General features: G+C 36.7%; 15 protein-coding genes, 1 long non-coding RNA gene and 1 pseudogene across 22 annotated transcripts in view; 11 read left to right on the forward strand and 6 right to left on the reverse strand.

The window, feature by feature from the left end:
• Positions 523-2,767, forward strand: LOC18607857 (B3 domain-containing protein Os03g0619600). The gene is made up of 4 exons (XM_007042246.2): positions 523-794; positions 1,165-1,969; positions 2,049-2,236; positions 2,328-2,767. The coding sequence occupies exons 1-4, from the start codon at positions 687-689 to the stop codon at positions 2,577-2,579; spliced, it is 1,353 nt and encodes a 450-aa protein (XP_007042308.2). The 5' UTR covers positions 523-686; the 3' UTR covers positions 2,580-2,767.
• Positions 4,649-8,385, reverse strand: LOC18607858 (B3 domain-containing transcription factor VRN1). 4 transcript variants are annotated; one of them, XM_018116320.1, is made up of 6 exons: positions 8,005-8,384; positions 5,984-6,196; positions 5,752-5,848; positions 5,625-5,681; positions 5,342-5,541; positions 4,649-5,253 (listed from the first exon to the last, which is right to left on the reverse strand). In XM_018116320.1, the coding sequence occupies exons 1-6, from the start codon at positions 8,062-8,064 to the stop codon at positions 4,981-4,983; spliced, it is 900 nt and encodes a 299-aa protein (XP_017971809.1). In that variant the 5' UTR covers positions 8,065-8,384; the 3' UTR covers positions 4,649-4,980. The 4 variants fall into 4 exon arrangements, with proteins under 4 accessions (XP_017971809.1, XP_007042309.1, XP_007042311.1 ...); XM_007042247.2 differs by having other exon boundaries at positions 5,625-5,699; positions 8,005-8,383; XM_007042249.2 differs by having other exon boundaries at positions 5,752-6,196; positions 8,005-8,385.
• Positions 9,781-13,176, reverse strand: LOC18607860 (B3 domain-containing protein Os01g0723500). Its single transcript, XM_018114522.1, has 3 exons — positions 12,659-13,176; positions 10,396-10,929; positions 9,781-10,311 (listed from the first exon to the last, which is right to left on the reverse strand). The coding sequence occupies exons 1-3, from the start codon at positions 12,794-12,796 to the stop codon at positions 10,042-10,044; spliced, it is 942 nt and encodes a 313-aa protein (XP_017970011.1). The 5' UTR covers positions 12,797-13,176; the 3' UTR covers positions 9,781-10,041.
• Positions 14,902-15,707, reverse strand: LOC108660617 (B3 domain-containing protein Os11g0197600-like). Its single transcript, XM_018114847.1, has 2 exons — positions 15,255-15,707; positions 14,902-15,171 (listed from the first exon to the last, which is right to left on the reverse strand). Exons 1-2 carry the CDS (start codon positions 15,705-15,707, stop codon positions 14,902-14,904), a joined length of 723 nt encoding a protein of 240 aa, XP_017970336.1.
• Positions 16,368-19,226, forward strand: LOC18607862. 2 transcript variants are annotated; one of them, XM_018115976.1, is made up of 4 exons: positions 16,368-16,699; positions 17,020-17,391; positions 18,465-18,572; positions 18,662-19,226. In XM_018115976.1, exons 1-4 carry the CDS (start codon positions 16,478-16,480, stop codon positions 18,965-18,967), a joined length of 1,008 nt encoding a protein of 335 aa, XP_017971465.1. In that variant the 5' UTR covers positions 16,368-16,477; the 3' UTR covers positions 18,968-19,226. The 2 variants fall into 2 exon arrangements, with proteins under 2 accessions (XP_017971465.1, XP_007042316.2); XM_007042254.2 differs by having other exon boundaries at positions 16,373-16,699; positions 17,024-17,391.
• On the reverse strand, positions 19,452-20,009 carry LOC18607863. The gene is made up of 2 exons (XR_001926743.1): positions 19,809-20,009; positions 19,452-19,732 (listed from the first exon to the last, which is right to left on the reverse strand). It is a non-coding gene; the product is annotated as an uncharacterized LOC18607863 (long non-coding RNA).
• On the reverse strand, positions 20,086-28,353 carry LOC18607864. 2 transcript variants are annotated; one of them, XM_007042256.2, is made up of 15 exons: positions 27,897-28,351; positions 27,148-27,550; positions 26,878-27,055; positions 26,648-26,787; positions 25,396-26,251; positions 25,111-25,211; positions 24,750-24,894; positions 24,601-24,669; positions 24,461-24,506; positions 22,826-23,298; positions 22,290-22,369; positions 21,707-21,842; positions 21,180-21,372; positions 20,763-20,845; positions 20,086-20,646 (listed from the first exon to the last, which is right to left on the reverse strand). In XM_007042256.2, the coding sequence occupies exons 1-15, from the start codon at positions 27,994-27,996 to the stop codon at positions 20,524-20,526; spliced, it is 3,126 nt and encodes a 1,041-aa protein (XP_007042318.2). In that variant the 5' UTR covers positions 27,997-28,351; the 3' UTR covers positions 20,086-20,523. The 2 variants fall into 2 exon arrangements, with proteins under 2 accessions (XP_007042318.2, XP_007042320.2); XM_007042258.2 differs by lacking the exons at positions 20,086-20,646; positions 20,763-20,845 and having other exon boundaries at positions 21,241-21,372; positions 21,720-21,842; positions 27,897-28,353.
• Positions 29,851-31,328, forward strand: LOC18607865 (CCG-binding protein 1). Its single transcript, XM_007042259.2, has 3 exons — positions 29,851-30,190; positions 30,283-30,356; positions 30,727-31,328. The coding sequence occupies exons 1-3, from the start codon at positions 29,959-29,961 to the stop codon at positions 31,045-31,047; spliced, it is 627 nt and encodes a 208-aa protein (XP_007042321.1). The 5' UTR covers positions 29,851-29,958; the 3' UTR covers positions 31,048-31,328.
• Positions 31,929-34,737, forward strand: LOC18607866 (pollen-specific leucine-rich repeat extensin-like protein 3). The gene has a single exon (XM_007042261.2). It carries the CDS (start codon positions 32,341-32,343, stop codon positions 34,531-34,533), a length of 2,193 nt encoding a protein of 730 aa, XP_007042323.2. The 5' UTR covers positions 31,929-32,340; the 3' UTR covers positions 34,534-34,737.
• Positions 35,209-36,502, reverse strand: LOC18607867 (probable inactive receptor kinase At2g26730). Its single transcript, XM_007042262.2, has 2 exons — positions 36,010-36,502; positions 35,209-35,785 (listed from the first exon to the last, which is right to left on the reverse strand). Exons 1-2 carry the CDS (start codon positions 36,500-36,502, stop codon positions 35,247-35,249), a joined length of 1,032 nt encoding a protein of 343 aa, XP_007042324.2. The 3' UTR covers positions 35,209-35,246.
• Positions 37,173-41,872, forward strand: LOC18607868. The gene is made up of 9 exons (XM_007042263.2): positions 37,173-37,593; positions 38,154-38,345; positions 38,626-38,723; positions 39,675-39,759; positions 39,831-40,034; positions 40,115-40,371; positions 40,886-40,976; positions 41,086-41,302; positions 41,427-41,872. Exons 1-9 carry the CDS (start codon positions 37,372-37,374, stop codon positions 41,636-41,638), a joined length of 1,578 nt encoding a protein of 525 aa, XP_007042325.2. The 5' UTR covers positions 37,173-37,371; the 3' UTR covers positions 41,639-41,872.
• Positions 42,250-44,231, forward strand: LOC18607869 (protein DMR6-LIKE OXYGENASE 2). Its single transcript, XM_007042264.2, has 3 exons — positions 42,250-42,839; positions 43,308-43,635; positions 43,850-44,231. Exons 1-3 carry the CDS (start codon positions 42,388-42,390, stop codon positions 44,108-44,110), a joined length of 1,041 nt encoding a protein of 346 aa, XP_007042326.2. The 5' UTR covers positions 42,250-42,387; the 3' UTR covers positions 44,111-44,231.
• On the forward strand, positions 46,720-51,567 carry LOC18607870 (protein DMR6-LIKE OXYGENASE 2). The gene is made up of 3 exons (XM_018116076.1): positions 46,720-47,276; positions 50,570-50,897; positions 51,050-51,567. Exons 1-3 carry the CDS (start codon positions 46,825-46,827, stop codon positions 51,308-51,310), a joined length of 1,041 nt encoding a protein of 346 aa, XP_017971565.1. The 5' UTR covers positions 46,720-46,824; the 3' UTR covers positions 51,311-51,567.
• Positions 52,389-54,380, forward strand: LOC18607872 (protein DMR6-LIKE OXYGENASE 2). The gene is made up of 3 exons (XM_007042267.2): positions 52,389-52,955; positions 53,123-53,450; positions 53,906-54,380. The coding sequence occupies exons 1-3, from the start codon at positions 52,483-52,485 to the stop codon at positions 54,200-54,202; spliced, it is 1,098 nt and encodes a 365-aa protein (XP_007042329.2). The 5' UTR covers positions 52,389-52,482; the 3' UTR covers positions 54,203-54,380.
• Positions 54,722-56,345, forward strand: LOC18607873 (annotated as a pseudogene).
• LOC18607874 (methylesterase 3) lies at positions 56,352-58,162 on the forward strand. The gene is made up of 3 exons (XM_007042271.2): positions 56,352-56,927; positions 57,528-57,659; positions 57,780-58,162. Exons 1-3 carry the CDS (start codon positions 56,442-56,444, stop codon positions 58,056-58,058), a joined length of 897 nt encoding a protein of 298 aa, XP_007042333.2. The 5' UTR covers positions 56,352-56,441; the 3' UTR covers positions 58,059-58,162.
• LOC18607877 (phragmoplast orienting kinesin 2) overlaps positions 64,417-65,827 on the forward strand; it is a 14,530-nt gene continuing 13,119 nt past the window's right edge. Inside the window, exons 1-4 of one of the 2 annotated variants that reach the window (XM_007042275.2) lie at positions 64,417-64,492; positions 64,566-65,202; positions 65,379-65,534; positions 65,619-65,702. In XM_007042275.2, the coding sequence (XP_007042337.2) occupies positions 64,567-65,202; positions 65,379-65,534; positions 65,619-65,702 (876 nt within the window). In that variant the 5' untranslated portion in view covers positions 64,417-64,492; position 64,566. Of the gene's footprint in view, positions 64,493-64,565; positions 65,203-65,378; positions 65,535-65,618; positions 65,703-65,827 lie in introns of those variants that run through there. The other variant, XM_018116299.1, reaches the window with a different exon arrangement.

Genomic DNA, 65,827 nt, shown 5'->3' on the forward strand with positions numbered 1-65,827 from the left:
GCTGTTTGATGTTTGAACGTGAAGAGAAAAGTGAACTATGTTCAGTGTAAATCTGTGTAGAAAGCTGTACTCTTTATGTTTGAAATTTTAAGTTGTAAATATTCCATATTTTCCCAGTATACACTCAAGGCACCATTTTCTGTTATTGGCCATGCTCAGCCAAGTCAAGAAGCATTACTTGAGATGAAATGGGGCATGAATGGTTAAAAAGAAATTTATGACTAATATATGTATATAAAATAAAATTAATAATATTATTAATTAATAAATTAGAAGCAAAAAATAAAAATAAAGGAAAATCAAGATTACAAATTTATTTCCTAATAATTATGGGTTTTATTAAATAATATCCTTCTATCCCCTCCTAATACCCAGTCTAATTGCAATTTATTTGTTCCATTAAAAGTGACCTAAAGAAGGGGCCTTATCTTTCCCTTTTTCTTTTTCCTTATTGGAGGACCAAGAAAAGGAAAATTACCCTACTTAGGAAGTATATCTTTTACCATTACTAAAATGCTAATTAATCGTAATTTTGAATTATATAGAATCTATCAAAATATTTTTTGTTACAAAAACTTCAACAGCTCTCCTTTTTACCTAGAACTCCAGAGTGCAATTGTGCTATATACTTCAAACAGGTATGCATGTAATTCAAGACATCTTCTTTGAAGGGCTAAAACAAATTAATGGCTCATCGAACAAGAAAGAGACCACGTTCAAATCACGTGGTGGAGGAGGAATCGTTGCATTTTTTCAAGATTATTCTTCCTCACACAATTGCAGAGAAGAAGCTGGTAATTCTTCCCTTAACTTTTGTATTATCTTTTTTAACCTTTTGCCAATGAGGGTTTTTAGTCAAGTGATAAATGGAAGAAAAGGGTTGAATATACAAAACTGAAAACTATGGGTTTCATCAATTAAGTTTGAAAGTGAATTGAATTTGGGGATGAAATTATGGGTTTTGGTATCGACTTGGGTCAGACGTTGTTGGCTTGTTTTTGGTCTTTGTTTTTTTGTTGTTAGAAACCAAACACTTAATCAAGGCGTAATTTGTATATCCTACATAGTTTTGTTGAAATAATCTGGTTTGCATTGCATACGTCAACAAGATTGTGAAAGACTTGTCATTATTAATAGCTATAATACTTAATTTGGTATTTGCAGAAAATTCCGAAGAAGTTTGTTGGGAAATTTGGGCATGAACTTTCCAGTCTTGCAACTTTCGTTCTTCCCAATGGAAGAAAATGGAAGATAGGGTTAACAAAGGCTGATGACAGGATTTGGCTTGATGATGGTTGGCATGAATTTGTTGAGTATATTTCAATCCGCTATGGGTATTTTCTGATCTTTCGATATGAAAGAAATTCCACTTTCCATGTTATTATATTTGATAATAGTGCTTGCGAGGTTCACTATCCAAGTTATGTTCCAAGTAATGATGAGGAGCTCAATGATGGTGAGAGTGAGAAACATTCAATTCACCAAGATAGTGAAACAGAAGAGGACGATTCACCTGAGTTTTTAGGTGTCAAAGCCCCGAATTTGGATGAAAGGACAAACCGAGAAGCTATAATTAGCGGAAAGCAGGATGCATCATCTCAGCAGCGTTTGGTCAGAAAGCCTCAAGGAGATGCTGCTTCACGCAAGAATGCTGAAGTTAAACAGGCCAAAGTGACTGGAGTCAGAAGATGCAAGACCGAAGAGGTGGAGTTTGATCATTTGAATGAATCAAGGCAAATTAATTCGAACATAAAAGAGCTTCGCAGATCTCACAGATTACTGCCTAGCAAGAGTCACCTGATGAATCAGAATGCTACGGGTATACCTGATCAGGATCTATCTGTTCAACTTCGAGACCTGAAGCAACAGTTTGATGGGAAGAAACTTAAGATAACTATACAAAGAGCTAATCTACAGAGCTTAGAAGTAATGCACAAAGGCAATGAAGCAAATAAAAAAACTGAATCTGGTAAGCCTTTCATGTTCATATTTATATTATATAGCTAAAAGATATTTTGTTTCTTCATCAGTAATTACACAAAATGCAGGTAAACAAGGTCAGCACGGGTCAATACAAGATGAAGAAACTGAAATATATGTTAGTAGGATGTTTTTTGGTATTTCTTCAACATCCCGTGACAGAGAGAGGGCAATCAGGGCTGTGGAAGTGATCAAGCCTATGAATCCTTGTTTCATGATTATCTTGCGGCGCTGTCACTTTAATTCCTCTACTATGGTAAGCCTTTAGATAAATAAACCTTGTTGTGAAATTTTTCATGTCATGTTAGAAATTACGCCTTACTTGCAACATTCATCTCTTTGTGCAGCCTGTTCCAGCTGGGTTTGCTGCTGAGTACTTGAGTGGGGTTACAGATCATATCAGAGTTGAGGATTCTGATGGAAGAGAGTGGTTTATTGAACTCCGAAGGCAGAACAATTGTACCCTGATTTTAAGAAAGGGATGCCATAGATTTTGGAGAGATAATAATTTGAAGGAAGGAGACGTCTGCTTCTTTGAGTTGAGAGATAAGAAGGCTGCTGTTCACAAAATATCAATTTTTCGTGCAGATTCAAATTAAGTAAATTCACTTGCCTCTTGATCGGACTTTCTATTGTGTGTCTTGGATATGGAAGAGGTGACAACTTTTACAAGATTAAATTTGGAGTCCTCAAGTTTTGCTCTTCTTTTTGTGAAAAATATATATCCATGTTCATTACAATGTATATATTTACGAATATATATACAATTTAATTTCTTAACAGGCAAGAGTAATCCTAGTGAACTTGATTTAATGATCCAAGAATGAATATAATTCAAAAGTATAAGTGCTGTTAGGTATTGTCAACGAAGCAATATTTAACCACCATAGCATACTTACTTCCAAAAGGATCTTCCTCGTTAAAAAGTTTCTTGAAGATACTATTCATTCTTTGGTTATAGCTTACTCCCACGTTTGCTTATGTCAATAGATCCCTTGTGGAGTAGTTGATCAATGGTCTCTGTCGCCTCAAGATTGGGTATTACTCAACACTGATTGGTCAAACTCGAAAACTACTTTACATATCAAGCATAATTATGAAATATTTATTGGAGTTTGCCAATGGGATGGGATGAGGGATGTTGTACAGTGATGTTGGCTATGAACAACTTCTACTCAACATTGATTGATCAAACTCGAAAACTATTTTACATATCAAGCAGAATTATGAAATGTTTATTGAGGTTTGCCAATGGGTCGAGATGAGGGATGTCATATAGCGATATTGGCTATGAACAATAAAATCGTTACATTTTTAGATAAATCAAAAATTTATTCAAATTTGACTTCGACTATTAAAAATCTCTTCAAAAAAAAATGACAAATCAATATCATTTATGTGTATCATGATTATTTTTTTACCAATATGACTTTTCAATATCTTGTTAGTACAATGTTTCGTGTTTCAATTTTATTAGACAATATTATGAGAATTTCATTCTCGCGTATTATTTTGACATAAATATAATATTTTTATTTCTTAAAAAATACATAGTTTAAAAATTGAAAAGAAAAAAATAAAATGACTCATAAAAGGGAAGGAGAAAGCGAAAGAAAAAGAAGCTGAGTAGGGCCGAGTAGAAAAGAAAAGCCAGAGTGTAGCGGAAAGGAAAAAAGGAGAGAGAGAGAAAGAGCCGTTGAGAAGGAAGAGAGTGTCCAAGCTGAAACACTGCCAAATCTCACTCAACCCTCTGCGGTCTGACCTATTCGACATGATAGTCATTCCAATTCTCGTATTCAATAGTTGACATATAATTCCGTGGTTTTTAGTCCCACAAGTCAACTTGGACTTTCAAGGCCTGTTGTTTCTCTTCTGTTGTGATTGGTATAGAAATTAGAAAAGCAGGGGCCAACTCTTATCTATCACTATGTTCTTCAGATCAGTGGTCAGACTAGAAGGGTCAAATGGGTTGAAAAGTGTTGAAAGAAAAAGAAGGGATGGTGAACTTAAACGGCATATCATTATTGCTGTTTTGATTGGCTACTCCCAAGCTTTCGAAAGTTGACTACTTTGATATGGAAAACAACTTGGCTATCACTATCCTGCTTGGCTGCTTCAGTATGTCTTGAGTTGACCAACACTTATCCCACAAAATAACTTAGATATAAAAACAATTCTACTAGGAGTCTAACATTAGCCAATTCAAATTCCTGAACGATAGTTAGCTATGCTAACCATTAGATAAGATAACTGAACAAACATAAAAGGCCAGGAACTCCAGCCTGAAGCTAAAACCAGGAGATGGGGATTCCATATCCATTGAAAATATGCGTTTTAGTCTTATTTTTGCCAAAAAAAATCATGAAATATCCTGGGAATAAACAATGATCATGAAATTGTGTAATATCCTGTGCTGAAATATAGGCAGTAGAAAAAGAAACACAATAAGAGTTATCTCCCATTGCGTAATTCAGCAGATAGATAATAACAAACATCTTTAAACATGCAAATGCATACAAATGACAACTATCGCTACAATAAGAATGACTATGTCGAAAAGATATGAAGATAAAAATGGGAAAGAAGAGCAGCATGTTTTCTGTAGTAAACTCTGAAAGAAAAAGTCAAAGCAATAGATAAAACTACAGCATGAAAGCAGTAAGAGGAATTCAAGCCAAGCAGCGAATGAAAAATTCAAACCAATCAAACAAACCATAAAATCAAGTCTAAGACCCATTTTTCCAATCCAACTCAACGTCAACTTCATTGGACATTCTATTTACAGACCTAGTCAAGCCACAAAATTTTTGTATCCACTCTCCTAAGCTGCTAAAAAGTCCCATTAAAGCTTATGGACATCAAAATGGCACGGCATCTAAATTTCTTATGAAGGACCCAGATCAGTTACACATCACCTGAAAAAGAGGAGTTACTTAAGAGTTTTGACATTCCTGAAATTACCGGCCACTATACTCAAGCTGGTTTAACTCAGCAGGCATTTTATTGAGGACGGTTCATTAGTCCTGTGCTTTCAAGGACACGAAATACAGTAACTTTGAGCACAAATTCCCTCGATCTGAGCAGCTCAAAGACACAGACATCTCCCTCCCCCAAATTATTCTCCAATGTAAATTCATACCAACCCTGACTGAACTTAGCTCTGCCTCCTCTATAAAGACATCGCACAGGCCACTGTTTTCCATCAGGAAGCTGAAGTTTAATGAATCCTGAAACCCCACTTAGATGCTTCTCAGCAAAGCATGATGGTAAGTACTGCAAGAGCAAAAATCAAAATGTACACTGAGGCGTGCTATGGGTTGAAACTGAAAAGACATGTACAGCAGACATATACAATGCTCACCATAATACATCCCCTGTACAGATATGATGGTCGCAAGACAACCCTGCAAAAAGGGTTAGTTGGCTCAAACGCTTTGGCTGCATTAATTGCCCTCTCTCTTTCTTCAGCTGTCACTGTTCTCTTTCTGGCTGAAGCACTTTCATAAAATCTAAAGCGCATTTCCACTTCATCTTCATGTCCAACAGATGAATCCTGTTCATCTACATTTCATTGGACAACCGATGAGAAATTTCAATACCTTACAAACTGCAAACAAACAAAAAGCATAGTTAAGAGGACTTACTAGGGTCAAACTTCCGCTTTTTCCTCCCAGGCTTTTTTGGTTTTGGTAGCTCTGCACCTGAAGAATGCAATTTCACTACATTAGCAGAATTTTTTTAAGTTCAAATGCATCAAATGAAGAGCCATACCTCGAATAGGTTGATTATTAACACCCTTTGATGTGTGAAGGTTGACTTCACCAGTCCAGTTTATGCAGTTGTTAAGCTTTGTCCCACCAAACAAATTCTGCAGTGCTGGAGAGATGCATTCATCATCTTCAAGTTCTTCAAATGGATATTGTTTGCCATGATTGTATTGACTACCGATGAGGGGATTAGACTGATAATTTATTTCAGAGTTGATCAAATTAAATATACTAACACTGAACGCGGAATTCCCTTCATATCTGAAAATCAAAAAGTAGCCAACACGGATATAGTAACGTTCTACAAATTCCTGCCAACCCTCCTGAAACCAAACCTTGTTGTCAGCTTTCTTTATTCCTACACGCCAAACATGACCATCAGGAACAGTGAGAGCAGCAGCAACAGATAGTTCATCCCTGAATTTCTTAACAAAGTTATCAGGGATCCTCTGCAGACACCCCAAATCAAGTTAGGCTTATTTGTCTGATGAATAATAAACTTGGGATTCAAATGATTTTAATGAATAATTTATAGATGAACTTCCATAACATTATGACATTAAACCTAATGTTATATGAATAAAGCTACTATGACCATCCTCTTACCTAAAGAAATATTAGCATCCAAAAGACAAGTTTGAATCATTTCATAGAAAATAATATACATCATCACACATAAATGCAGTCAGTATAATCATAATTAAAGCAAAATCCATATATACTTTTCCTAGTACCAAAAATCAGAAGAACGATAAAAAAATAAAAAAGCAAATACCATAGATGAACTTTCTAGTCTTGTTCATAAAGCACCATTATGTACTAGCCACATCATTTGATGCCTATTTGATCAAACTCACTAGCAGTTTAACTCAAAGAGGAATGTCATCCAAACAAATGGCAAAACACGGATGAGAGTCTCCACATTCCCACTCTAAGTAATACACAAAAAGAATGAAGAGTGAAATGCATTACACCACTGGCATCATCTTGCGAAATTAATACAGATTACCTTTGGTATCCGGGATATGTAATATTTTATAAAGATCCTATTACACTTTAATTTTCTGGTTTTGGTAAATTTTAACTCTATTAGAAAGATGCATCTTTTTACAACCCCCCCTGGGCTGCAACCAAAAGAATGAAGAAGAGGGAATCAACCCTATAAATCCAACAAAAACCAGGAAATAAAGAACTTGATTTCACTGTCATGTAGACCTGCAGTGTCTTCCCCCACTCTCATACAGGAAGATCAAAACAATAGCATACCCCAACTTTGGAATGCAGCATATCAATTTCAACTGTGAAAATTAATAAGCCTTCAACTCACATGCAGGTAGATCATGGGAAGGTAAACTACTATCTAAAATGTTTTACATAGAAACTAATTAAAATCTTCAATGATTTTTCTAACAAAATCATCAAAATGAATTATCACACCACTTTAAATGAGTGTAAAAATTTTAAGCAAAAAATGCATAATCATTCAACAAGAAGCATTTCACGCCTTTTGGTTACAATTGCTTCACCATTAGAGTATTTCGTGCAAAATTGAACCTGAAAAAAAAAAAAATTTCTTTCTTACTAGCATAATACTAAGAGACTCATATAACTCAATAGAGTTACTACCATGAAGCAAAATATATCATGTTTCAAAAAATTGCAACTCCCCACAGCTTTAACACACCACCTACCTAATAAAAGGACTAGATGACGAATAATTGAGATCTTGTGTTTCATCCATTTCCTTCAACTTTACCCAGTTCATCTAGTACCAGCAACCCAACAAACTTCTACGATTACTTAATCAAAATCCTATCACATGAGCTACCAAAACCTTAAACTAACTCTTCAAGTCTCCTAGTCTTCCTCTAATTCCATCGACCAAACTTACTCTAGCAGGTCTCAACATTCAAATTTCACCCCATAGTCTAAAAAACAGACACTTCAATAAACAAAAGAAAGGAAAAAAAAATACACAAACCCGAAAATTGGAAGAAAAAAAACACAAAACAAACAAAACCCATAATATATTCCCATCATCCTGTACTTTTCCAACACTAAAAACTTTGCCCAACAAAAGAACTTCTAGAAATATTAAATTATCAAACCAAAAAACCAATCATCTGTTTCTCTGCTCTCCCTAATTTAGTCCAAAACAATATAAAAAACATATAAGACCATAACAAAAAATTAAAAAGAAGAAGAAGAAGAAGAAGAAGACTGAAGAAATAGAAAGATTGGGTTTTTTCGCTTTTACCAGTTTCTTGTCTTGGAGGGTAGAGGAGAGAATAAGCTTATGGAAAAAAGGGCGTGGCATTTTGGAGAAATGGTCAGATCATATAATGATGTTGAGTTTGAGGAAGAGTTGAGTTTTTTTGAGTTTTCAAAGTGTATGTATCTGTCTATCTATCTACTCTTATGTATCTATATAATCTCTCTGACTGACTGATTAAATGATAAGACTTTGTTAAGTGCTCAGAGAGAGAAAGAGAGAGAGAGAGAGAGAGATACTCAAAAAAAGCAAAGAGAGAGTGAGAGACAACAAAACATAGAGAGAAAGAGAGAGGGAAAGAGGTTTCAGATCTGGGTCTCCCCTTCCTCTTCTGCTTCCCCACTGGTTTTTCTTCCTAGTCAAATACTGCTTTTTAAACCTTAAGGGACCAAAAAAAAAAAAAAAAACATCAACTTGACCTAAAAGTGGAACCGAGTTTTTATCACATTCCCCCTACTCACTCACTCACTGAGTTTTAATCTCGCCTGCTTAACCCAAGCACCCACCGTGTGTCCCACCAACTCCCCTGCTTGTTTTTTAGTGTTTTTTTTTTTTTTTCTTTTTTTTGTGTTTTTTNCCCACCAACTCACCATCAGAAGTCAAGCATAGTTTTACAACATTTTAAGGCATAATTCAATTTTAATTATAATTTTCCATTTCCAGTAGTTCAACAACAATCAAGTTACATAATAATTTACATAAAAAATTATAAAAAGTATGTTTATGTTGAAAATTGTAAGGAGAGTGCAACCTTCTCTATAGCTATTCTCAATCTACTACTAGCATTATAATTAAACATGAGAATTTGACAGCATAACTTGACATAATAAATCAGTAATTCTAATATTAGTACAATGCAAAATCAATGATATCCCGAGTTTTGACAAAGACTAAACAAGTTTTTACTCTGTTAGCACATTTTTTCCTCTTAAAGGTGAAAAAGATGGGCATTTAAGTTGCAATAAGTATTAGTACATGGTGAGAAAATTGTTTATTATGGGCAAAAGTGTCAACCCCATCAATTATTCAATATTTCATTATTTTTTATTAAAAATATTTGGTAAAAGACAGATTCATGGTGAGTTTGGTTGGAACTCATTTTTAGGTGACTGGGTCGAGTCAGCAAGAGAAAGAAGGGGAGAGCACTGAGTCAAAGGTTGGCAAAAGAAGACAGTGTCGTCCTGAGTCGTGTGACCCGAGCAATTCTCTCAGCAAAGGGGGATCCTTTTATTTATTCCATTCGTCTAGGACAAAGACTTTTGGACACGTGTCAAGCCAGGGTGGATGGGGACCACGACCAGAATCACATGCACAGCAAAATGAAGAAAAGCAAGAAGCGACCTTTTTATTACACCTTCATGACTTCATTGCTCCCTTACTGCCTGAAGTTGTTGGGCCTCTAAATCTCAACCAATCAAATAATTCATTCATCTTTGTTTTTTTCTGCTCTTCCAAATCAACCCACACTTTGGATTACTTAGGCTTAAAATCTTCTCAATTCTTCATCATATGCTATGGTGATGCATTTGTTGGTCCCCCAACTTCTGTTTATGATGGCATCAATTTTTATGTTTTGCAGAGTGATGTTAATGCAAATAAAAATACCCAACAGAGTAGTGGTTTAATATGAGCTTTCAGTTTGTATATGCATAGGGTTTCCTCAATAAATATATCAATATATCCTGGAAAGAAAATTTATTGCATGGAATCAATGATGACATGTAATCTGGGTAAAGCCTTTGATAATTTGGGAAAAGAAAGGGAATATTTGCTTTTTATTCATAATAATGATCTTGATATAGGGCAATTAAAACAAACTAGTATATTAAAGTTGTTAAATTGTTGAAACAAGGGAGGCAAAACGGTAAAAGATATTTGACAGTTGCAAAGCTGCAATCATGCATGGAAGAGATGGTTCTTGGACGTACGTTCCACAATTTGAAGTTAACAATTCCAAGTCATATAGGTTAAAAGTCATGCGAAGTAAAGAGGGTAGAGTAAGACCAATCAGTCAGAGGTTGATCAAACTTGTACAAACAGTTGACTGCAGTTTTCTCTCTCAGTGGGAAAAATATGGACTCTCATTTCTCGAGGTGCCACAAGTTCAAAGACACAACTGTCATCCATCTCCAGCTTGTTATCAACTGCAAATCTTCGCCAACCTTTGGAGAAAACCTTGTTGGTGTCAGTGTATAGCAAAGTCACCTCCCAAGATTTCTCTTTTGAAGTCCAGAAGGTGAATTCTGTTCTGGCTTGAGGAAGATGTGCATTGAGAAAAGATGTGGGGATGGTCTGTAGGAATGACAAATTCTACTTAATATGCTTGTCATGGTTAAAATTCCGAAAGACAAACCTTTGAGGTTGAAATATGCTTACCAGTAGGAATGGGATATCCACATTACACCTTGTAATGCAATGCTTGAAATGGGGGAAGTTGGAGGTGAAATCTTTAGCCGCTTTACAAAGCTTTGCTGTAATTTTTCTACCTGCTGGCCGCTTCCTCGAGGAAGAGGCTAAATCTTTTTCCTCTGCTGATTTTTTCTTAGCCTTCCCTCCAATTTGAACTTGTGATTTGGTCTTCACCATATCAGTAACGTCCATTTCTTCTTCCTTAATTTTTTCAGTCGAGTCTTGGTGCATCCGGGTGATTGAAACACAGTTCCTCTCGCATCCACTTTTCTCAAAAATTTGTACATCAAAACACATATTGCCGTTGTATCTGAGCACCAAGAAATCCTTGTCCCCCAAGCAGTGATTTTGGTAAAACTGCTGCCAACCATGCTGCATGATTGTGCTTCTGTCCTGCTTGCACATAGTAATCTTCCAATAATCACCGGAAGGACCCCTCAGAACTGCTCTAGTGGGGATTCTTTTTGGTAGATGGGTTCTAACAAAATGTGGTGGAATTTCCTGGAATAAATTTGAGAGAGAAGTTTAAACAGCCATGGACTGGAAAAGCATATATTCAATATTGTGCAAATCATACAACCATGTTTGATGGACCCTTTCTAGGATATTTAATATTCATATAGATCCTGTTGTATCCTTAACTTTATTGTAGAATTCAAACTTTATTAGGACTATGCCTTTTTAACTGTTATACCAAACACAATCTTTCTGTCATATGAACCAGCAGTGCATTTCTTCACCCACCCCTGAAACCCCCCCTACTCTTACCTTTCATCAGTCATTACCCAATTCTAGGATTACTCAATCAAAACCTTATCAGACTAGCCATCAAAATCTTAAATGAACTTTTCTCAGTTTTCCTTTAATTTTATCAACAAAAAACAGACTGCAGCAGGTCTCAAATTCAAATTTAAATAAAAACTTGAACAACATTATGTAAAACAGAAAAGAGAGGAGAAAGAAAGAAAACTTACAAAGAAAGACATATAAAAAACCAAATCCATTATATATATCCATCATCCTCTAATTTCCAAGGCTAAACTTTCCCACAAACATAAAAGAACAGAGCAGTTCGTATGTATAAAGGCTTGCATAGTGCTTGTCTGCAACTCTAAATAAACAAATCACAGACAGTTTAAACAAACAACAGAATGAAGAATCAGAAACATAGGAAAAAAGGCTGTTTTCCTTGGTAAAGTCTGCAGAGAAAATGAAAGACAGAACAAGAAGGAAAAATGCAGCAAACTTATACTACATCTTTCATGTGCAAAAGCATACATATACACAGGTCATTTGCTTACAAATGAACACAAATATCTCAGCATTAAGTCATCACTTCTGCTGGTAGTGTCGGGTAGCATTAGCTACTCCCACTAACTGCTGAATTTTTTTTTTTTTGAAAGTTGTTGTTCATTCCATAACAGAGGATACTAAAGGTTCACCTCTGGGAGAAGTACAAACATGATTAAAGTCTGTTACTCACCTATTTGGGGATAACAGCCCTTAATCACTACATAGCCAATCCCTTAAGGATACATCCAGAGAGAACACACACAAGCCTGCAGTACCCTTCCCAGAAAAAAACAGAGTCCATCCTGTACCTTTCCAAAAGAAAAACCCAAGCAAATCCCGCCACCCTCAAAAACTACTAGGTGGACAGGATCATAAACTGTACACAATATTCCACAACACCACCTCCCTAACGACCTAACAGGACAATGGGTTAGCCACACAAAACAAGCTTACCCCTTAACCGACCTCATGCCCCAGGTGGCTGCATCAAAAAAGAACCCCTGGACTGTAGCATACACAAACTGTGGTATCCCTTCAAGAGGAGAGCCATCAGCACCTTCTATACATATCCTAGACCATATCCACCACTGAACCCCCAGTTACAAAAAGCAGTAGCTTCAATGTCATCATATCCTTTCCATGGCCAGAAGCGAGGCTTCATCCACAACCCCTCAGTAGAACGCAAGAACTTAGACACAGAACTTCCCCGACATCCACCACAATCCAAAAAACTTTGAACCCTCATAGTGTCTCCCAAGAATTAACCACTAAAACAAGTATTAGGCAGACTAAACTTGCTCAGTTGTCTGCTATGCTGCGGAAACCAGAACCAAAAACAAAGGCATCGAACCAGACATGTATTTCAACTAGAAGAGTTAAATATTCAAAAACAATCTCAATTCTAACAGCAACCAAAAAAAAAGGACAGAGAAATCACCAGGCTACGGCTAGCGTCACCCTTATGTAGGATGAACATGGAGAAGGATGGTCGGTTGTCGTGATCCGGAAGATTGCTTTCCACACCCTTTGAGCTCTTATTCACCATTTTCTTCTTTGACTCCAAATGGCTTTGCATTTTCTTTCTCTGGAACAAAAGGGGTTACAAAACAAAGCTAACTTTGTCAAAACAGATTCCTCGTTCAAACTTTATCTCTGGTTTCTAGTTTGTTATGTTTTTAAAGCTTTCTCTCCATTTTCAGTCCCAACTATTTCCTCGTGTAACAAAGTTTTTCCAAAGTATTAGAGGAACAAACGTTTTATCAGAAATATATCAAGTTAGCTTGCAAGAATTAAATGAATAATCTGGTGGTGATAGAAGCAGTTAATCCAACTTTCTTCAATTATCGAGTTCTGAGCTATAACTCTGAATTTTTTAGTGTTCTGACAGAATTTTCAGAACAGCATGCATATATAGTTCTTCAGCAACAACTCTTTTTTGAGGTCCATGCCAAAAGTACACTTAAAATGGAATAAAGACAAGCATTGTTGACATCTTCAGATGGGATTCAAAGCAACTGGTCATATATTCAAACCTTAAGGGACCAAAAAAAAAAAAAAAAAAAAAAAAAAAAAACATCAACTTGACCTAAAAGTGGAACCGAGTTTTTATCACATTCCCCCTACTCACTCACTCACTGAGTTTTAATCTCGCCTGCTTAACCCAAGCACCCACCGTGTGTCCCACCAACTCCCCTGCTTGTTTTTTAGTGGTTTTTTTTTTCCTTTTTTGTGCTGACCCACCAACTCACCATCGGAAGTCAAGCATAGTTTTACATCATTTTAAGGAATATTCAATTTTAATTGTAATTTTCCATTGCCAGTACTTCAACAACAATCAAGTTATATAATAATTTACATAAAAAAATTATAAAAAGTATGTTTATGTTGAAAATTGTAAGGAGAGTGCAACCTTCTCTATAGCTATCCTCAATCTACTACTAGCATTATAATTAAACATGAGAATTCGACAGCATAACTTGACATAATAAATCAGTAATTCTAATAATAGTACAATGCAAGATCAATTATATCCCGAGTTTTGACAAAGACTGAATAAGTTTTTACTCTGTTAGCACATTTTTTCCCCTTAAAGATGAAAAAGATGGGCATTTAAGTTACAATAAGTATTAGTACTTGGTGAGAAAATTGTTTATTATGGGCAAAAGTGTCAACCCCATCAATTATTCAATATTTCATTATTTTTTATTAAAAATATTTGGTAAAAGACAGATTCATGGTGAGTTTGGTTGGAACTCATTTTTAGGTGACTGGGTCGAGTCAGCAAGAGAAAGAAGGGGAGAGCACTGAGTCAAAGGTTGGCAAAAGAAGACAGTGTCGTCCTGAGTCGTGTGACCCGAGCAATTCTCTCAGCAAAGGGGGATCCTTTTATTTATTCCATTCGTCTAGGACAAAGACTTTTGGACACGTGTCAAGCCAGGGTGGATGGGGACCACGACCAGAATCACATGCACAGCAAAATGAAGAAAAGCAAGAAGCGACCTTTTTATTACACCTTCATGACTTCATTGCTCCCTTACTGCCTGAAGTTGTTGGGCCTCTAAATCTCAACCAATCAAATAATTCATTCATCTTTGTTTTTTTCTGCTCTTCCAAATCAACCCACACTTTGGATTACTTAGGCTTAAAATCTTCTCAATTCTTCATCATATGCTATGGTGATGCATTTGTTGGTCCCCCAACTTCTGTTTATGATGGCATCAATTTTTATGTTTTGCAGAGTGATGTTAATGCAAATAAAAATACCCAACAGAGTAGTGGTTTAATATGAGCTTTCAGTTTGTATATGCATAGGGTTTCCTCAATAAATATATCAATATATCCTGGAAAGAAAATTTATTGCATGGAATCAATGATGACATGTAATCTGGGTAAAGCCTTTGATAATTTGGGAAAAGAAAGGGAATATTTGCTTTTTATTCATAATAATGATCTTGATATAGGGCAATTAAAACAAACTAGTATATTAAAGTTGTTAAATTGTTGAAACAAGGGAGGCAAAACGGTAAAAGATATTTGACAGTTGCAAAGCTGCAATCATGCATGGAAGAGATGGTTCTTGGACGTACGTTCCACAATTTGAAGTTAACAATTCCAAGTCATATAGGTTAAAAGTCATGCGAAGTAAAGAGGGTAGAGTAAGACCAATCAGTCAGAGGTTGATCAAACTTGTACAAACAGTTGACTGCAGTTTTCTCTCTCAGTGGGAAAAATATGGACTCTCATTTCTCGAGGTGCCACAAGTTCAAAGACACAACTGTCATCCATCTCCAGCTTGTTATCAACTGCAAATCTTCGCCAACCTTTGGAGAAAACCTTGTTGGTGTCAGTGTATAGCAAAGTCACCTCCCAAGATTTCTCTTTTGAAGTCCAGAAGGTGAATTCTGTTCTGGCTTGAGGAAGATGTGCATTGAGAAAAGATGTGGGGATGGTCTGTAGGAATGACAAATTCTACTTAATATGCTTGTTGTGGTTAAAATTCCAAAAAACAAACCATTGAGGTTGAAAATGCTTACCAGTAGGAATGGGACCTCCACATTACACCGTGTAATGCAATGCTTGAAATGAGGGAAGTTGGAGGTGAAATTTTTAGCCGCTTTACAAAGCTTTGCTGTAATTTTTCTACCTGCTGGCCGCTTCCTCGAGGAAGAGGCTAAATCTTTTTCCTCTGCTGATTTTTTCTTAGCCTTCCCTCCAATTTGAACTTGTGATTTGGTCTTCACCGTATCAGTAACGTCCATTTCTTCTTCCTTAATTTTTTTCAGTCGAGTCTTGGTGCATCCGGGTGATTGAAACACAGTTCCTCTCGCATCCACTTTTCTCAAAAATTTGTACATCAAAACACATATTGCGGTTGTATCTGAACACCAAGAAATCCTTGTCCCCCAAGCAGTGATTCGGTCCTGCTTGCACATTGTAATCTTCGAAAAATCACCGGATGGACCCCTAAGAACTGCTCTAGTGGGCATTCTTTTTGGTAGATGGGTTCTAATAAAATGTGGTGGGATTTCCTGGAATAAATTTGAGAGAGAAGTGTAAACAGCCATGGACTGGAAAAGCATCTATTCAATATTGTGCAAATCATACAACCATGTTTGGTGGATCCTTTCTAGGATATTTAATATTCATATAGATCTTGTTGTATCCTTAACTTTATTGTAGAATTCAAACTTTATTAGGACTATGCCTTTTTAACTGTTATACCAAACACAATCTTTCTGTCATATGAATCAGCAGTGCATTTCTTCACCCACCCCTGAAAAACCCCCCTACTCTTACCTTTCATCAGTCATTACCCAATTCTAGGATTACTTAATTGTTCTGCATTCATCAAGAAACAAAGATAAAATGGAAAAAGGGACAGATTTGATTACTTTGAGTTAAATGGTAAGTAAGATTAAGGTAATGGCAAGCCTGAATTAATTTTTTTTAAAAAAGGTAGAAACATTGTCAAGTAATTCATGGGCCAAGTGATATTTCTTTGTCCATTTCTATATTTTGGGCTAAACCTGATTTCGTGCACTCAAGGCTTGTGTCTAACCTGGTTAAAGCCATTAAAAAGGCAAAGGATTGTCCATTTTTCACTACAATATTTAGCCCAAAAAAGATATATATTATACACGTTTGATTCGGCTTTTCTTTTCAGTTTTTGACTCCCAACTTCCATGTAACCGTTTCGGGGACAAAGATCCATCTGGCCTGCCGATATAACCGTTTGGCGCGTCCTAGGTTTCTTCCCATGAACGTCAAAAGCCCCACCAATTGTCTCATCCCAAATCTTGCACATATTAAACCAAAGCACACACAATTTATTAAATTCTTTTCTTCACCCCAGCCTCTCTTTTCTCCTTTTAATTCACAAAAAGAGATGAACATAAAAGGAAAAAAAAATCATAGCAATCGAGTTCTAAGACCATCTTTGGTGCCTTTGAACAATATTGAATTTTATGCAGACATTCTGGTATGTTTTTGGTCTTTGGTTCTTTATGAATTGTTTATGTTGGTTGCTTCATTAGCTGGAACTTAAATTCTATGGTTGTTACTTGCTAGATCCTTAATTTTGTTTACCCTTGTATATTGTCATGGTAAGTTTGTTAGTGTTATGATTCTTCTACATGCAAGTTTTATTTACCCATTGGGATGTTAATGATTGTGAGTCCAAGGGTTTTGTTTTTCTTCTTTGGAATTTAGTATTAGCATTGAGTTTTTGTTATTCTTCTTTGTTATCATCACCAAACAAAGAAATTAATTCTTCTCCTTTCGATTAATTGCATATCCAAGCCAGAGCTCAAAGTTTTTCACGATCTTTCAGAGGTGTTCAGAAGAATTGGAGGAGGAAGTGTGCCCATCATGAGGAGAACGATCATGGTGACACAAATGATGGTTGTGATGACGATGATGAGGATGATGATTGCTGCAATTGCAGATGATACTAATGGTGTTTTTAGCCCTTGTGAGGATTCAAAAGTACAGAAATCAGATGGATTCACCTTTGGTCTTGCGTTCTCGAAGAAGGAATCTTTTTTCTTTGATAATGTTCAGCTTTCGCCCTGTGATAGTCGGCTTGCCTTAGCCAGTAAAATGGCCCCACTAGCTGTATTTAGGCCAAAGGTGGATGAGATTTCTCTCCTTACCATCAATGGTAGCATTCCTGTAAGTATTTGCATCTCTTGAAACTCTCCATTTTTAACCTCTGGGTAGTTAGCTAGAACAATTTTTTTTTTTTTTGTATATTTTGCCATAGACAAAGATTTTTATTAATTCAAGCAATACTTCGCATCTCATATGCCTTCCATGAAGTCGAATGATAGAGATTGCTCAGCACAATGTTTTTATAACTTCATATTATGTCAAAAGTGTGATATCCATGGCATCATTTGGTGCTTCTTTCTTGGTTCTGCATTTATATCGTGTTGGACAATGACGTTTGAACCAATACTGATTACTGACATTTTCATCTATATATTTTTCATAAGCTAATTTAATTCTAGAGAAATCCTCGAAAAATCATATCATGCCATCATGCACAAGCTGGTTTACCCCTCAGATGTCAATTCGTTAAACATGTTGAAAATTTTTTGTAATAAGGTCTCGTTTTAGCCACGCTTGACATATAGACTTTTTGGGCCTGCACTTTCCATTTCTGTTTCTCTCCAGTGCTTTCTATTTTCTCCATCCCCTAGGCATAGCAAATACTTGCAAGATAACAAAATCTTAAGTAAAAAATTACCCGATTTGGGTTTAATTATTTCATGATTCTGGAAATTTCAGAGGTCACTGTAGTTTGATCAGGGTAATTTTCTGAAATGCTCTGTGTTTATCAAGATTATTACTTTACTTTGATCTGGAGAGCAGGCAAACACAAACAATAAATCCACTTTCTCAAGTTTTCCTTGAATTGGAAAGTAATGACTTAATGAAATCATATATATATTCTCTTTTATATTCAGTGGCTGTATCTCTAGCTTTGACCTTCAAGCAGAGCAAGGAGAATATTTGCTTCACAACTTCACTGTTCTTTAGTTCCTTGCTCTTTGAGGAAAGTTGAGAACCTTTTTGTGTTTATAGAATTGCTAGTGCAAGAACAGTGAAGTAGTTAATACTTCTGCTGCTTATTCATGCCCGATCATAAACTTGTTTTCTGATGAGAAATTTACAACGTACATCAATGAAAATGTTAATAAAGTGATGCAATCTGAATATGTGATTTTTATAAAATTTTCCAGCTTGTAGCCGGTGGATTCATGGTAGCATTTGCAGGAAGGAAGTATGCAGCCAGGTCATTTCCAGTAATGGTTGCTGATGATCGAAATACCATAACTAGTTTCACTTTGGTATGCTCATTACAAGCTGGCATATTTCTTCTATCTTGCTGTGCTAGTATGACAGAAATGGAGTTTGTTTGTATTTTGTTGTTACACAGGTACTTGAATTCCATAAGGGTACTCTTCAAAATTTACACTGGAAAAGTTTTGGTTGTGATTCATGTTCTGGGGAGTCTGCTGTTTGCCTCAACAATCAAGACTGTGCAATACCAACCCCAAAATGTGGGCATACTGGGTGCAGCTTGGGCATACAGTTAGCATTTTCTGGCACAGACAAGAACCTTGAACCACTGAATTCATGGTATGAAGTGAACAAAATTCGGCAATATTCTCTCTATGGCCTATACTCAGATCTGCGTGATTCGATTACCAATTCTATTCCTGGTTTTATTCCCCACCAATAACAAGCTTTTCTAAGCCTTCTACTGGCTTATTCAACAGCTGAGGATGTACACGATGGTCCTGAACTAAATTATATGTATGACTAGGAAGCTAAATAGGCCGGAACTAATTACCTGTCCATGTCAATGAATAGCCAGTTTAGCACGAGAAAGCAATGGATATTTGGCTGATGTTATGAATTGGTTGGACTTTTACCACATCTTTCAGGGAATTGTGCACAGAATGGTTTTAAAGAATATTAGAGGGTTGCTTCACCGTTCATTTTCTCCCCTTTATGCATCCGAAGTTGACCATGATGAGTTTGGATGAGGTAATGAGCTACAGACATAAGACCCAGCCCTTTTTAACTTACACAACATCAATACAATTACCAAGTTAATTAGTAACGACATACATTCCCAGTTCCCACATATGCCAAATATATTTTTCTAGGCTTTATTAGAACTTCACAACAGTAAAATACGGAGCACAAACTCGGTTTCAGTGTATTATAATGTATAACTTTTCTGTAGATAAGCTGCAGTTGCAAATTCCACGACAAACAGGACAAATCCAACTGGGATTTTGGTTTACTTCAGTTCACATTCTCCCCACCCCTTTACAAATAGACCCAAAATCTTGATTAGGTTTTGGGGAAGTAAAATAGTACTACCACGAAAATGGTAGAAAATAAAAATAATTAACTCGTGTATAAGTAATCTCCACAAAGTTGGCCTTGGACCAACCTGCATTTGCTGCAATGTGTAAGGTGGCCAAGAGTTTTGTGTCTGCGAAATGGAAACAGGTTATCCCTATCCATGCGTTTTTGACAATAGAAGAAAAGGGGGATGAAATGGAAAAAACCTGTATTGAGTTTACCTGCATTGATGACATGTCTCTCCTTTGACTGGGACCACATATGCGACTGGGACCAGATATGCGTTTCCCATCCACAAGCAGAGTCCAGTTCATTCTGCGATCACCCAAAAGCTTTTCTCGCTCCCTATGCAGTTCCGGTTTCAAACCTTCTTCTAACTGAATCTCAATCTCAAAAATTAAAAAAAAAAAAAACCAACAACAAAGCATACCCTTAAAAACAAAAATCCTTAAGTGTTCAAAGTTCAAACAATCAAAGAGACGCTAAATTCCAAAACCTATCGTGAATGGTGATGAATGAATATCGAATATCACTGACCGTGTTTCTTAAATGTCCCAATACAAATCAACACAAAATTCCTACTGAATGGCTGTTGTTAAAAAAAGCAAAAGAAAAACAATAATTGATTTCTATACAGAATAAATCTACATCCCTGTACATTACACAATGTGAAAAGAAGAAAACCTATTTTCCTAAATCCCAAAAAGATCCATATAATTTAATTTGTATAATGAAAATCAGAGGCACAGCCACTGAGTCGAATGGTGCACAACGACCACATCGGTCTTCAGGTTCCTTGAATACATGTTCCTTTCTAAGCTTTCTGGATCATTGACACAAAATCTGTTTCTGAGCAGAACCAGAATCCACAATTCCTAGGCGACTTTAGTATGTTTCTTGCCAAACTAGAAACCACGATTCCTACGCAACTTTAGTATGTTTCTTGCCATGAAGATCCTTCACTAGATCCCGCAGCTCAGGGAAAACCGATATGAGTAGAAGTTCTAATATTGCATAAGCAAGCTGCTTCACACATATAGTAGACTGCAATGGGTAATAACATATAAATATACTCAGAAAGTCAAAACTACCAAAATAAAAAGAAAGTAAAGAAAAATATCAGCGACCTAGTTCATGCGACAGAAGGATAAAAGCTCAACCTGAGTGAAATAATATATGTCTCTTGCACACCGTCTGTATTGCTTATGCCCGATCAAGCTAACTAAGGTCGTTGGAGCTCCATCTGACAAAAAAAGCAATATTTTAGAGATTTTCACCATTCCTGAGGTCCTAGCTCCAGGGGACATACATGTATATATACATATAAATTAATAATGAAGTACTTTAATAAACTATCTCAATTAACATGTACAATGATTTGCACGACATAAACTACATAAACTATCTCAATAAACAACGACTTCAGAATTTTAATTAAAAATATAACCATTGAACACTTGCCCAAGCCATTTAAAACAATGATCAAGTGAACTTGCATCCACAGATCCAAAAGTCTTGGCACATCTTCACTCTGATCTGACAAGAAGAAGATATCAATAACACAAAAACATACTTACCAAAAAGCATTTTTTTTATGTCACTTGCTCTACGAGTAGCCTCAAGTTGCTGCTCAAAGGACCCAGGTTTAGAGACATTACTGCCACCAAATTGGCTAAAGTTCTCCGAAGGTGTCTGATTAGGATGACAATTATCAAATTTGCTCTGAATGTTCCCTACCCTTGTAAAGAATGTACCACCTGGCCACAGAACCTGAGAGAAGAAGAGGCCATTAGAAGAAACAGAGAACTTGCACAAGGCTCTTCAAGAGTCTTTTGACTAGGTAACAAGTGACATTGGCTCATTGGTCTCAAAAATTGGGCTACAGCTGAGCCTCAGCCAGTCACAGTTCTCATTCAGACCTGAGTTCAGGTTGAAGACCCCAATACCATATATACACTGTGTTTTGAAACAGACAGCCATCTAAAAGTTTATATACCACTAGCAGCAGCCTTTAATGTCAAAGCTCATGCTTTTACAGCACCAGACGCTGAACCAGTTAACACTAAAAGTTAATGTATAATGTTTCTAATGTATTCAGCCTTACATCTTGAACCCACCGAATCCCTTGGGCAACAGTTTCCTCAGTCCGAAGGCAGTAAATCTGCCTCAAAAGCCAGTCATCAATGGCATCTTCCATCACCAGCTGTAATATTTGCTTAGATATCCAAAAGACCTGTCTTCTGCATCAATGACAACAAGCACATGTTTATGCAAAATTATAAAGGAAATAAGTCATTTTAGAACACCATGAAGTAGCCAAAAGACTCCTGTCATTACTTATTGAACAACAGAAAATTCAGCAAGCCATTATATAATTTGCTAGTTCCACAATAGGTAATCAACTCACCATATCAACCACTCCTATGCTAGGAAACAGCACTGTATACTACTTGAACACATGATCAAATATGCCCTTTTCATAATCAACCTAACCTAAACTGACTGCATAACTTAATGATAAATCAAAATGACAGGTAAACAAGCATTAGTAAAACAAAGGTACAAGGTACAATATCCTTCTAGGAGAATCTTTCCATATTATAATTACTGAATAAAAGAAGACATTACCATGACGTTTTAGCAATTACTTAATTCCCAATTATGGAAATAAAGCAAAAAAAGCTCACCTTAGCCAGCCTCTTCTCTTAAGCTGAAACACATTGTCAACTAGATTCAGCAAAGGTACGCTCACATTAGGTGGTGTCCACTACACAAAAATCAATAGGTAAGCATCCATAAAATTCCAAACATAGGAATAGAATGCTCTTCCTAAAATGGAGTTAGCTAACAAAACTCAAACTATTCAATCAAAAGATCATTAATAATAGGGATGGATCACAGCCAGACAGACACCAAAGAAAAAGGTTGCAGTAGAAAATTTGTGCAACCAACCCAGAAAATTGAAAACCTAGTAATGAAGCTAACTTTTGGTTGAGATTCTTATGAATGCAATCCCCAATTTTATTGATAAAGTTGCAAAGCTGACAGTTTAGAGGCATACACTCACAAGAAAAGAAAAATTAAGTATTGGTTGACTGTCAAAAAATTTCTTTTAGTATATGCTAAATTCTTCTCAGAAAAAAGGAACTAAAAATAATAATTAAAAAAAAAAAACCCACAACAACAACAATAACAGGAGAACAACAGAGCTAAAGCATAATACCTCAGGGGGCATTCCAACTGGATCCTCCAAATAACTGGAGGTTGCTGATAACTTTATGGCAGGAAATCCACCCTGGCCAACTGATTCAGGTTTCACACCTAAATTATGATTTTCAGAAACTAAATTACCAGACACTCCACCACGCTCTATCACCCGTGGTGGCAAACTCTTTGAGTTCAATTCATTGTCTGAGTGCCAACCATGACCTTGTGGACCAGATCTGTCATCCTGGTGATCATGGCTACCATCTTTGTCACCATCTTCATTATCAGAAGCACTGTTCACTGTTTCTAAATTACTTTGCCTTGAAATATCTTTAGCCATCTCATCTGCAGTCCATGACAAGGTCCTACCAGTGACTGAAGATGAGGCTTCACTGGGGGGAGAAGATGAACCGACAACTTTGCGCATTAAGCCATCGGATACTCCTCTAAATTGGCGTACGATATCATCCACGGCATCATCCACATTGACTGTTCATAAACAAGAAAACGGGGAAATTGTCAGGAAGTAATCTGAACAAAAAATGGTCATTTATAAGCAAGACATCAGCCAAGTTAAAATAAAATTCTAAACTATAAATGGTAGAATCAAACCAATAACCAAAAGGATCTATGCATGATTTTGAGTAAATTGGACATAGAATATGAGTCCTTCACCATTTACCATTCTCAAAAGACAACAAATTTAACATGACAGTTCTCTTTCCAAATGAGGGAGAAAAGGAAGTGATTCACATGTATACGGATGATATAATCTGTATAAGAATTCAAAATGATGCTTGAGCCTTTGAAAATATATGCAGGGACGAATAATACTTCCCATCATTAAACACAATATTTTATAAAAATGAAAATGCCAATAAAAAGAACAAAAACCGAGCAAATTCAGCACATAGTACACAACAAAGAGAAGGAGAATAATAAACACAAATAGGTTTTTTATTTTGCAATCACTTAAAATTAACAGCAAACCACCTTAACCAGTAAAATGGAGAAGACTGAAATGCATCCAAAATTTGGCTCAATGGCAGTATCCCCTGCTCAAAGAGCTAGATTCAAATCTTTCTTCCCCCAATAAAAAAAATAAAACAAAATGGAGAAAAGATATACTGCTGAAAGATCATGCAACAAATTAAGCCAAAGATAAAGGATGGAAATAAATCAACTGTGGAGCATTTCCACAAAAGTATAAATTAAAGCAAAAGAAAAAGGCCAGAGTAATCAAATGAACTTTACACAACCATAAAAAAAAATTTTAAAAGATGATGAAGTATTTATAAGAAATCTGGGGATCAAAAAGTTTTAAACAAGAAACAAGATATGTCTATCTCTGAAAGCTGATATAGGTAAAACATGTCAGTATAAAAGATGAAACCAGTAATAGAGCTAAACCTCATCTACCAGACAACTTAATGACAAATGGAAAGGTGACACACATGACTGCATTCCGGAAATTATAGATGCCTACTAGGAGTTTCTCTAAACCGTTTTTATTTTTCTGCAAGACCTTGATGAATTGAACTAGTGGAACCACAAGGTGGAACATATTCTAATGTTGGCAGCAGCTTACAGCTGGAACCCAGATGTCTAAACAGCAAGAATGACATAATAACCAAGAACAGAAAAAACATACCTGCAAGGGTTCTCATCACTGATGAAGATTTTCCAAAAGAGTAATTCTTCAAAAGCAAAATGCAACAATAAATAGACTCAGATGTCATTATCCTACCCTTAAAAATTAAAGTAACACTCCCATGTCAAGAAGATACACACCTTTGAGGAAACACTCAAAAAATCCCACACTTCATGCTGTTCAGCAACATTGGCTATAGACAACAGATCCTGCAAAAAGGTGGCTTAATTGAAGCAACAGGTTTAAAAGTATGCGTACTACAAAAAAGAAAGTGTAGGTAGTAAATTACTTGCAGATATTTGTCAAGCTGAATGCAGCGCTGATGAACAAAAGCATCCTCAGTGCTTGATGAAAATATCCTTTTGGGTGGCAGATGTAATGTATAATTAGGAATTTCTTTAAGAATTCGATGCAACCGTTCAAAATTCCTGTATCTGCAAATTAAAAATAATGAAACAAAATTAAACCTTTAAAAAAGTAACTAAAGCAACTTTGTGGGAGCTTTCAGTTGTTATGTTGAGATGAATATAAAGTGACTTAAACCTTAAAGACTTTAAAATTTCAGAGATACATTCAACTGATAATGGCCCTTAAACAAATTGCTTTTTCATTCTTTTAAAATTAAAAAAAAAGGTTAGGTGAGATAAAACCTTCTCTTGACAAACCAAGTTCTTTTTTCTGCATCTGTCACCGCAATTGAATAAACTGCAAAAGATTTTGATCCAAGTTTCTCAAAGTATGCTCCAATAACCTGCAGAGGTAGACAAGGAATAGCAAATCCAATTATAGATCACAGCAAATGTACATGGCAACAATTCAACACTACCAAGTTCAAGAAGTTGTTTTAATCGATATCCCACACCATATAAGGATTCAGCTGGCAGTTCAAATTTCAAATTTGCATAACTCACAGCAATATTGACAGGATTGCTCACCCGGCACCTAAGCATGGGAATATGTGGCCCCTCATTGCGGAATACTATATTTGAGGCAATTTTACCCCTATATCCTTCAGTATGCCTGCCAAAATCAGGGCTGTAGAACTCTGAAATAATAGGCCCTCCAACATCTCCAGTCAGTGCCTTCTTTGTATCAGGTTCAACTTTCAAATCGGAGGTACTACTGGATCTCTTAAGCCTACTTTTATTTCCATCAGCAGCTTGCTCACTAGCAACAATAAATTTGTTAACAAGATGATCTCCTTCAAATGATGATGACTTGTTAAACTCCAAAGCTAAATTTGTGCCTTTCATGTTACCATCACATAATTGAGTGTCAAGACTTAAACCAGGCATTAGCTGCATCACAGTTTTCTCTTCCCTTCCTGTAGAAGTTCCAATCTTGTTGGTAGAGATTTCACTTCCTGAATTCCCAATCAATATAGCACTCTTTGTCACAGAACCCTTTGGAATAGATTCTTGAACTGCTGCTTTTACATATTTGTTCTCTTTCTTTTTGTAGTTTCTTCCTTTTGTCCACATGTTATCAAGATTTTCAGGAGCAAGAATTTCAGTTCTTCTCTGGGTTGCTGCCTCTAAGATTCGAGCCCAATCAGCTGGTCTCAGCTGCTCTGATTCTTCCTTGTATCTGCTATGATCTGAATATGTTTCTTTCTGATTGTCAATTGTAGCCAAAGTCAAATCAGTTCCTTGACTGTTTAAGGACGAAATCTTGCTTGAAGTAGAATCAGCACCATGCACTCCCACTGAAGACTGATCAAAACCTACCACCATCTTATTCATATCATCTTTAATGGCGAGTAGAATATATTCAATCACTTCATTGATATACCTGACAACAAAACATAAGGGGAAAAAAAGATGGAATAATATTTTTTAAGGCAAGGACCAAAGCTTATATTCAGGAAACATGAAGTGCTTGTAAGTTCATCATGAGTAGCCTTTTAAACATTCTCCACCTATTCTTTTACATTTGGTCAATAGTAAGATTCTAATCATGATTCCACTCCACTTGTATAAATGCCATTCCTTGCAGGATGGATTGTATTCTAATTATTCCACTCTTTTTAAAAGCCAAATAACCACTAAATAAGAATGCATTTCCCCATCAACCTAAAACTTTCAGCTAACTCAGTTAAAGGGAACTGCAATCTTCAATATTAAGTACTAACTACATTTTTGCTATCTTAATAATTAAAAAGCAATAAACTTTCACTCAATAACTTACCCTGGGCTTGCCAAATTCATAAGAGGTTGCACTACCAAGCAAGTTACAATCTCACGAGCAATAGTTCGAACCAAAGGACATTGAGCTTCTCGTGGCCTCAATACTACTGCTAACACTCCACCAATAAGCCTCTGAATAACCTGAAAAAGAAAATGTATAAGGAATTAAACTAAAGCAAACCATAAACTGCGTAGGCCAAATGTACTTTCATCAGAACACTCCACTCACACCTTGTACTCACTCTCTGGTGAAATTAATGCAGGATGAAGCTCTTCAGAAACCATAAGATGGTGTTTCAATCTTTCATCCCTCTCCTCAGATGACAATGTTACCATAACATCAACACCTATTGCTGCTTGGTTTCTTCTAAAAAGATCCAAGTGATCTCTTATCAAATCAACTATATCCCTGAAAACATTAGACAACCATTTGAAATCCTTGAGCTTTAAAAATGTCAAATATTTTTACAATTGACAGAGCTTCTTACACTACAAGCCTACCTTGTTAGCAAATCAACAAGGTTTATCTCTTTCACTCTCCCTGATATTTCACCGATAGCATCCAAAATCACTGTACGGATCAACTCAGGGGCCTCCCTATCTGGAGTGATCTCCGAGTACCACAAATCAACAACAAAATCCTTAAGTATTTTATCAATGAACTCATTGAGAGCAGTCTCCACCTTAGGAGAATCAATTTTCCGCTTCCACTTGGGTGGAGGCGGTGAGCTGGAAAGACGGGAATCATTCAAAGACAACTGTTTCTTCTCCAAATAAGACAAAAAAGTTTGCGGACGAACTGATTGAACTTTCCATTTGAACTCAACCTCATTGGAAATAATTCGAAATGCAGCAACAATAAGAATTGCTATAGGTAAATTCATCCACATTGATGTACTCGTATCTGCATCAATTAACAAAGCAGAATAACCAAAAAAACACTCTTACAAACTTCAAAAAAATAGTTTTAATTAATTCCTAAAAACAAAAAAGAAACCGCATTAACGTAAAATACCAGTAGAAAACCCTAACTTAATCAATTAAAAGAAATTTAAAATCCAACGTTTAATTGATTCCAATTTCTCCGGAATTGTCTTCAAACTTTTAATAAAAACAATTCTAAGAAAATTAACTATCCAAATGAAGTAAAATCAAAGAATTCGCCAAAAACAAAAAAAAAAATTAAATAGCTAAAAGAAAAAACGAGCATAGAACAAAGATTATTTTTGGAATATTATCCATAAACTTACGAGTCAAGAAGTAAGTGACGGCAAAGATAACCATGGCCCACGTAACCGTCCGGAATTTGGCTTCGTCGATCAGATCCTGTATCGTCTCCATCGGCTTCATTTTCCAGCTTTTTCTTTTTCTTTTGATTTTTCTCCCTCCGATTCTTTTTCCTAATCTTGGAATTTCAGAATTATCAAGTCTTTCTTAACATGGAAGACAATTAATCGCCGGAGACGAAACAAAAGAGTTTTTTCTCTTATTCTTCTATGTGTTGTTCGACCAGCTTCCGCGTCAGCGGTGTTAATTTGGGATTAAAAAGACAAGAAAGTAATAACAGAGGGGAAAAGAGAGTATCTGGAATTTCTTGGTTTTTTTTTTTTAAATAAAATTGGTCTTAATAGACAGCAACAAAATGCGTCGCAAAAGGAAAGAAGGATAAATATTTTGGACATGATCTCGTGCAGAAACTGGGCGTTGGAGTTTCTTCGCCCGACTGGCAACTACCCTCTAAATTCTTGCCACGTAAGAAATTTGACAGGTTATCTCCTGTAACAATGGCATACAATTAATTAATTACACCTTACAGATTATTACATTAATTTTTATTGTAATTAAAAATTATTTTATAAAAAATTGCCAGTAAAATACTTTGGAATTTTATGCTTCATTAAATATTTTCGTGTATCATGCTTTTCACATGGGTAATGCTATGGCTGTCATAAAAAACTAATAATACTAAAAAATATAAGTGGATATGCATTGCCTGACAGCAATAACATAGCACATGTAAAAATTATAGTCGATTATGAAATGTTAAATGTTCTATGATTGCATTTTATATTATTATATCAATTTAAAAATTTTCTCATTTTACGTTTAGGTTATGAACTTGAAAAAAAAAATTCAAACCCTATTTACATAAAAAAAATTACATATTAATTAATAAATCAAATACTCATATACTAAATTATAAATAACTTTTAACTGATAACAACTTTTGTGATAAGAATAGATTTTTTATAACTCATCTCTAAAGGGGAAGTCCAAAGATTGTAGTGCACATGAAATGCTCGTTGGATTTGGCCAAAGCGATATGTCTTGTGCTGGTATCCCATTTACTGTTACATCAAAGTGTGAAATTATTTTCTCTTAAAGGAATAACAAAATAGAATAGTTTTATTAATACTTGCAAATAATTAAACACAACAATGTTATTGTATAGTGTTTTAAACTTTCCTAACGACTTTAAATATATGTAATCCGATGTACATTAATGTGATTATATATGTTAATTAAATAATTTCTTTGTGTTTTTCTCTAATATAATTTCTTGGTGCACTTGTTATGAATTTAAATTGTTTGTAAAGTTTAAAAAATTTATTATTAATGCACAAGATAAAAAAAATAAATCATAAATCTTGAATATTATTGTTCTCAACTAATTATAAAAGATATGAATATTTATTTTTTATTTAGAAAAAAGAAAAATTCAAAATTTATTATTTTGAGAAAGGGATTGTTTATTAATTACTGGGCCATACGTTCGAGCCTTGGGATTTACTCATTTGCTTTGGGTCTAAAGGCCATATCATGTTTGGGCTCGAGACTAGAAATTATGTTGCAAGCCCAGTCAGAAATAATCTTTTTCTTTTTTTTTTTAAGATTTTTATCAGATTGACTATTCTTTGCGGTATTCTTTGCGGTGGATGAAAAGACAACTTATCCACGAAACAAGCAATGAGAGGCCAAAAAGCCCAATAAGTGCAAAAACAGTGGGCGCACCTGCTGCTGAATCATTCCCACTTTGCTAATCAAGAACCATCCAATCCAACGGCCCTTATTTTAAGATCAAACCCAACCAATACAAATCCAACGGCCACGATTCGCCTGTCACCCCAATAATAAGAATAGTCAACCCAAAATATCCTAATCCCCTTAATAGCAATAAAATATCGTGGATCCTTATCCAGTTCGGTCCACTATTTAACCGCATCGCCACATAATCATCTTCTTGATCTTGAGCAAAACAAGATTTAGCGGAAAAGAAAGAAAACTCCGTGTTTTTGTGTCCGTTTGGTTGCGATGATAAAGTCGGTTCAACTCCGTACCTATTCGTCTCCTATCCTGGTCGAGGCTAAAGATATCCACCGTACTGGATTATCACCGTCGTCGAAAACGAGATTCGCTTCGACGATTCGTTGTTCCTCGAGCAGCGACGCTTACATACCGAAGCTCGAGCCTTTTAGCAGAACAAAATTCGAGCGTGCCGTTAAAGAGCCTCCCTTGATCGAGAAATCCGAGAACGAGCTCGCTGGTACGTAATTAATTTTATAACATTTTTAAACTTAGGTGATAGTATTTACTTCGTTATTTTTATTGATTTCGGTGAAATTTTGAAATTTTCAGATTATTGTTCGACGCTTGAAGGAGACGATTCTTATAGTTGCTGGAGAGCTTATTTCGAACTAAAAGATCTTGAGGCAAGTTTTTTAGATTTTAAATTTAAGCATTGCACCTGTTTGGATGATGAGAAAATACAGAAAAAAAAAAAGAAAGAAGAAGAAAGAAAATAAGTACGTATTAGTTTAACTAGTATAAAATAAGTACGCGACAATCAATTAAACTCTTTTGTGAAGCTTATAAAATCCATAATAATTCGCAATATTTGTATCTTAGTGATGAGATTGTGGTAGTTTTATTAGGAAGCTACCATGGACAGCCCCTTTTTTTTAGTTTAATTAATTTCTGTTTGAATTTTTAGTAAATAAATCAAAGCAAAAGAAAAAAAAATCTTTTTTAATGTCATAATTGTAATTTCCAATTTTAATTTTTCTCCTTAATGCATAACAGAGAGAGACACCGAAAGAAGATGTAGAGAAGTTAATTCTTCAAGCAGGGGGCGTTAAGTCGTTGATTGGATGCTTACATGGAATTGCTGCCATCCACAACAAGGGAAACGGCAACGGTTATTTTAGTATGTCTAAGCCATTGAATACTGAAAATGAAGGAAAAAGATTCTACCATATCCCAGATGGGTTGCCGAAATCTGCAGAGGAAATAGAGGAGGAAGAGAGAGCTAGAATGCCTGATTCGCCCTTTACTAGATTGCTTAGAACTAAAGGCACGTCGCCTGCTTGGTACTCTCCCGTCCCTGACCACGAAACCGATTGATACACGAAACCTTGTAATTGAATTAGCATATGGCTTCATTGTAGATAAAAGTGTGGGGGAGTTTTTTAAGAGTCAATTTTCTTTTGTTTCTAGCAAAAAAGTTTTCCAGGGGCTGTGACTGTGAAGCTCTGAGCTGTGTGATATTGGAAAATGGGATTGCTTTGGAGAGTTGTATCATAGTGGCAAAATGACTGTTATTGTTGAAAGTTTGCTTGCATTGCCAGAACAATATTGTTCATTGCTCATTTTTGTATCTATAGTCAAAATTTTCTTTGCTTTCATTCATACAAAGTATATTTGTACTACTAGGGATGGATTTTAGACATGTGGTTCCTTGCATTTGTGATTAACAAGTTATAAGAGAAGTACAGCCAAGCTAACAAAATAGGAGCAGAACTAGGAAATTAAGCAAATGATTACATGCTCTTCCCAACATAACGTGTTTAGTTGCTTGTGCACTTAAACTAAGGGCAAATTTTTCATTTAACCTCAAGTCGCAGTAATTTGAGTTGCAATCCAAGTGGCAGTCAGAACCAGTGCAGTAAAATTCTTCACATTCTAGAACCACAGCAGGTTTTGAGACGATTCTGTGTCACATCCAATTATGTTGTGGCCAGTGGGGACAAACTATTTTGGATTGAAAATCCCAGGTCTTCTTTTATGTAGTTAAATAGTGAGCATGAATCTTGTGAAGGTTGCTGCAGCTTACATTCTGCAGACTTTACTGTGACTCTGTTGATTATGCATTCTCCTCCAGTTATCAGAACCGAGCAGTTGAAAGAAGGGGGAAAATAACTAAACTATTGTGTTTGACAAACAAGTAAATTGCAAATTATCAGGAATTTGTCACATCAGATGCCACATTTAAGGTGCCAAAATATAGAAGCAAGAATTTGATGTTATAAGAGGAATATAGAATTACAGATTAATCTTGTTCACAACTAGAAGATTTTCATGTCCAGGTCCAGCCATAAAGCTTACAATCTGGCAGCAGATATGTGGCAAGGGGACTTGGTCAGTTGTTAGTTTTGAGCTCTGGTTTCATTTAGCCTTCATCCCGCGAACCATGCAATGCCCCTCCCTAAAATTTGTGTCTAAAATTAGAGGCAAGTCTAAAATTTTGTGGTGTCCAGACGAACCCAACAAACTTTCCGGTGCTAAAACAGGAGCCAACTTCCAATGACCTCTCAATGTCTGCCAAACCATACCTTCCTTCTCCCTCAATATAATCCACCCCTCTTCAGAACCATCTGCCTTCTATAAGCAGCCTTGGGCCTACCAAGGTGGTCAGCAATGGCTAAACCTCAAAGATTGCAGGCCTTTGGCTGCTTTCTTTTCTTCTCTTTTCTTCTCTCTTCATTATCAACGTTCACTTTTGCATTGTCTGACGCTGAAGCATCCTATATTGCTCATCGCCAGCTCCTAACCCTCCCTGAAAATGGCGAACTTCCAGAGGATTTTGAATATGAAGTCAAAATAGTTGAAACTTTCGCCAATCAAAGGCTCAAGAGGGCTTACATTGCCCTTCAAGCCTGGAAAAAGGCTATGTACTCTGATCCATTGAACACAACTGGCAACTGGGTTGGCCCCAATGTGTGTGCCTACACCGGTGTCTTCTGTGCCCCGGCACTGGATGACCCCAAGTTGAGTGTTGTAGCCGGCGTTGATCTTAATCATGCTGACATTGCTGGATACCTTCCAGCAGAGTTGGGGCTTATGACTGATCTTGCATTGTTCCACATAAACTCTAACAGGTTTTGTGGAATTATACCTAAGAGCTTGTCTAAGCTTACGCTTATGCATGAGTTTGATGTCAGCAACAACCGCTTTGTTGGTCCTTTCCCAGAAGTTGTTCTATCATGGCCAGGGCTCAAGTACCTTGATGTCAGATTCAATGATTTTGAAGGCAAATTACCTTGTGGCATTTTCGAAAAGGACCTGGATGCGTTGTTCTTGAACAACAACAGGTTCACCTCCACCATTCCCGAAACGATTGGCAAATCCACGGTGTCTGTTGTGACATTTGCCAACAACAAATTCAGCGGATGCATTCCACACAGCATTGGCAAGATGGCGAACCTGAATGAGATAACTTTCATGAACAATGACCTTGGTGGTTGCTTCCCAGCAGAAGTTGGGTTGCTTAGCAACATGACTGTCTTTGATGCTGGCCTCAACTCATTTACAGGTATCTTGCCACAAAGCTTTTCAGGCTTGAAGAAGGTTGAGCTCTTGGATATTTCCCACAACAAGCTGACAGGAATTGTACCCGAGAATGTCTGCAAGTTGTCGAGCTTGTCCAATTTCACATTCTCTTACAACTACTTCAAGGGAGAGGCCAATGCTTGCATTCCACCTTCAAGGAAGGACATTGTGATAGATGACACCAGCAACTGTTTAGGTGGTAGGCCAAAGCAGAAGTCAGCCAAGGAATGCTACCCAGTGGTGAGCCGCCCTGTGGACTGTAGCAAGGACAAGTGTGGTGGAGGCTCTTCACCTTCCAAACCACACCCTCCTAAGACACCATCACCTTATGAATCCAGTCCATCAAAGCCACAGCCAAAACCACCCGTCACAGCTCCTCCAACACCAAAGCCGAAACCATCCACACCGGAGGAGCCACATCGACGACCTCCGGTACAGGGGCACCCTAAACCACCATCTTCAGCACCAGCACCGTCACCTGATCCACATGACCAATCTCCAGTGACTCCTATCAGGCCACCAGCACCTAAGAACCCAACTCGGGAGCCACCCCCAGCACCTAAGAACCCAACTCGGGAGCCACCCCCAGCACCTAAGAAGCCGACTCCCGAGTCACCAAAATCACCAGCAGCACCGGAGAATCCAACTCCCCAACCACCAAAATCGTCACCAATGCCTTCACCTGACCCACACGGTAATTCTCCTGTTGGAGGGGTCCGCTCACCTCCACCACCAGTCTACTCACCACCCCCACCCGTGCACTCACCCCCGCCACCAGTCTATTCACCACCGCCACCACCAGTCCATTCTCCACCACCACCACCAGTTTATTCTCCACCACCACCTCCACCTGTCTACTCACCACCCCCACCAGTTCACTCGCCACCTCCACCAGTCTACTCACCCCCACCACCACCACCTGTCTATTCACCATCACCACCACCACCAGTCCATTCACCACCACCTCCTGTCTACTCCCCACCACCACCAGTCTACTCCCCTCCACCACCTGCCCATTCACCACCACCACCACCCGTCTACTCTCCACCACCACCACCACCACCCGTCCACTCTCCACCTCCACCGCTTTACTCACCACCACCACCTGTACGATCCCCACCTCCACCGCTTTACTCACCACCACCACCACCAGTTCCAACTCCATCTCTTCCTCCTCCTCCTGTTGCTTCTGCACCGCCACCTACCGAGGAATTTGTTCTCCCACCAAACTTGGGATTCCAGTACTCCTCGCCACCTCCACCAATGTTCCCAGGCTACTAAATAGTATAGCCTTAAAACATCTTTATATTGTATATTCACCCTTTTGGCTATAAAAATGAAAAAAGAAAAAAAGAGGCTAAAGTACACAGGCATTTTGTTAGCTTGACTTCTCAATGGATTTGCAATTTCCATTAAGTAGAGAAGTTCCTTATATGCATATGAATCTCCATTACATCTGATTTAGTTTCCTCCGTTCCCTTAATCTGTCTCTTTTTCATTTTTTTTCCCTTTTTGGTTGCTACAAAATCAAGGTGCCAATTAGAGTTTAAGCGTAATTATTTAGTGCATTTATTTTTGTTGAATTCGTCATTTCATATAGGCATATCTGCATGACATTGAAAAAAGAAAACATTCCAAATAATCATATACTTTCTCATATTTTTGAAATGTCACACAGCTTTAAACAAATGATAAATACACACCAATGCCTTAACTCTGTTATGTTATTAAGAATTATAAATCAACAATAGAATAATAATGAAATAATAAACAAGAACAATTGTTGCAGCCTGTGATGTTCATGTTTAGGCTCAGCCAATTTCAGTTATGTCATGAAACATGACGTGAAGCCAAAAGTTTCACCATTTTTATTGCTTTTTCTTCATTTTATTGTGATTTTATAACTTTTAAATACAAGACATGTAGCTTTACAATATAATTGGTTCTAATCTCCCTGTCTCCAAAGTGAAACCAAAAGGACCAAAAAGTTCTAGTTACAAAGACTTGATCATTTGCGCTACCTTATCCATGGAAGGCCTATCTTGTGGATTGCGTGACAGGCAAAGCCTGGCAATTTCAATCATTCCGACCATGTTCTCCTTCACTTCTCCCAATTTCTCATCGCATATACTAGTCAGTCCTTCTTTCCTTTTCTTTTCTTTTATGTACGCTCCCAGGTTGGTCACTGAAGGCCTCTTCCCAGTAATTAGCTCTAGTAGCAGTATTCCAAAGCTGTAAACATCAGACTTCTGTGTAAACATTTTTGGAAGATTCTTCAGTTCAGGCGCCACACGGCCAGAATTTCTTTTGATCATCTTTTCCGGAGGTACTAGGTAAGGTGTTTCGTAGCTCGAAAGACATGCAGAAAAATCCATTCGAATCAAGATGTTCGAAGCCTTAATCACCCCACAAACAAGAGCTTCACCATTTGGAGTTACTCGGCTATGAATTGAGGCAACTGCCTGTGCTGCACACAATGCTATCTGTTTCCTAATTCCCCAGTTTAATGGAGTGAACTGAATCCCTTCGCTGCCTGCATATTTGCAAATGATAGAAAAGTTAATTAGAGCTCTAACATCATCTATATCTATAAGCTGCCAAAAGCATCAGAGTTTCTACTCCAAGAATTCGACAGAATATGTGTTAGAGTTGCAATTAACAGTTCGACAAGTTAGTTTAATCAGGTTCAATCAGAAATATACCCCAGAAAATGGATATGAAAATTAGGTTAAGATATAGGAAGAAATCGTAGCTTACCATGTAAAAGCTCCTCCAAACTCCCCAGGATCACATACTCATACAGAATAAAAGCCTCTCCTCCATACCAAAAACTAAAATGTATTGGTAAGAGCCAAGCATCCCGGATTCCTCCAAAGAAGTTAATCCACAAGTCAAGACTAACGGCATCCGTGATCAGCCCTTCTCTGATCTTTCGGATTGTGACAATTGAACCACATTTAAGAACAACCTTAAACAAAGTCCCCAGGGTACCTTCACCAAGCCTATTTTTTGGAATCTGAGCCAGTTCTGGTGGATCATATTTCTTGGCAACTGTTATGTCCCCAAATATTACCTCCATAGGAAGTGTCACCTTAACTTCCAACAATGAAACTGGGGTTGTAGTTGTCACTTTTCCATCACTGGATTTAGGCTTCTTTTTCCTAGCCCATATCAAAACAAGAAAGGCATAGATAAGTGCAAGTACGATGCTCACACAAACCAACACTACTCGGATATGATGTCCCAACATTCAGAATGGATCAACAGAAACCTCCTGGTGCTGCTCTATCAGGGAACCTGGCAGACTTAAGATTTTCAGTTTTTGCCTTCATGAAATGTTAAAGAATAGTAGTAGCATAATTTTTTCCCCTGTTTTCACTTTTGTATTTTTTAGCTTGTAGTGGTTCATAGTTTATTCCACCATGGTCCTTGGGATGACCAGTCAGCCACACCGGACCCTTTCACTGCCTTGTGTACGTAGGAAATTCATTTTCAAACTTCTGATAGAACAAAAATTGCATAGAGACAAAAGGGTCTTGATTAAATGTAGTAGTAAACAGATTAAAACTTGGTCAATTTAAAAAATGCAAGAAAGTACCCATCAATCAGGATCATTAATTTTCTTAGCATGCATTAGTTGATGATTAGTGATCAATCAACTAGCTGCTGAATCAAATGCAATTATGTATTTCAAACACCTTATAAACTTTGACATTGGCGGTCAAGAGGACTTTATTAGGTTCAAAAGTGGAAAACTAACAATGGGTCGACAACGGGAATAGGTTTGGTCCGTTTGGAAAGAGCCAGAAGGGGAAGATTGGCCCAATCAACACAAAACGCAGGCGTTTAATTTGCTTAATTTTTAGAGATACGGCATCGTTTTAAAGTTGATTGCCTTCAAACGCACGTTGAGTCACGGTTTCGTGGTCCATTTTCGACTGAAAACAGCCGCTATCCTCAACAACTTGAAGCTCCAGCATCCTTGTGCAGATCTCATTCAATCTCTTCTCTGTTATTAAAATCACAAGAAAATCGAAGCCAAAAGCAGAACTTTTGTTTTTTTGAGACTTACGTCACTAATTTCTTCTGCATTTTTTGGTACAAAAACAAAGAAAAGAAATGGAAGATACCAAGAACCCACCACCACAACAAATGGAAGATAAAGAAAAAAGAGAATCTGCAGGAAAAAAAGAAGAACCCAAGAAGGAGGAGCAACGATCAGCATCAACTACGACAGCAAAGAGTGGAGGAGGATGGGGTGGTTGGGGTTTCTCTGCTTTCTCTGTTCTCTCGGATCTTCAACAAGCTGCCACTGTTGCCGCTGAGGAGATCAGTCGCAATGTAAGCTTCATTTTATCTCTCTACGTATTCGTTTATATATATAATACTATCAAATTATGGGATTAACAGTTTTTCCGTTTTGTTTTTGGTATTCGAATTAAAGTTTGTTTTTTGAATTATGTTTGGAAATGTGGGTATTCAGATCTTGGAGTGAAATTGGTTGTTTTTGGGGGTTTTTTTTTTCGAATTGCCATTTTGAATAAAGAGTCTTTTTGGTTGTTTAATTTCGTAGCTTTTTGATACTGTGAATTGTGGAAGCCTTATTCAGTATTGCTTTTAGTAGAGAAGTTTTATTTTGTTGAATTAAACCTTCCTCTTTGTTAGTGGAATAAATTTGTGTTTGATATGTGAAGCATTAGAAATGTGCCATTGTTCAAGGACCTTATCTTGTGTGAAAATTCAGAGGCGAGGTGTTGAGTTTATAAATAGTGAAGGTTGTCATTTACACTTCAGAAAGGATAAACTGATAATTTTTTATAAGAATTATGCGCAATAGCTTATCATGTAATGGTGATATCATGCTGTTTTCAATTTTATTAAGCAGTGCTTTCTTGATGCAGGCTTCTGTGGTTGCAGAAAAGGCTGCCAAGAGCCTGGCAGATATGCAACTTGCTGAAGACTCAGAATCTTCTAAGGAGGAAGAAGCAGAGGAATCTCCAATTGAAAAGGAAGGTGAAGATGAAAATGACAAACTACGAAAGTCTGCTCTGGATAAGTTAGAGAAAGCCAGTGACGATTCTTTCCTTGGCCAGGCAAGTCTTTTTTATCCATTTTGATATTTGAAATTATGTGTACTAGCACTTGGTGCAGAAATCTGGGATGATGGTAGTCCTGCAGCTTTTGCTTTTTCATTTGTGTTCGAAACTCTGTCCTTTTTTCTGCAGACACACCAGAGTGCACTGACAGTCATATTATAGCGTTACGATGGATCAGAATCAATATTTGGTTTTTGATATTGATCAATCAGAATCAATATTTTTGTTTTTGATATTGGTTGAGCATCATCTTATGTCCTACTTGCAATGTTTGCAGGGTTTGAAGGTTTTTGACAACTCTGTGGAGAATTTGGCTTCTGGTGCATGGCAAGCACTAGGGAGTGCATGGAAAGGGGGTACCAATCTTGTTCAGAAGTATGTTTCATTGCATTTCAATGTATCGTTTTCCTTTCCAATTGTGATTAGTTGCACCAGAGCCGAAGATTGATTGTTCAAATCGCAAGCTAGAGAGAGTTTGATTTTCAAATAATTAGTTGATTCCCAGGAACTAACGAGCACAAAATAAAAAACGAATGGGTTGATGCTTATTAATTGCTATGCATCTTCAAAATTTTCAGAACTCATTCAATATGAATATCTTTAATTTCTAAAGCAATGGGTTCAGGGTTCTATCATCATGGAATATTTGCAGTATATTGGATTTTCCCCCTCTGTGAAGCCGTGACTATGTTCAGGACATCAACCAGCTCTAACACTGAGCTACTGAGGAACAACAGGAGACTAGACACCCCCATGCGCCTTCTGTAGGGAGGCTGCACACTGAAAAAAAAAACAAAAACAAAAAAGTGAAAAATGATGGTAAAAAAATCTTCACTTTTGAGAATAATGAAAAATGGAAAGTGTTCAATTGGAACTGCCAAGATGAGAATTAGGAAGGATTGGTTAACAAGTGCATGTACATCACACCTCCTACAGTAGTTGCCAAAGCTCCAAGTGAAATTTAGTAGGGCTCATTTTTCAATATAAAAAACAGGGAAGTTGGCTGTAGTTGAGTCACATTTTTTGGACAGGATATGGATTTTTTCATCTATGGTCCGTATGAGACTTTTTGAGTAGTATTTTCCTGGTATCTAGGATATTTAAAGTTTGTTTTTGGGTGGATGCATACTTCTAGAAATGAGGATTTTAATGCTAAGATTAACAACAGAGTAACCTAGGCTGCTTGGTTTTGTGTCATCATTTTATAATTTACCTTTATTTTCTCCTTGTTGTAGTACAATTCTACAATTATTGTCATGAAACTCAAGAACTGAATACACTTGAACATTTTTCCGCTAATAAGTTTTTCTCTCTTTTATTGTCTAGGCTTGAGCATTCTGCTGCAAACATTGCAGATTCTATTCAGCATGGAGGTTTACCCACTGGTTCAGTTGCACCATCATTAATTGAGGTTTGTGCAGGCCTTGTTTTCTGGCTTATTAGTGTTGCAATGATCTCTTATTTCTCATTTTTATTTGGCAGACTGGAAAAGCTTTTACAACAAAGGGAATGCAAGTGCTTGAATATGTGGGAAAGGAGACTATGGATTTACTAATCACTGAAACTGGTATCGAAGTTGAAAAGAACCCTAAGGGCACTGAACAGCCATCTGATGAGGATCAGTTATTTGAGGAAGTCAGTTTTGATCGATGCTTCTATATATATGGAGGTCCAGAGCAGTTGGAGGTTAACTTCTTATTCTTGAAGTTGAGTTGGATTATTGAAATGATTATATCTTTCAAATTGCTGAACTGTAATGCTGTCAGGAACTGGAAGCATTGTCCAGCCATTATGCCCTTCTATTCAATCGAAGAAAAGCAAAGTTACCATCAGAACAGAAATCTGTGTATGAGGGAAAGCTTAAACAAATCCAGCAAATTTTCAGTTTGGATGCTGAAATGGAGGGGAATGGTCCAGAGTTGGCCAAAGGAAAGAAAATAGAGACTGGAACTGAGGGCAGTCAGGATGAGATGAAAAATTTGCATGATTCAAGTGTCAGCAAGGCTGCTGATATGGCTGCTGGGTAATTTGCTAAACATAGTTTTTTTCTCGTTTACCTCACTCAGAAAATTCTGCACCAAGGTATTACTGGGTATAGAATATGGTTTTCTGAATGTCTGCACTACTTATAGGTATCTTCTATTATGGCTTTCATTCAGGAGCTCATCCAGTTCTAATTATCAAAGTTGAATTTCCTTTAACTGAGTTGATTTTGTATCCATATTGTTCAGTAGCCTCCTCTTGATAACTACTCCATTTTCATCTTTTCAACTCTAAATATTGCACATGCTTTGAAATAGATAAAAAATGGATTTTCGCCTAAGATTGTTTAAATTATATGCATGGTGACAAGTGTGTAGGGTTTCTTGATGTAGTATGAATCAGATGGACATGCAGCAAAAAATATTGCTCGCGATCAACGATTTTTAACACATTTTATAGTGTTATTTATAGTCTTTTTTTTTTTTTTCCAGATAAGCATAATATTAATTATAATTGATACTTCTTGGTTGTTAATAGTTCCAAAACATTTTCAGGTTCACAAATGCATTGTCAGGATTAGCTGTTAATGATATAATTCAAAGAACTGCTGGAAGGCTAGAGTCGCTGCACTCAGAGGGGGTTCATGTATTGAGATATTTTTGAATTATTTTTAACATTTTGACAATTATTTTAGGACATGATCTTTATTGTTGGTTCCTTGGTGAATTTAAAATGACTATGCATGTCTTTGCAGAGGCTTTCGGAAATGTGCTGTTTTGCAGTGTCTCAGCTCCTGATGCTGGGTAAATCTATCATATCTAGTGCTAACAAAGTTCAAGATGAAGATGCTGATGGCGATATGCTAAATATCGACTGGCCTGAGGATTCCATTGAAAAAGCTAAATTAATCAGAGTAAAGGCACAATCAATGATAGGATATGCGGAAGCTGTATCCAGCAGCTTTATCACAGGTTATATTTCTTGCCCCCCTGCGGCAGCATGTACCTCTGTTATCTTCTTAGATCAGTTATATTTTTACATGGTACATGTGAGCACAGATAGCTGAAGGTGGTTATCTTTAAATGTGTTTTTCAGGCATATCTGATGTAGCTGAAGCTTATCTAGCGGCCATTAAGAGTGCTACTGTAGATTCGCATGAAGCACTTCCACAGGCATCAATCCAGGAGAAAGCTAATGCCTTCTTCGAACATCTCCACGGTGATCAGACCACTGCAGTGAGTAAAATCAAGGATGGACTCCAATATTTGACTTATGTAGTCCTTTCAACCACAATGCCAGCCGCTTGAAAACACGAATTCTCTACGTGTCTTGTTAGTTTCCATGTAAATAGTTGCATTTTAGACCAGTTTAACCCCCAGTCTCTCTTTGAACTTTTTATGCTACACCATTGAAACTGAGCTCATTTTAATTCAGGGGTTAAGGCAGTTTCTTTTGTGTAGAGTTCTTGGTGTTAAACAGTCTATTTCCACATAAAGGATCAAAAGAAATTCAAATATCATATTCTTTCTACGGATTTGAGAGATCTAGATTCATGAGGTTTCAGAAATTTTCTTGGCCTTGATTCTATGTTTAGCATTCTGGAAAATCGCGAGAGGCGAAGCTTGTACACTGTACCGAGCTGTGCCTTCGAAGAAGTTCTAGAAAACTTGTGTATTTCTTCACACGAAAGTTTACTAAAACAGTGGACAGGCACAATACAGAGACTGAATGGGGAAGGCTTTTATCTCTTTCTTTTTATAATGGTATTTGTTCTCTATATACAGTAGTAATACAGGAAAGTAGAAACAGAGTGATCTAATATAATGCAACCAGGAAGCCCTGCAATCCCAGTTTGGCAAACATAGCAAAACCTTCCAAAATAGACCCCACTGCACAAGATTTGTTTTTTTCAGAGAAACTGTCCATGTTCAATGTATGTAAAGAAAGTAAAAAAACCATAATCACATAAAAAGGATATGACAGTGTAACCACTGTCTTTTGTCTCGCAGTGATTTACCGTTATCTAGCAAGTAGCTACCGTACTCTCAAGAGAGCCATGGGAGAAGTTGATCCAGCTTTCATCCAAGCCACCGAACACAGACCCAAACTCAATACCATCCAAATCGAGGGAATCCCACTTATTGATCTTTCCGTATCTGACACTAGAGACCTCAAACAACTTGTTTCGGAGATTGGAAACGCATGCAAAAAGTGGGGATTTTTTCAAGTGATCAATCATGGGGTGCCTTTGGAATTATGCACAAGGATTAAGGAGGCGGCGAAAACATTCTTTGATCGGCCCATAGAGGAAAAGATGAAGGTTAAACGAGATGAAGTGAATGCTATGGGGTACCATGATAGCGAGCACACAAAGAACGTTAGAGACTGGAAGGAAGTCTTTGATTTCTTGTTAGAAGATCCAACTTTTGTCCCAGCTTCGCCTGAGCCTGAGGATAAAGAAATAAGGACGTTGACTAACCAGTGGCCTGAGAACCCTCCCGAGTTCAGGTAATATAAATCTTGCCTTTGGGATTTTTGGTGGTCACTTCCAGAAAGCATAGGTCTATCATTTCACTTTTCATATGTTTATAGGATTAGCAAATAAAGATGAGCAAACTTATGACTGTTTGATAGATACGAGAATTAGAGATGAGCCGATGACAGATGCCTATAAGAATGACTTCAGCTTACAACTTCGGGATACCACAAAAGCATGAGTTAAAAGGGGAAAGAAAATGGTGCAAATTACTAATGCCATATGCCTATAGTTCCTGATGTTGACTGTTGGTTTAAAATGACCATGTTTTAGCAAAGATTTTTAATTTTTTTTTTAGCAATTGATTTGGTGATTTGTCATGTCAAAGTTCTGGGGTATCAAAATCACCATAATTTGACTGAATTGATTCACAGCAACTTTTTCTAATCAAGAATTAATCTGGCACTTGGTTTCATACAAGGATTGTTAATGTTGGCTAGGGAGGTGTGCCAGGAGTATGCTCGAGAGGTGGAAAAGCTAGGTTACAAGCTGTTGGAACTCATCTCCTTAAGCTTAGGCTTGCCGGCTAACCGGTTGAGTGGCTACTTTAAAGACCATACAGGCATGCTAAGACTTAACTATTATCCTTCTTGCCCTTGCCCTGACCTAGCACTTGGTGTTGGTCGACACAAGGATGCTAGTGCCTTAACTGTCCTTTCTCAAGATGATGTTGGAGGACTACAAGTAAAGAGAAAAACTGATGGAGAGTGGATTCCTGTTAAGCCAATCCCAAATGCCTTCATCATCAATGTTGGTGATACTGTTCAGGTACCAGGGATTAATTTTGGCTAATTAGTCAAGTTCTTGCAACTATTCAATTTTTTTTCTTTTTTGTTTATTCTTTTCAATATTTCGAATGGTTGTAGTCCCAACAGGTTAATTAGAGTAGGCCATCCCTCAAATAGATGTGAAGGCCATAAGGGTAAAAGCTCATTATTTGTCAGTAGTTTGTACCATTAGCTAACACGCTGCCCTTTTGCAGGTCTGGAGTAATGAACTTTATGAGAGTGTGGAGCACAGGGTGGTGGTGAACTCTGAAAAGGAAAGGTTTTCAGTTCCATGCTTCTTTTTCCCTTGTCACTCTGTCATGGTGAAGCCACTGGAGGAGTTAGTCAATGAGCAAAATCCAGCAAAGTATAAAGAATACAGCTTTGGAAAGTTTTTTGTTGCTAGAAACCGCAGTGATTACAAGAAGCTTGAGGTTGAAAACATTCAAATTCATAAATTTAAGATATCTAATTAAGTTGCTGATGTATATACAAACCTGCTAATAAAGCACTAGATTCGGCTTGTTGTAATTTATCATGCTATGGAACCTTGATATCAGAATAAAAATATTTCTTCTCAACCCAAGATTACTTTCATGTTGTGTAATCCAGGCTTCCATGGATGACTCTGTGTGTTCAACTTGAATGCTAACATTACTAATACATTAGATAAAACTGCATGGGAACCACCGAATTTGGGAGAGTTCCTTGCCATATAGACTTCTTTCTGAATATGAATATATATATATATATATATTTGAAAATTCATAGTATATTGAATGCAACAAGAAGATTCATGTCTGTTACTTTCTGAAATTGAGAATAACAGCGCAGAATCATCTCCAAAAGTATCTCCTACAGGACTATACAATAGATCAGGTACTGTAAGAAACGTGTACGCAAAAACAATACCCAGCAACCCCCCTGCAACATGAGGCATTCATCTCACCTCCATTCCCCAATTACAAAAAATCACACAGTTCAACCAATTTACAAGGCATAAACTTGCCCAACATTCAGAACACAGAAATAAAAGCAGGAAGGCTGCTTTTGGCCAATTGCAAAGATCATCCAGCATGAAACTTCCACAAGGCACACATCCAATCTCTCAACCATACAAGTTCAGTGATTCAGCAAATTTAACCTTGGTAACACCCAGGGGCAGAGTCAAAATTTTTTCTTAATGGTGTTATAACTAAAACAATAATAATTAAATTTTTTTTCTCAATTCATGATCTATTGAGAAAGTACTTGATCAAATTCAACACAATCTAACTTAGAACATTATTAAGTACCATCAGTAGTAGAAACTTAGATCAAACTCATTACGACTTTACTTAGAACATTGTTGAGTACCATCATTAATAGAATTATGTTGTTGTTTAGGACTTAAGTCTTGTGAGATAATTTATTATATTTTAAAACATCTTTTCATGATTTATTTATCTTTACAAAATTGTAAAAACATTAATAGGTTCATTAATGTCATTAATTACATAAAAATCTAGATTAATAGTATACTTAATATATATTTTTAGTAATTGAGTGTTGTCAGAGTAGTAGATTTTTAACAATTGATTATAAAGTGTCATCGAGCCTAAAAAGAACAAAGAGAACATACCAGACTCACTCCTGCACTCAAAAAAAAGGCCTCTGCTCTTGAAACCCCTTAACCCTCTGCCACGCATGGATCCATGTCAATGGGTAGGGCACTCATTAATTTTGAGATATCCGAAACCGAATTTTATTAAGTTTTAAAAAATCCGAATCTTATAATTATTCAGATATTTATGAAATTTGTTACCCTAATTTGAACTTGAATACATAATCACTATCCGATAATTATCCAAATTCATTTAAAAACCTGATTAAAAAATTTTATTAAACTCTTTATGGATATTTAATTTCCCAAACCCAAATCCAAACTCGTATTCGTATACAATTAAATTATATTTCACAATTCACATCTGTATTTCATACAATTCACTAATAATTAAATTTTAAAAAACAAACAAACAATAAAATTACAAGTTTACAACAATCATTATTTAATTTAAATTTATAAAAGCAAACAAACAATAATTATATTCTAATCTCACAAACAAACTTTCTTTAGATATATATATTATAAGTTTATGTAAATAAAAGTATATATATTTATAATTTTATAATTTTATAAGTTATAATTTTTGTAACGTTAATACAAAATACAAAGTAAGTATATTTATGTTTAAAGTATAAATATAATGATAATTATATTATTTATAAATTAAAACAATATATAGAGTATATATTTTAAAGACATTACAAGCTGATAAATAATCATTCTTTCATGAATTAATTTAATTAAATTTACAGGTTTATCCTTAATTACATAAAATTAAAAAAAATAAATTACAAAATTACTTTAATCTTACAAACTCTTTTTAAGTATATATATTATGATAAGTTTATATAAACAAAGATATATATACTATAACTAATAATGTTATAAGTTATAACTTCAGCTAAACTTGCATCTCCCACACCTATAGCCCTTGAGAAAATGACTTTCACCAGTCCATTATGATGCTCATTACTCCCCCAATTCCGGTCCGGGGCAGCCATTGGCTGCTCCATTAATGTCAAATTTCATCTGACCTTGGCGTGGAGTATTCCATTCGTCAACAAACCTAATGCTCTTCGCTCTGTTTAGCACTTTGCTGATGTTTGGGTTTCGGTACGTGTCCAGCGCCACTCCAAACCCTCGAGGTCATTTCACCTTTCGCCCATGTACTAACTCCTAACTTCCGTAGCTCGAACAGTCGGTTCTCGTTCCTGAATATGAATAAATACTTTCATTACTTGAATGGTTCAATGAAAAATGTTTTTATTTTTTATTTTAAAGAGTCAAATTTAATTCCTTTTTAGGGATTAAAAGGAAAACAAGTTTTCAAAGGTAGGTAAGTAAAATTTTATTAAATATATCATGGTGGTTTAGACTATGTACTTCCTCACGCCACGACACCCCTTATCACCTATTCACCTACCCCAAACCAATTTTGTTTTATTAATCAGGAAAATTGTCCACGTTCAATGTATATAAAACGAGACAGGATAAAGTTGCGGAACACTGGACTTTGTTGCAGAAAATTGAGATAGGCTGCAACTCTGTCAATTGTCTAACTACCAGCTCTGGTAAGGTATCACCATGGGAGAGATTGATCCAGCTTTCATCCAGGAACCTGAACACAGACCAAAACTAAGAAGCATCGAAGTCAATGAAATCCCAGTAATCGACCTGTCTGTTTATAACACTGGAGACACCAAACAAATTGCTTCAGAGATTGGAAATGCTTGCAAAAAATGGGGATTTTTTCAGGTGATCAATCATGGGGTGCCCTTGGAACTGCGCTGCAGGGTTGAGAAGGTGGCTAAAGCGTTCTTTGATCTGCCCATAGAGGAAAAGAGAAAGGTTAAACGAGATGAATTGAATTTTACGGGGTACCATGATGAGGAGCATACCAAGAATGTCAGAGACTGGAAGGAGGTCTTTGATATGTTGATCCAGGACCCAACGCTGCTCCCAGCATCGCCAGAGCCTGATGATGAGGAAATAACGACGTATACTAACAGGTGGCCTGAGTATCCCCCTGAGTTTAGGTAAAGAAACTGACCTTCAAAAGCAAAGAGTTTAAATTTTGCTCAGACTATGCATACTTAATTGTCTTTGATAGAATTTCAGATGAGAGTTTTCACATGGAAAGTTAGCATTAGGGCTCACTTAGGATCAATATGGACATGGTATATGTTTGACAAGAACCGAGTAAGTCTTGAATTTGGCATACACTCAGGACACCAGAAAACCCAAAAACCATAAAGGAGGAAGAAAATAGTTCAGATCATAGAGATGCCATGCCTGTATTCTTTAAAATGGAGTCATAATGGGTTTAATTAATTTGGGTTTTGCACGTAGTTTTTTTTTCTTAAAATTTCAGTGTATAGTAGAAGCAGAGGAAACATTCACCTCTGGAAAAGCATACAAGAAGATTTTGTCCTGACACGCTCTAGATACGAGTATAACAGTTCAAAATCAACCTATAGAAGATTCCTCTGGTGATTCAATACAAAAAGTCTGGAGATCCCTGGTTGTCCTAAGCATCTGCATAGGGTCGCCTTGACAAAAACAAAACCTTTTGCCTGACCTTATCATTTACACAAAAAATACAACATTCCCCTACCCAGTAACCAGACAACACATTTCCAGAAAGTAGAATTATATACATTCCCGCATCCCATCAAACAGTTTCATCATGCCCTGTACATGCTCACCGCAGACACTACACATTTTTTTTTGAAAATTAACTGATTTATTAATGAGGCCTGGGTAAGCATTCCAGCCAGGCATGGGACGATTTTTAGCCTATGAGTTTTGATGTAAAACCCACTTGCATAAAAACCTTCCCTTACAAAAATGCTAGGGCTCTGTTACACAACAAATCAGAGCAACAGCCTGCTATACAAGTCCCAAAAAAACCCCCTGATATACAGTCTCGTATATTCTCACATCCTAGCCCCTCCCAGATTTACAGTCAAATCTAGTTGTTAATGACAAGAAAGTTTGCACAGCTATAAACATCAGTCAACATGATCAAAACAGAATCATAAAGACAATCCTATCCAGACCAAAGCAAAAACAAAAATGGGTCAGACATGCATAGCTTTGATGGAGCCTTTTTTCGTATCTCAAAAAATCAAACCTGTTTCCTTGCTCCAGAAATCAGAGCTTTTCTTCAGTTCCACCCCACCCTCAACCGGCCTCAGTCAAAAATATTAATTGAATCCTCCTGTCTCTGAATCCCCTCTTTTGCCAGGCAATCTGCCACTTGTTTTTTTTTTCTAAAAATGTGGTTACCCTCCCATTTCTGAATACTCTTTTTCAACCTTTCAATGTGGAGAATCCACTTCCTCATTCTTCATGGTGCTTCCCTTGGGTTGTTCACCCATTTTACTGCATTCTTAGAGTCGCTTTCAATTATCAACTCATGTGTTGTAACCCATTTAGAAACTGAAAAAATCAAAAAGGCCTCTCTAATTGCTCTAACCTCTGCTAAGCTTGCATCCCCCATTCCAATAGCCTTGGAAAATGTAATTTTGAAGCTTCCATTTTCGTCTCTTAGAACTCCTCCAATCTCGGTCTCCCCTGGACTCCTTTTTGCAGCTCCATCAACATTAAATTTCATCTTTCCTTGGCTTGGCTTAACCCACTCCTCCACCTGCCTGCTATTTGTTGTTTTAATCATTCTAGGCGCAAGTCTTGGGTTTCTGTAGATGTCCAGCACAGCACTATAGGCATAAAGCCGCTTTGCTTTTGCCCATGTAGCAACTCTCAGCTTACTAATTTCATAAACTTATTCAACATCCCATACTTTTCCTCGGAAGACCATGTCGTTTCTGTGAAGCCATAGTGACCAAGCAGTGGCATAAAACACTAGTTTCCAGATTTTGGTTTCTCTTTTTTTAACAATCACATTATTCCACATAGAGAAGAAACTAAAAATATTATTAGGAACAGCCCACTGGACCTCCCAATCACCACTCCATTTCATCCATAGGTTCCATGATTCAGGGCAATGAATAAAAAGATGACTAACCGTTTCTTCTTGTTTATGACATAAAGCACACCTTGCTGCATCGACGGATAAAAGCCCTCTTCGAACCAGCTCATGCTTGACAGTGACTCTTTCATGAAGTAGCTGCCAACAGAAGACTTCAATTCTAAATGGTGCCAACTTTGTCTAAACCTCTTTCCATCCTTCCCTGCTGCTGCCATCAGAATGCATCAACTCTTTGCAAAAAGCTTTCACTGTGTAATTACCCGAGGCAGACCTCTTCCACAGGAGCTTGTCCTCCATCTCTTTGTTTAAATGGTATTCCTCCACTATGGCTCTAAATTGACTCCATCGTTGTTCTTCCCAACCGAAAGGCATTCTTCTAAGTTCAACATCCCGTCTCCATAGGTCATGCTCCCAATGCCCAAATTCATTGATGCAACCATTTTTATTCCGAGCTAGAGCATAAATCCTTGGAAACCGATCTTTGAGGTTATCCCCCTCCATCCATCTGTCTATCCAAAATCTAATATTCTCACCATTTCCAACAGCCTCTCAACCTGTAAAAATTACTCACTAGTGGTATAAAGGGGTTTAATAATATTCTTCCTAGTGGTGGAACACATCCTATTTGTGTTTATGTCTGGTAAGAGGCTGGTAGGATCACTCCCATTTTTCTCAACTATCACTTTTCTCCACAAGCTACTTTTATCGTTCCCCGTATCTCCATATCCATTTGTTAAGCATCGCCCTATTTTTAATCTCTAAGTCTATAATCCCCAACCCTCCGTCTTCTGCAGACACTACACATACACATACCGTACAGAAAGCCTCCACCATCAAGAGACAAACCTCATCATGGCCTTTGGGCACCTGTTCATGAGTAAAACACATCCAATAGCAGAACATACATGCACTTACATGTTTTTCCTGGACATTGATAAAGTCCTCAGTGCGTTGCACGCTGTTTTTGCGAGGCTATCAGCCAACTGGTTATTCTCTCTAAAGATGTGTTTCAGCTCCCAGCTTTTGACATCCTTTTTCTGTCTCTCTATCTGGAGAATCCACTTCCTTAACCTCCACAGGGCCCCAGTTGGCTGATTCACCCACTTAACACCGTTTCTTGAATTGCTTTCAATGGTCAAGGTGTGGGAATGGCCCCAAATGGATGCAATGAACAGAAAAAAAAGCCTCCGTTATGGCTCTCACCTCCGCTAGATTTGAATCTCCTATCCCAATTGCTTTCGAAAAAACAATTTTGATGTGGCCATTTTCATCCCTCATCACCCCTCGATCACAGCGTCGGGTTTTGCACTTAGTTTATGCAATTGTTTGTGTATGTAGGGAGACATGCCAGGAGTATGCTCGAGAGGTGGAAAAACTAGCTTTCAAGTTGTTGGAACTCATCTCTCTGAGCTTAGGCTCGCCTGCTAATCGGTTGGGTGACTACTTCAAACACCAGACTGGTATGCTGAGGCTTAATTACTATCCTCCTTGCCCTTCCCCTGAGCTAGCACTTGGAGTTGGTCGACATAGGGATGGAGGTGCCTTGACCGTCCTTGCTCAGGATGACGTCGGAGGGTTACAGATTAAGGAGCAGTCAAGTGGGGAGTGGATTCCTGTTAAACCAATACCAAATGCCTATATCATCAACATTGCTGATAGTCTTCAGGTACCATGGTTTTTGGCATTGTTAGACAAGTTCCTTATGCTTAAATATACCTACCACCAAGGCACCCGAACATTTGGCTTAATCATTGGCTTATGATCCCCTGCTATTTTTTTATGCCTGCAACGAAGAGCCTAACAAATGATGTTTTGCAGGTTTGGAGTAATGATCTTTATGTGAGTGCAGAGCACAGAGTGGTGGTGAATTCCGAAAGGGAAAGATTTTCTATTCCATTCTTCTTCTTCCCTTCTCACTATGTCACAGTGAAGCCTCTAGAGGAGCTAGTGAATGAGCAAAATCCAGCAAAGTATGAAGAGTATAACTGGGGAAAATATTATGTCAATAGAACCGGCAGTAACTATAAGAAACTTGAAGCTGAAAACATTCAAATTCATCATTTCAAGAGGTCTGATTGATTGCCGCAGTATCAGCTACTACCAGCACTTGTTTTCATATCAGCTCATGGCATAATCAACAGAGACTTTGTATCATATATACACTAAAACATCCTTTACTATGTTTTAGCTACAAGACCCTAAGACTTAAATTAAATCAGCAATCCTGCAGGGAGCATCATGGATCATTTTCATATTATTTAATGAATCGATGTCATTTTATGAAGGACTTGGAAGGATTCTTAATCCTTTCATTTACGGGTTTCTTCTCAACCAAATCCTCACTCATTTGCATTAAAACATGATTTGATGAATTAAATTACTTTGGGAATGAACAGAGACAAGATTGTTGAGTGGATCAGACATCATTTTATTGTTTGTCTAAGAAACCAAACAAAGAAAATATTTGATTTATTGGTTGGTACATAATTCTCTTACTTAAAAAGTAGAGTTCGAATTTCATTTTTTCGAATTATAAAAACAAAAAACAAAAAAAAAAAACAAAGAAGTGATACAAGCCAAGAGATTGTGGATGAATTTCGGCAACCTGTCTAGTTTAGATTCAGTACAAAATTGAATTTGAGACGTTACTTACCTAGCATCTTTAGCCTGCCCCATAAACCATGTTAGTCCATTTAAAATGGGCAAATATGGCACGCCAACGACAAGTCAATAGTGACAAATACTTTTTTTTCTTCTCTTCTAAGTGGATTAATATTAGTCCAAGATGAACAAATTTAACTAGGATTAAGTCTACATCAAGATGTATATGATTGTAAAAAGTTATTTTTAATTAAAGCATTCATTTTAATAGAATATTAAAACTTGATAAAATTATTTAAACTTTTTTGTAATTTTATTAACCTAATTTTAATCAAAAACTTCCACTGCATTGATTATTGCCTAACAGGAATCCAACAATATTCTCCTTCGGCCAAAATGTCCAACCCCACTGTCCATGCAGCTAGGCAAGCGCAAACGTCAGAGGCCACAACCTTCCCAAATAGAGTTTTGCCAATCTTGCCTTTGCCTAGTTGCCCTCCTAATTTTTCATCAAAAACTGTCCAGGTTCAATCTCGGTTAAACTCCAACCTTGTACTATATAAAGAACCACTCCTCTGGCTGTCACTTCCCACTGACAAAACCAATTCAATTTTCCTTTTCACTTGAACACTTGATAACAAGAAAACGCAATGGGAGAAGTTGATCCTGCTTTCATCCAAGAGCTTGAACACAGGCCTAAACTCTCGATCATTGAAGCTGAAGGAATACCCTTCATTGATCTTTCGATGTTGAATTCACCTGATGCAGTATCAGACCCTAGCACCCTTGACAGCCTTGTTTCTGAGATAGGTAATGCATGCAAGAACTGGGGATTTTTCCAAGTGATCAACCATGGGGTACCGTTGGAGCAACGCCGGAAACTTGAGAAGGCGTCCAGGAAATTCTTTGCTCAACCATGGGAAGAGAAGGTGAAGGTGAGGAGAGATGAAGTGAAGGTTTTAGGTTATTATGACACTGAGCATACCAAGAATGTTAGAGATTGGAAAGAGGTGTTTGATTTTACTGTGCAAAATCCTACTATAGTCCCAGCTTCAACACACCCTGATGACAAGGAAGTAGTTGAGTGGCACAATCAATGGCCTGATTATCCTCATGAACTAAGGCAATTTTAATAAAATTCCACCTTTTTCCCACTTGATATCTTCATTATTTTGTTTGTTTTTCATTAAATTCACCAAATTTTATACCTAGTAAGTTGAAATTTTGTGGGGGTAAGAAGTTTCAACTATGAAGCTCTAATAGTTTTTGCAATTTTAATTTATGTGACAGAGAGGCATTTGAAGAATATGCAGAGGAATTAGAAAAATTAAGTTACAAGTTGATGGAACTTATTGCCTTGAGCTTAGGCTTGCCAGCGGATAGGTTCCATGGCTTCTTCAAGGACCAAACCAGCTTCATCAGGCTTAACCACTATTCACCTTGCCCTGCTCCTGACCTAGCTCTAGGCGTTGGCCGACACAAGGATGCTGGTGCCTTGACCATTCTTGCTCAAGATGATGTAGGAGGACTGCAAGTGAAGCGAAAATCAGACGGAGAGTGGATCCGCGTCAAGCCTACCCCGGATGCTTTTATCATTAATGTTGGTGACATTATTCAGGTAATGTTTTGGAACTCAAGTTAACATGGCCAAGTACAGATAATATAATTCTTTAGTTGTTAATCATATATATGAACCAAGCAAAGAGCTCAATGTCTGCACGGCGCACAAAATAGCAAATGTTGGAAAGTATTTAGAGAATTAGTTTCGGAACTTTTCATGATAGTATTTGGCTGATGGATTGCTACTCCAATAAGTAACCATATTAGAAAATTATGCATCCAGGTTTTGCCTAACCACTTAACAACTAATGTATGAAATTATATCTTGAAACTTGTAAGTTATAAGCAGGGCTTATAGCCTGTTGGTTCCATGTATGCACCTTGGAGGCCTAATCTGATGAGTGATGGCTGTAATTTTAAATGGTTCTTTTTCAACTTCTGACCAGAGACGTACTCTGTAGTAATATAGAAAATTAGTTGCGGCCTGGTCACTAATTCAAAACGAATGAGCAGGTTTGGAGCAATGAGACTTATGAGAGTGTAGAGCACAGGGTCATGGTGAATTCCGAGAGGGAAAGGTTTTCTATTCCATTCTTCTTCAATCCGGCTCATTACACCATAGTGATGCCCTCAGAGGAGCTGACAAGTGAGAAAAATCCCCCCAGATATAGGCCGTACAATTGGGGAAAATTTCTCATCACTAGAAAGGGAAGTAATTTCAAGAAGCTTGACGTCAAAAACATCCAAATCCAGCACTTCAGGATATCAGAGTTAGCAGATCATCTAGATGGAGCACTATCTGTGATATAATAAAATGGAGCATTAGCTATTGACAGCATATGCAAGTTAGCAATAATAATTTCATCCTGTAAATTTCAAGCTGTTATTGCTGAGGAGAAGACTTTGAATGCATGGTGTGGTTAATATTTCTATTATGAACCATTATGATTGACAGCAATGAAACTTCTTTATAAACATAAGTATTTCCACTAACTTTTGATGATTCTCATATATTTTGTCAAATTGAGAGTGAAATGTTCACATGATCTCCTATGAATACTTATCAAATTGACATTCATCCACTTAGGCGACCACAACCTCTTTCTATCAGGCAAATAATTTGGTTTCTCAGTCAAATATGGGTCCATCAGCTCAATTATTTTCCCCCAGATTTTTAACAGTGACAAAGTCTGATAATTGGAATTATTGGAATGCTTGTAAATTGATGCTTCCAATTACTACATTAGGGTTTGCCTACGGTCCCTAGCTGAGCATTGTTTCTTAACTGATGTAAAATATGAGCCCAAATTCATAAAATAGGCTGCGGACAACCCATAAAGTAGATATCTCTGCTTATAAATTGATGAGACATATGTGCATATCTTGGGGAAATACAAAACCACAGAAATTAAAAAGGACAAAAAAAAAATGCAAAAGCATATTATCTTAGTTTCACTGACGATCTACCTTTCTTTTCTGGTGCTTGGAACTTCATCAGAACCACGTCCTCAGCACTTTGTGTTAGCACGTGGGGCATCCCATGGTGACTGGTCGTGGTAAAAGCTGGTGCCACTTCTAAAATCAGCTGGCCACAATGTCACTGCCATAGACTTGGCGGCATCGGGGATAGATCCTCAGCAAGAGAATACTCTCAGGTCGATTTCTGATTACATCTAGCCACTGAGGGACGCCATGGCATCTTTACCCTTGGAAGAAAAGGTTATCCTTGTTGTTCACAGCTTGGGTGGTTTGGCCATCTCTCAAGCAATGGAAAGGTTTCCTGAGAAGATTTCTGTAGCCGTTTTTGTTGCTGCCATAATGCCTGGTCCGACCCTCAACATCTCCACACTAATTCAACATGTTGGCGTTCAATTTCTACCCATTTACCTTTCCCCTATTTCCCTTCTAATTTTCGTAGTGACAGCATATATACCAGTATATTAAGAACTTTCGATTTAGCTAAATCTATGACTTCTCATTAAAAGGGGTTTTGTTTAAAGCATGGTGGTGACTGACTTACTGTTAACCTAGCTACCTGAGTAGCTATAATTAACGACCATCATCCAACCGTTTTAATTTATTGAACTTTTCTGTGTTTTTGTTGAGAAAGATGTCCGGCGGGCACCATTCAATGGACAGTCGGTACATATATGATGATGGCCCTGACAACCCTCCGACCGCCTCAATTCCAGGTCCTTTGTTCCTTGCAGCAAGAACATATCAGCTTAGCCCACTTGAGGTAAGAAGATTGCACTGTGCTTCATTATTTTTTTTAAAAAATGTTTATACCAATACATATGAGGTAAACATATTAAAATCTGAAATATCCAAGGACCACTAGATTATTAGAACCGCATTTGCAATCATGCAAATAATTTTACTAACCAAGTTGGCTAAAAACTGTGACAGGATTTGGTATTGGCAACCATGTTAGTGAGACCAAATCGTTTATTTAGCGTTAATGACAAGTCAAGGGAACTAGTTCTAACGAGTGAGAAATATGGGACGGTTAATTGGGTTTTCATAGCTGCGGAATACGATTTGATCTATGAGGAGGGCGTACGACAGTGGATGATCCAACAGAACCAGCCCGATCAAGTGGAAGAGATCAAAGGGTCTGGTCACATGGTCATGATGTGTAAGCCAATAGAACTTTTCAATCTTCTCTTAAGCATTGCTATGAAATACAAGCCGGAGGAAGGAAAAGATCATTTTGCAGTGTGACATTCTGTAAAATAAATCAGTGATGGGATTCTAATTTTTTGGATTTTCTGTTTTTTAAGAAGTAAAAAGCTAGTCCTATTATTGTTCTTCCTGTTTCAAGCATTTTTTTTTCTTACAAGTTTTAGCTGATTTGCACATGATCCAGGTCAGTCAAATTTATAAAATGGGCGATAGACCACGGCCCAAATGAACATCAAACTGAAACTTCCCCCATTTTCCTTTTTGACTTTTTCAGGATCCTAGATTTCATTATCTTATAAGCCCTTTCAGTCAAAAGAAAAAGCCAACTTCCTGGAAAGTTACAATCTTGTCCAACCTTAAATTGATGGGCTTTGTCAAACGGCAGAAAGTACTCAATCCAGAAAGAAACATGGAACAGAAGCAGAAGCTCGTGGTCTTAGTTTCACTTCTGATTTACTACCTTCCTGCCATGGTACTTGGAACTTCATCCGAACCACCAAAGCACTTCGTGCTGGTGCATGGGTCCTGCCATGGTGCTTGGTCATGGTACAAGCTGGTGCCACTGCTAAAATCAGAGGGCCACAATGTCACCGGCATAGACCTTGCAGGATCAGGGGTGGATCCACAGCAAGTGAACACTCTCAGGTCGATTTCTGATTACATCAAGCCATTAAGGGACTTCATGGAATCTCTACCTGATCAACAGAAAGTCATCCTTGTTGGTCACAGCTTAGGCGGTTTGGCTATCTCTCAAGCAATGGAAAGGTTTCCTGAGAAGATTTCTGTAGCTGTTTTTCTCACTGCCCTTATGCCTGGCCCGACCCTAAATATTTCAACTCTCAGTCAAAGGGTACCCATGCAATATTTTTTTTTTTTCTGTTCTAATTATCGACTCCAAAGTTTTAATTTTTTTTTCAATTATTCACTAGTTCTAACTTCTACTCCACAATCTGGGCCAAAATTGTGAAGCTACAGGCTTTGAACTGTGGGCCAAAAAATTTAATATTCAAACAACGTTAGCCTTTGTATGGGTTACTACGGGCCTGTGTCACGAGTTCTCTTTTGTTCCTAATTTAAAAAATATGCAAAAAAAATTATTTATAAATTTAATTTTTATTTTATCTTTTATTAATGTAAAATTTATGAATGATTCTTTGAATCATAAAAGGGAGAAATTGCACCTTAATTCAGATTAAAGATGTCACTAATAACATATTCAAGCTTTCAACTCAAAACACATATTTATTAAGTAAAAATAATTTTTATTTATAAGCTCAATTTTCACCTTATTTATCATTAATGTGTGGCTGCAACTTGTCTCTTTTCTTTTGGAGGTGGTTGAAACTTGTAAGTTGAAAGGTGACCTTACATCGTCCTCACAATTTCCAAGTTCTGATATTTTTCTCTGTGTGTGTGTGTCTCTCTCTCTCTCTCTCTGTCTTTGTTGAAGGCATTTAAGGAGCAAGATTCCCAAATGGACAGCCTCTACACTTATGATAATGGTCCCAACAACGCTCCAACCACCTTTATTTTTGGTCCCTTGTACCTCTCTTCCCAAGTCTACCAGCTTAGCCCACGTGAGGTAAGATGATGTGCAACTATCTTTAATTCATGTAGCCTATTTTAAATCTTATAAGATTTTAAAATACTATGACACTGAAATTATGCTAACAACCTTTGCTTTGCAAGAGTACGATTGCAGGATTGGGCATTGGCTAATATGTTGATGAGACCAATACCTTTGTATAGCATGGAAGACATGTCAACAGAACTAGTACTTTCCAAGAAGAGGTACGGGTCGGTTAATCGGGTTTTTATAATTTCGGAAAAAGACATGGTCTCAAGGAAGGATTTAGTACATTGGATGATTGAGAAAAACCCGCCCCATCAAGTAGAAGAGGTCAAAGGATCCGATCATATGGTCATGATGTCCAAGCCTAGACAACTTTGCAATCTTCTCCTAAGCATTGCTACGAAATGATGCTAATATTATTAAAAAAAATAAAGATAAAAAATAAAGCATGTTTAAGTTTACATGTTACAAATAATGTGTTATAGAATTTACAACTTAATCATCTTTTTGTATCGAATCTTGGTTTTAGATTTTTTTTGCTTTAATAAATGAATAGAAAATTCGAATTATTAGTAGCATTCTCTGATTAAATTGACTTTAAATTAATATACTAATCAAAAGGAGGCAGAAACATTAAACAATCGCCACCATATTGCTTGATTTTGTAATGAGTTGCCATTATTTTATTTTTCATGACCAGGGAGAAGCAATGTTTTTAATTGGTTCAAATCATGTGATTAACATGCAACATACATCAAAGCAATCAGCACATTATAATAATAATAGTATAATTATAATTAAAATAATAATGTAATAAATCATGTTTACGATATGGATGGTATATTCATATTTTATTCCATTCTTGTCAAATTTAAAAGACATGATTTCATCGTTACTTAATTAATATAATATGAAAGTAATCATATGGTTTATTTTAAGTGGGAATAAACCATATTATTCAATAAACAAGTCATAATCATCAATAATTATACACTTTTTATATTATCTTATTTCATAATCCCAATAATTATTGTTGACCATTTTGGCGTTTTGTTCATGTAGTTTGAACTAGGTAAATTACAAAGAAAAAGTGACTAATTTTTGAGTAACCCATAAAAATCTTTCTAAGTCGGGGGTTTTTTTTTTTTTTTGGAATGTGTTATTTGTCCAGCTTGGCAATGAAATGACTCCCAATTTCAATTTGGACCAAGTGACAAGTATCCAAATCCAATATCCATGAAAGACGTTGCTTTATGGAAATGCTGATGCTGAGTCACGACGAGGGACGATAAATATCCCCAACAATGCATGCACAATACATATATAGATGTTTCTCTATACCATCACCACCTCTCTCCGACACATACACCCCCATTTGAAGCAGAGGAAGCTGTGCGCCCAATGCCAAGTCAGTCAAACTCTATCCATCCCCAACACACTGACGTAACTTGCTAGTGGGCAGGGGCAGATGGGATTAGCTTATTCTTGATCACATCCACGGAATAAAGTCTGCAAGCTGTCTTATCTGGATTGAATTCTTGGGCCACCCAGCTCCAAAAAGGTTAAAAAAGAAATGGGTTTATTTTTGTAAAGATACTTCCTTGTTTGTTGATCATCCTCGACTGATAGTTATCTGGAAAATACAAACTAATGAAATATGCATCATGCAACGAAAGGGCCTGATATTCTAAGCCAAAAATATCTGCCAATATTCACCGTTGCAAGTCTGTCCAAAAGCAGACACAAAACCATATGTCTCTGCTTCAATAATGTTGTTGGACACATGGAGAACGCTAAAGTTATAATTAAACTGTCTGCATGCTTCTGCCACATCTCCTCCTCCGTTTCTCCTTTTTTTTTTTTTTTTGAAACCAGTTTTCTTTTATTCTAACTTGAATTGCAAGCAAAAATTGAAGCAAACGTAGAATAATATTCAAATACCTCACCCCAGCACTCAACCAAAAACTTTGAAATTCAGAAAGAAACGTAACTCTTGTGGTGGAACATCATACCGGCTAAGCCTATATTTACACATTCCAATATTTCCAACCCTAGCTAGCTATTCAGAGAAAGAACAAAATTACAAAGGCTGGTCCAAACCTAAGACTTCTAGTTGAACAAGGTACAAGGATCAGTGTTTCTCGCTTGGAAAAAGCCAGAAAAAAAGTGACAATCAAGGAAGAAACCCAACGAAGGGAACTGGAGTACCCAAAGACCGGCTACCTGTTAACGCCGGCGCCCCGTCGTTTTGGTGAATGACAACCCCAACTGCTTCAGCTACGACCATGACAAACTCTATGGCTAGTTTCAGCAACTCCACGCAAATCTCCAATCTTTGCAGCAACATTGTTGCAAGTCCTCTCACTCTTTTTTCCTTTCCTTGTGGTTTCCTTTTCGGCTTCAATTTCCCGCGTCCCTCTTCTTTATCAACCCTGAAAGACTCCCCTATTTATATACCAGAACATGAAACACCGTCGCCAATGGAAAAGAAAAAAACTGATTGGTTGAAGAAGATAAATATGGCCTTTGGAAACACCCAAAGGTCGGTTTGCCTCTCCTTGTTGAAAATTCAATTATCCCAAAACCAAGTTAAAATTTTCAAAAGCTGTTGGCAACAGACACACCAAATGTTTATCCGATTGAATTGACCACAAACGGGACAGCGAGACAAGGCTTCAAGGTATGGATGACCATGACCCTATTCCCATTAATGTGGTTGGCAACATTACCCTTAACATGCCATTATAACTACCCGACAAACTTCATAATTAAGGGAAATGGGTCCAACTTAGGCCTACCAACATGCTGGATTGCTAAACCAATGGCGGTTAAACAACCATGCATGCCGGCAGCAATAATTTTGTGAATCCACAGATTATCCAAAAGAAAAAGAAATGTGCAATAAAATATAAGGAAAAAAAAAAGAAAGAAAGGGTGCACGTTGGTTGAAATCAATTATCTTATTACCTTAGTCCTCGTTCCGTACAATGATGTAATTTAAAAAAATTACAATTTGGTTATATTTCTTTAAAAAAAAACTCCCAATTTGCAGGGAGGGTAGTCAGGGTTGAAGACAACAGTACTGCAAATGTATATTTTTGATTATGGAATGGATAAGATGGGATATGTGTAGATATGATGCCTTCAATTCAGACATCTAATTGACAACATGGAGAGTTCAATACAAGCAATGCTTGATGAGAGCAGACAGAGCTCAAATTAATTAATTTCTATAAGTGTATGCATAAATTGTTTTAAATAATTCAATTGGACAATTTATTTTTTTTATAACAATTGCGTTATAAATTCTTTTGACGAAATCATAACTCTTTAGCATATAGTAAAAAGAAAAATAATATATACATTAAAAAAAAAGTTAAAATACTGAGAATTCGTTTTCTAGTAAAGCCTAGAAAATATTACAACTTTTTTAGTGTCACCAAATATGTTGTTCAGATGGCCCTAGTGTGAGGCCTTATTAGGTCGAATTTATCACATCAAAATTAACCCAAGTAGTTGCTAAAGGCCTAAGTCGATGATGATGATGAGTTCAGGCTGGGATGGATCTTGGGCTCTGATAAGAATTGGGTTTTACCCTTATGGTCGAGTTGGGCTTTTTATTGGTCAATCTTGCTTCTTGGGCCTAGTTCTTTCTATTTCCGAAATCGGTTCTAGGGTTTCGGAAAATTGTTCTTAGGTTTTAAGGTTTTGAAAAACCGGTTTTAAGGTTTCAGAAAATCGATTCAAGGGAAACCCGGTTTTAAGGTTTTGAAAAATTTAGTTTTAGGGTTTGGGAATCTAATTTTAGGATTTTGAAGGTTTTGGGGTTTTGAAACCCTAAATGAGATTTTAAAGATCTAAAAAAATGGAGATGTAAAAAACCTTTTTTTACCACATATTCAAACATTACAAAAACCCAACAAACAATCAACGAAAAACAAGAGAGGACTTTTAGTTTTTTTGTGATTTTTTTTGGAGGTCGGTTTCGGACAGTGGCCCGTTGTCGGAACTTGGAAATATGGGGGCGATCGGTCTTTTAAAGAGAAGAAGAATAACGAGAGATGGAAAGAGAAATAGGGAATGAAAAAGGAGAAAAATGTAGGTTTTATAGTTAGATTTGCATTTTTTTTTAGCTTTTCGGTATCCGTTTCTATTACTATAGTAGTATATTATAGATGTTTAGGTTCTTATTTTTTAATTTAATTTTTCAAATATTTTTCATCTTTTTCAATTATTGGTCTTACTTTTATGATAAACTGGCTTCGAAATATATATACATATTGAGATGGTATTGAGTTTAAAATGAATTTTAGATTTTGATGTATTTTTTCGAAAGAAAAGCAAATAAACTCTTTTCTTATATTACTTATAAAGTAAATAAAACTTAAATTATTGTCTTGATATAATTATGAAATTAGAAATGTAATAATATGTATGTTTAGCAAGCAAGTAAAGAAATAAATAATTTTTTTTATAATTAAAGGAAGAAGATTCAAATTTTACTTTTGAAGTAGGGAATCATACACTAACTAATGAATTAAATACTCACATATAAATTTTTTTTATTTTTTCTTGATGTTTATATTATTATATTTTTAATGTTGTACGTACAAAAGAGAAATTAGTAATTAATGAAGCAATGATGCTCGTGGCATCAAACTCAAATTGATATTCATGTTAACATTAATCATTAATACATTGACGTTTGGTTTTCATAAAAAAAAAAAAGGCAATGATTCATGAGAATGAGAAGAATGAAATCACTTCAGCAGTAGCCTTTTAACATTGAATGATCCCTACAACAACTGTAATGTCATCTACCTTACCTCCCATATGATTCAATCCTGCTTTCTTTGCAGCTGTTGCAAATGGAGAGAATGCAAACTTATCGAACGAGTTGTACAATGCATACCCTGCTATTAACGACGCTATTTTCTTTGGGCAAATACTTCCTTCTTGTTCATTCGTTTCACGCTTCAAAATTTCTTCCATCTCAGTCGGATACATGTTATCAAACAACCCATCAGTGCCAAGAACCACTATATCCCCTGCCTTCACCCTCACAAATAACTCCATTGCCATATCAGGTCCATCACTAGTCTTGCTATTCCCAAGTTGATAAGGGCAGTTAAAATCATGTTGTTGAATGGGTGATCGATAGACCAATTTTGCATCCCTAAATACCATGAAACCACTATCTCCCACATTCACAGCATGCAAAAAGTCTGTTTTAAGAGTGAGAATACAGGCTGTTGATGATCCTTCAACTTTGGTATGAAAGTAAGCTTCGTGCAAGACTCTGCCGGGATCAACACTTCCCTTAAGCATATGCTCTTCATGGACAGCTACAATGGCATTAGCCATTAGTTGTCGAGCATATTCGCCTGCATCCACGCCCCTGGCTGCCCATCCTCCAACACCGTCAGCCACACCTGAAGTTTGTTCCTCGTAACAAATAAAACAAGCATCTTCTCCTAAAGGCTTCAACTCATTGTCTTTTGGAACATAACATGTTCCAAGTTTCATCTTCAATCCTTGGCTTGAAAAGACTTGTACTTTATCATCAAGATTTTGCTCGAAGGTTTCAGTAGATATTTGTTTAGAAATAAATCGACCTTTTTTGAATATTCTCTCATTATCAAGACTCAGTATATTGTTACAACTATCAACTTTGTCTTGTGTACTCATGATATCAAACTTTTTTTTAGTATTTTTTTGTGATAGAAAATTTCTCAAATGAATTTTGATGAATAGATTTGTATTAAAAAAGAAAACTCTGAAATTGAAACTATGAAATATGGGTTAGGAATAGAATATATATACTAGAGGAACATTCTACTCATCTTCTACTTTGACTCATATAAGGATTATTTAAAATCATTTTATTTCTATTCATATAAGGATTGTTTTTTTTTTTTTTTAATATAAGGATTGTTTAAAATCATTCTACTTCGACTTATATAAGGATTGTTTAAAATCATAATAATAATAATAAATACAAACTTTAAAATAATTTTCTTTTATCAAAATAAAATTGAAACACATATCTTTGAAAATTATATCAAAAAATATATACTAATCAACAAAGATGAACATGCATTTTTTAAAAGGGGAAAGAAGAGGACCATGGAAGTATATCTTAGAAGGCACAAAAGCAAGAAAATAAAAGTTGCAAATGATACAGAAAATTTCAAAATTTTATTAAGAAAATTTCAAAAATTTATTTAGTTTAAAGTTTATTTAAAAATTTGGATTAAGTATAAATCTAGAGGAAAATGTCAAAGCGCATCCATCATTATTATTAAGATAATTTGACAAAAAGTTAACTATTATGTTTGAATTTTACTGCTGATTCTTTTATTTGAATGGAGAGATAAATATTTTTTTCTTTATAAAATAAGACAGGGGGTACCCTACCCTTCCCGCACAAGAAAAAAACAAACAAATCAATAATTAGGCCCACAGCTCAAAAAGCCACGTTCTAACTTGCGATATGTTAGCCGTTGAGAAATTTAAATCTATGTCATAATTACAAGATACCCTCGTACTTTTCCCTTTTTGACCCAAGGCCCCTTCCCAAATTCAAATCCGAAACACCGCCAAACGTCCATTTTCCAAAATCTAAAATCCAATCTCCACCGTCTATCTTCCACCTCAATTTCAAAACCCACCCCCAAAAACCTTTCACCAAAAACCCAGAGAAGAAGCAGAGAATAATAATACATTTACTCTACCAAAATCTTCCAAGATCTGACATGAAACCCTAAGTTCTTTCTTCTTTTTTTCGAGGAAACAATTGCAGGGAATCGATCTCGGATTCTATTTTTCACTTCCACTTTCAGGTACGCACTTTGAATCATAATTGCATTTTTTGGTCTTTTTTAACGCTTTTGTTTTTCGCATTGATTTTACCAGAATGTTGAGAGATTTCAAATTCTTGAGGCGAAACTCGAGCAAGAACGAGGAAATCGAGAATGTACCAGTGAACCCTAGCGACTCACTAGCTTCTCAACCGAGCAATGATGGTTCAAGTAGAGCTCCTCTCAACACGATTCAAGATCCAACGCCAAACCCTAAATCAGAACCAGATGAAAGCATTCGAAGCCGAGTCGATAAAACCCCTACTAAGCCCAAACCTAAACTCCCTGATTCGACTTTGCCACTTAAAACCCCAGATAAACATGGATTTTTGTCGAAAAAGAGGTTTGGTTGGGCGAAGAATGAGGCGGTGGAATCTGATTTGCGAAATGGGGGGATGACGAATATGACGCCAAGGGTGAGTAGGGGAATAGGGAGGGCCAATTCTAGTTGTTATTCGGAAAGCAATTCGACACAGAGTACGCCGACGAAGAGCGTAAGTAAGCCTCCGGCTTCGGGTTTTAGGAACAAATTTGATGGGAATGGAGGGATGCGTGGAGGGAATTTCGCTGCATTGTATAAAGGAGTGCCTAGTTCTTCTTCTTGTGGTCCGCCTACTGTTGTGAATACTGTTGAAGTTCCTCACTTTGACCTTAAAGAAGACCCGTCTTTTTGGATGGATCACAATGTACAGGTAAAAGCATTCTAAAATCCACTTTTTATTCAGTTATATCTAATTTTTGTGATATAATATATAGAAATGGGAAAGAATGTTGTGTTAATTGCACAAATTTATTGTTTATTGTGATGGTTGAGGATAATTCTGGACTAATTTGCTATCTCTGGTGATGATTCTTAAAACTTACATAGGTTCTTATTCGTGTCCGTCCTCTCAATGGCATGGAGAAGAGCACACATGGCTATAACAGATGTTTAAAACAAGAAAATTCTCAAAGCATCGCTTGGATTGGGCAACCAGAAACTAAATTCACGTTTGATCATGTGGCATGTGAGACAGTAGATCAGGTTTGGTTAAAGGCAAATTAACATTTGTATGTAGAAAGATTTTGCTTTCCTGTAATCTGTATGTTCACACATTTGGATTTGCAGGAAATGCTTTTTCGGATGGCTGGTCTGCCAATGGTGGAAAATTGCTTATCTGGCTATAACAGCTGTATGTTTGCCTATGGCCAGGTACTTTCTTGCAGTTTAGGATTTTTTGATATCATTTTTCTTTTCATTGGTAATGCAAAACAGGAATTGGTTACCTTTCTTCATTCATTTAGGCAACATGAAGTAGCTAGTAGTAATGTTACGAC

This window comes from Theobroma cacao, chromosome 2 (assembly GCF_000208745.1).
Source record: "Theobroma cacao cultivar B97-61/B2 chromosome 2, Criollo_cocoa_genome_V2, whole genome shotgun sequence".
NCBI lineage: Eukaryota > Viridiplantae > Streptophyta > Magnoliopsida > Malvales > Malvaceae > Theobroma > Theobroma cacao.

Coding starts and splice junctions, on each gene's coding strand:
- LOC18607857 (XM_007042246.2), top strand. CDS start 687: ATGGCTCATCGAACAAGAAAGAGACCACGTTCAAATCACGTGGTGGAG. Junction 795..1,164: donor CAATTGCAGAGAAGAAGCTG/GTAATTCTTCCC, acceptor TGGTATTTGCAG/AAAATTCCGAAGAAGTTTGT. Junction 1,970..2,048: donor AAATAAAAAAACTGAATCTG/GTAAGCCTTTCA, acceptor CACAAAATGCAG/GTAAACAAGGTCAGCACGGG.
- LOC18607858 (XM_007042248.2), bottom strand. CDS start 8,064: ATGCCACGCCCTTTTTTCCATAAGCTTATTCTCTCCTCTACCCTCCAA. Junction 6,197..8,004: donor CCCTCCAAGACAAGAAACTG/GTAAAAGCGAAA, acceptor GGGTGTCTGCAG/AGGATCCCTGATAACTTTGT. Junction 5,254..5,341: donor TGTACAGGGGATGTATTATG/GTGAGCATTGTA, acceptor TTGCTCTTGCAG/TACTTACCATCATGCTTTGC.
- LOC18607860 (XM_018114522.1), bottom strand. CDS start 12,796: ATGCAAAGCCATTTGGAGTCAAAGAAGAAAATGGTGAATAAGAGCTCA. Junction 10,930..12,658: donor GTGACGCTAGCCGTAGCCTG/GTGATTTCTCTG, acceptor AATTTATTCCAG/GAAATTCCACCACATTTTGT. Junction 10,312..10,395: donor TGGATATCCCATTCCTACTG/GTAAGCATATTT, acceptor TCATTCCTACAG/ACCATCCCCACATCTTTTCT.
- LOC108660617 (XM_018114847.1), bottom strand. CDS start 15,707: ATGCCCACTAGAGCAGTTCTTAGGGGTCCATCCGGTGATTTTTCGAAG. Junction 15,172..15,254: donor TGGAGGTCCCATTCCTACTG/GTAAGCATTTTC, acceptor TCATTCCTACAG/ACCATCCCCACATCTTTTCT.
- LOC18607862 (XM_018115976.1), top strand. CDS start 16,478: ATGAACGTCAAAAGCCCCACCAATTGTCTCATCCCAAATCTTGCACAT. Junction 16,700..17,019: donor AATTTTATGCAGACATTCTG/GTATGTTTTTGG, acceptor TGCATATCCAAG/CCAGAGCTCAAAGTTTTTCA. Junction 17,392..18,464: donor CCATCAATGGTAGCATTCCT/GTAAGTATTTGC, acceptor AAAATTTTCCAG/CTTGTAGCCGGTGGATTCAT.
- LOC18607864 (XM_007042256.2), bottom strand. CDS start 27,996: ATGAAGCCGATGGAGACGATACAGGATCTGATCGACGAAGCCAAATTC. Junction 24,670..24,749: donor AGCTTGACAAATATCTGCAA/GTAATTTACTAC, acceptor ACCTTTTTGCAG/GATCTGTTGTCTATAGCCAA. Junction 22,370..22,825: donor CAGTTGGAATGCCCCCTGAG/GTATTATGCTTT, acceptor ATTTTTGTGTAG/TGGACACCACCTAATGTGAG.
- LOC18607865 (XM_007042259.2), top strand. CDS start 29,959: ATGATAAAGTCGGTTCAACTCCGTACCTATTCGTCTCCTATCCTGGTC. Junction 30,191..30,282: donor ATCCGAGAACGAGCTCGCTG/GTACGTAATTAA, acceptor TGAAATTTTCAG/ATTATTGTTCGACGCTTGAA. Junction 30,357..30,726: donor TCGAACTAAAAGATCTTGAG/GCAAGTTTTTTA, acceptor AATGCATAACAG/AGAGAGACACCGAAAGAAGA.
- LOC18607866 (XM_007042261.2), top strand. CDS start 32,341: ATGGCTAAACCTCAAAGATTGCAGGCCTTTGGCTGCTTTCTTTTCTTC.
- LOC18607867 (XM_007042262.2), bottom strand. CDS start 36,502: ATGTTGGGACATCATATCCGAGTAGTGTTGGTTTGTGTGAGCATCGTA. Junction 35,786..36,009: donor TTTGGAGGAGCTTTTACATG/GTAAGCTACGAT, acceptor GCAAATATGCAG/GCAGCGAAGGGATTCAGTTC.
- LOC18607868 (XM_007042263.2), top strand. CDS start 37,372: ATGGAAGATACCAAGAACCCACCACCACAACAAATGGAAGATAAAGAA. Junction 38,346..38,625: donor ACGATTCTTTCCTTGGCCAG/GCAAGTCTTTTT, acceptor CAATGTTTGCAG/GGTTTGAAGGTTTTTGACAA. Junction 38,724..39,674: donor GGTACCAATCTTGTTCAGAA/GTATGTTTCATT, acceptor TTTATTGTCTAG/GCTTGAGCATTCTGCTGCAA.
- LOC18607869 (XM_007042264.2), top strand. CDS start 42,388: ATGGGAGAAGTTGATCCAGCTTTCATCCAAGCCACCGAACACAGACCC. Junction 42,840..43,307: donor GAGAACCCTCCCGAGTTCAG/GTAATATAAATC, acceptor AATGTTGGCTAG/GGAGGTGTGCCAGGAGTATG. Junction 43,636..43,849: donor ATGTTGGTGATACTGTTCAG/GTACCAGGGATT, acceptor GCCCTTTTGCAG/GTCTGGAGTAATGAACTTTA.
- LOC18607870 (XM_018116076.1), top strand. CDS start 46,825: ATGGGAGAGATTGATCCAGCTTTCATCCAGGAACCTGAACACAGACCA. Junction 47,277..50,569: donor GAGTATCCCCCTGAGTTTAG/GTAAAGAAACTG, acceptor TTGTGTATGTAG/GGAGACATGCCAGGAGTATG. Junction 50,898..51,049: donor ACATTGCTGATAGTCTTCAG/GTACCATGGTTT, acceptor GATGTTTTGCAG/GTTTGGAGTAATGATCTTTA.
- LOC18607872 (XM_007042267.2), top strand. CDS start 52,483: ATGGGAGAAGTTGATCCTGCTTTCATCCAAGAGCTTGAACACAGGCCT. Junction 52,956..53,122: donor GATTATCCTCATGAACTAAG/GCAATTTTAATA, acceptor TTTATGTGACAG/AGAGGCATTTGAAGAATATG. Junction 53,451..53,905: donor ATGTTGGTGACATTATTCAG/GTAATGTTTTGG, acceptor ACGAATGAGCAG/GTTTGGAGCAATGAGACTTA.
- LOC18607874 (XM_007042271.2), top strand. CDS start 56,442: ATGGGCTTTGTCAAACGGCAGAAAGTACTCAATCCAGAAAGAAACATG. Junction 56,928..57,527: donor TTTCAACTCTCAGTCAAAGG/GTACCCATGCAA, acceptor TCTTTGTTGAAG/GCATTTAAGGAGCAAGATTC. Junction 57,660..57,779: donor ACCAGCTTAGCCCACGTGAG/GTAAGATGATGT, acceptor GTACGATTGCAG/GATTGGGCATTGGCTAATAT.